This window comes from Gekko japonicus, unplaced genomic scaffold, assembly GCF_001447785.1.
Source record: "Gekko japonicus isolate JY-2015 unplaced genomic scaffold, Gekko_japonicus_V1.1 scaffold13, whole genome shotgun sequence".
In the NCBI taxonomy this organism is placed as follows: domain Eukaryota; kingdom Metazoa; phylum Chordata; class Lepidosauria; order Squamata; family Gekkonidae; genus Gekko; species Gekko japonicus.
Window position 1 is genome coordinate 2988636 of NW_015172553.1, and position 70740 is coordinate 3059375.

At 48.0% G+C, this 70740-nt stretch overlaps 2 protein-coding genes across 2 annotated transcripts in view; one reads left to right on the plus strand and one right to left on the minus strand.

The window, feature by feature from the left end:
- The first annotated feature begins 7423 nt into the window (after positions 1-7423).
- Positions 7424-41548, plus strand: PAX8 (paired box 8). Its single transcript, XM_015421087.1, has 11 exons — positions 7424-7499; positions 13791-13956; positions 15573-15770; positions 15915-16003; positions 17576-17701; positions 24460-24626; positions 25138-25258; positions 25632-25826; positions 29099-29200; positions 36122-36208; positions 41478-41548. Exons 1-11 carry the CDS (start codon positions 7424-7426, stop codon positions 41546-41548), a joined length of 1398 nt encoding a protein of 465 aa, XP_015276573.1.
- A 19296-nt stretch (positions 41549-60844) lies between these two features.
- The window catches only part of PSD4 (pleckstrin and Sec7 domain containing 4), a 22205-nt gene continuing 12309 nt past the window's right edge, over positions 60845-70740 (minus strand). Inside the window, exons 10-15 of the mRNA XM_015421094.1 lie at positions 68380-68539; positions 65977-66048; positions 65084-65229; positions 63412-63556; positions 62423-62566; positions 60845-61579 (exon numbers count right to left, since the gene is read on the minus strand). Coding sequence (XP_015276580.1) covers positions 61325-61579; positions 62423-62566; positions 63412-63556; positions 65084-65229; positions 65977-66048; positions 68380-68539 — 922 coding nt within the window. The 3' untranslated portion in view covers positions 60845-61324. The remainder of the gene's footprint in view (positions 61580-62422; positions 62567-63411; positions 63557-65083; positions 65230-65976; positions 66049-68379; positions 68540-70740) is intronic.

Here is a 70740-nt window from a genome sequence, read left to right on the forward strand (position 1 = left end):
CCCGGGAAAGTGTTGTGCGGACCCCCAAACTCGTCCATAATCGAGGAAGGATCGCGTCTTCTTCCAAGCGAGCCCGGGGAACTCAAAACGCCCTTTGCCATTGGCATCACGGAGAGTTTTGTGCAAAGAAGTCTCTAATTATATCGCGTTTCCCCTCCCCCTCCCCCCCCCCCCCAAACTCTGGCTCTCTTGGTTTTATTTCTTGATTTCGTTGTTTTTGGCGTCTTGTGCCAGTCGAGGAGCACAAATTAGCCGCCGCCTATGGAGGGAGACCGCGAGCTCCGCCCCTGGGGCCCGACACAGTTCTGCGCCCCTGCAGACGACCTGGAAGGCCCCCTTGTCGGAGCCCAACGCGAGCGTCGTCTGTAAAAAGGCTACTGAGAGGGGTTTGACTACTCTCCACCCGGAACGCAGCCTCGGCCGCAGAGCGAGCCCAGCGCTGGAGTCCGAGGCGCCTCTGTTTCGGGAGCACGGCCCACGGGGCAAGGCCAAGTGAGCAGCTCGCCCCGGCAACCACACAGGCGGAGGGAGGATTTGGAGGGGAGGTTGGCGGCCCCCGTGATTCGCGGCTTCGCTCTGTCTTCCTCCGGCTCTCGCTAGAACGGCCTGCTGGGTTGCGACCGGCTGCGGCTGTTCCTGGCCAGCCAGATCTGTTTGCTGGGCAAGCGAGCTGATGATGGCCCTTCCTAGCAATGCCAGGACTGGGCTGCTTAGCAGGACGGCAGCGTGAATAAACGGCCTTCCAGGCTGCAAAAAGGCACCTGGACGCGGGCCCCCGAGAGTGGGCCTGAAGGGTCCAGTGAGCGCCTCTGCCCTTGCGCCTCCCTCCCCGGCTTTGATTGTAGGGGGCAACAGCTTTTCCGCCGGCCTTTCAGAGGCACTGCGAACTTCTAGCCGTTCTTTTGGCCTGTCTGTCACGTGGGAACGAGGCGGGAGACGAGGGTTGCTGGATTTTGAAGGTTTGCCGCCAGTGGAGCCTTTTAATTTTCATTAAAAGCATTAAAAAGCGGGTGGGTGGGGTGAGAAGTGAAGATTTTAGTGAGCAAAGGTGATCTGAGCTCTGATCATGGATTCTGGGGAGTGGGGAGGGCAGCTTGGGAGGCGCACCCCCCCCCCCCCCAAGGCGGGGGGCCACAGGATCGGGGAGTCGGCAAGGAGTTGCTCCTTTGGCCAGAGAGGGTGCTCTCCTCATGGTCCCCTCTGCAGGAAGGTGAGGCAGTCTAGTTTACTGCAGAAGAACACAGGAGCCCTGAGCCCCCCGTTTAGGGCCCCCGTAAACTTGCATGAGTCAGGGCTCACTTTCATCAGAAACATAACCAAAGGGAGTCTAGGCGAAAGGATCAGGAACTGGGCTGGGGCTCTGGAGCCTGGCCAGGCAGAGCACTTCCTCCCCTTGCGGGTATATCACATCTTCTGCTTTGGGTACGGGAAAGACACGGATCACTGATCCACTTGCCATTTCCTGGCTAGGGCTCTCTGTGCTGCTGCAGTGCCCCTGATGTGTGCTCTGGCAGATCAGGATTATTCCAGTTCTTTGCTCCCTGCACTCCAATCTTGAGTGCCTAACATCTTTTCTCTCCATCTCCCACACTATATAAATACTCTGTCAGACCCAGGTCACTCTGCCTGGCCCATACAAGAGATTGTATTTGTTGACTAAAGATTAATTCATTCAGAATAACTCCCACCTCTTGCAGTCTGTGGAATACAATCCATTTCTCAAAATAGGTATGTGCTGAAGGGAGGATGGTGTGTGTGTGGGGGGGCATTAGTCACCTATCCTGCCTGAGGTATAAATGGCTTAAAAGTGTAACAGTATAACTAGCCTGTGTGAAGTGATCTTGACCACACTGATTTTGAGTTTCTGTGTCTGCCCTTTATGACTAAAAAGTGTCCACAGTCTTAAACCAACAGATGCTGGTCCAGTAAAAAAAGGCAGCTGTTTCACCTGTTTTATATCTCTAGCCAGCCAGAGTTCTACTATACTGAGAGAAAATGTTCAGAGATCTTTATAGTCACTACTGATGCCTTCAAATTCATTTCAGTAATGGCCAAGCTATGTCAGTTTAGCTTCTCCTTGATTCTTTCCATAGTTGCATTTTGGTTTTAAGAGCCAGGTGAGCTAGGGTAACATTGGGGTAGGCCAGATTCCCAGCATGGTGCTTTTGGGTGCCATAGCCCTTGCCAGTGTATTTCCTGATGCTTCTTCCCTGAAGCATCTCTTCCTCAAAATAGACTATCAGTCCCGGATTTCTTCCACCTCATTGGTGTAGAAGGTGCTTCGGAAGCGCCCAGGAGGCATCACCTTTGTGTCTACAGGGAGCACCCATTTTGAAATAGTTGCCTCCATCACAGAAGGGTGCGTGGCTGGGGACCTCCTAACATTTTGTGGAATCTCTCAGTGTTTTGTGATTGAACCCACCCTCCATGGCAGCCATTTCAGGATAGGTCTCATCTCCCCAATGGCAGCCATTTTGTTGTGGTGTCCCCTACACGTTCTCAAAATGCTAGAAGTGTCCCCAAGTTGAACAAGGTTAGGGACCCTTACGATAAAGAGTTTCACAGGAGGCGTAGAACCAGTTCAGTCCATGGACTTTTAAAATTGTTTATTGTGCATTCTATATGTGTATCTCTTACACACACACACACACACACACACACAATATGAATACTTTAAAAGTGATGTTGTCAGTCAGGGCAATATGGAAAGTAGGAACACTCTGATAGGCTCTTCAAGTCTGAATATTCAATGGGAAACAATGGGAGCATGTTGAAAAAAATTCCTTTAAAAATTGAAACAGTGACAAAACAATTGTAATAATTTCTTGATATTTCCATGTCTCTTTCTGCCTGCCTCTCTCTCTCTTTCTCTCTCTCTCTCTCTCTCTCTCTTTCCTACATAATTGTTATTGCTTGCATGATTGCTCTGGCCTCATATTCCATCTCCCCTCAGAGGCATTCTCAATTCTGCTGTTATTCTTGTATTAGTGCTGAACCCATTAAAGCTAATTTGTTCACCCTAATCTCCATTTATTTTTCCCTAGTTGATATTAGATTTGCTTCTCTATTGCTCTATCCTGATTTTCTTTTTGTCTTCCTAATAGGTCTCCCCCCCACCCCTTCCTCTATTAATGGTATCACCTTCCCTTTTCCCATCCTCCAAATCACATTAACTCCTGACTTCCCTCCTTCCACTGCTTAGACCCCCAGTAGGCAGTGTTCGTGTGTTGTGCTTTGTGGGGTTCCCCAGTAGCCTCACGAAAAAGACAAGCAACATACAAAGGCGTTTGGACAACTAAACTGGGCTGAGAGTGGGATGTCCTCACCCAGGATGGGCCATCGCCAGTTCAAGCCTTTCCAGATTACATTTTCTTTTTTGCACTTAAGGTCCAACTGTTATCCGTTTGTTGCACAGAAATCCAGATCTCTTCCCTTCAAATATGTCTCTCTTGCTGGGGGTATTCCATTCCCCAGCTTCCATATGTTATTCCAGAGAAATGTGATTTTAGTTCACTCTTGGCAAAACGTAGACACTCCTTTCCCCAACCCACCCTGTCTCAATAGGAAACAAAAATATGTGGACTGGATAGTCCACTACAGAGGACTGGTGAGAGTCTTGGGGAAATGTGGCTGGCTCATGCGCCTGGATAAGCCGTACAGTGGCGAATTCTGATATGCTGACTGGTGGAGATATAGCTCCCAAGAAGTGCAGTTAGGATACCAGTAGCTATACTCTCATCTCAACTCCAAAGCACCTTCGTGGGGAGAGGGTGGAAATGGGTGAGGACGACTGAGTGAATCCTTACCACACAATCATAACACTGGGTCAGGGTTTGGTTGGCAAGGACCCATACAATTATTCCCACCTGCTGACTCATGGACAAGAGAGAGAGAGAGAGAGCAGCACCATTTTTTCAGAGCAAAAAGAGGGAGGCAAAGCTCAAAAAAGCTACTCATTTGAATAATTGAAGCTGCCTCATATTGAGTCAGGCCAATTGGGGTCTGAAAAGGTCAGCACTGTCTACACAGCTCTCCAAGGTCTCAGGTAGAGGTCCTTCACACACCCCACACCCATTAAAGTGCTTTAGAAGTTTTACAAATATACACGCAGAGGCTGCAGTCTCTCACACACTAAATAGTCCACTTCCAGTCCACTTTCCAACTGGATTTTGCCAGTTCACACAGTAAAAATCCAGTTGGAAAGTGCACTGAAAGTGGATTATTTAGCATGTGTGACTGCAGCCAGAGAGACCTTAAGCTACTTTCGTTTACATACTTAGTAGTAACTTCCTGCCTACTGCTAAGTAGGGAAATGAGAAATGTCTCTGGACATTCACTTGCAACTTTGAAAGTTGTCATACCTCAGGCAAAAAGTTCCAAAGCTTGAGGCCGCTGAGCTGGATCACATGTAGATTTGATGCTATTAAACTTGGGCTCAGTGGGGACTCCTAGAGTAGCTAGCTCACCACAGAAACCCCCTGCAGAGCTTCTGGTAGACCATTCCTTTGTCAGTTTATTACCAGTTGAGAGTGGTGCATATCCACTCTGATGGGATCGTTTCCTCTTTGGACTAGATTTTACACCTTTCTGTACTCTGCAAAATAATGCTTGGATTTCCGGGCTTTCCAGCCTCACTTTTATGATGACATCACCTGTCATACCTCTACTTTTCTCATGTCTCTGAATCCACTGTCTATATTTATTTCTGCCAACTGGCAGTAACATTCCATTTGGTATCTGATGAAGTGTGCATACGCATGAAAGCTTATACCCAGAATTAAACTTTGTCTTAAAGGTGACCCTGGACTCAAACTTTGTTCTGTTTTATGCATCTGACAGAGTGGGCTTTGGTCTTATAACAGCTTCTGCTGCAATAAACTTTTCAGTCTTTAAGCTAGTCTGCGGCTGCCGCAGATTAAAATGACTATCCCTCTGTTGTTGGTTTTTACCAATATGAAGATGTGCAGGAAACTTCCATCATTTCCCAGAATGTTGGACTGGGGAGTCACCTGTGACTTTGGTCCTGAGAGCCCATATTTGATATTATTTACCCTAAAGGAATTGTCTTAAGAGCTCAATCAATAAAAACAAGGTGAGGGGGAACACGATCTTGTTTGTACGTTATTTAAAATATTTAAATACCACAACATGCCACAAAATTCCTCTGTTGTACTTTCCACCATATAAAACAGCAAATAGAGTGACTGAAATCACAAATAGGATTAAAAGCTGACAGCAAAAACCACTAAAAGCAATTAAAACTGTGAACTAAGTATAAAGTTGCAGTAATGATTAAAACAGGATAATAACGGAAACAGAACTAGGTAAAATCTAGATGAGACATAGGCTTAAAATCACAGTTAAAACACCTGGGTTGGCCTACTATCAAAAGACAACCAATGTGGTGTAGCACCTAGAGTGTTGTCGTAAAAATTGGAAGACTGAAGTCTGAATCTCCAGTCTGATATGGACCAGACACACCCCTGCAGCCTAACCTACCTCACAGGGTTGCTGAGAGGATAAAACATCTGGAGCCCCTTATATCTGTAATTCTGTGACGTTGTAAAATGTTTTAAATGTTTTTAATGTTTTATATGCTGGCGTATGCCTGATTGTGAGCCGCCCTGAGCCCGCTTCGCAGGGAGGCCTGAGCCCACTTCGCGGGGAGGGCGGGTTATAAATGAAACTTATAAATATAAATAAAATGGGGAGAATGAGGTCATCAGCTGCTTTGGGTTCGCGCTGTGGGGACAGTGGGATATAAATGAAGTTAACATGTTGACAAATTTGAAACCAAGCACAGGGTTTTTCATAGGCAAAGTTCCGCAACCAAAAAGGCCTTGTTCTTGTTGCCACTCACCTATCCTCTGAAGATGGGGATACCTGAGCAGGCCCTGTGATGAAGGCTGATATTGCTGGTATCTTAGTCCCAGACCATTTTTCATTGAGCCCAGAAACCAGCAACCAATGGAGTTCTTTACCCACTGGTTAAATATGCTGCGTGTAATCAGTACCTGGCAGCAAATTCATTTTGAAATAATTGAAGCTTCTGAACTATCTTTAAAGGCAGCATCACTAGAAGTTGGATCACCACACCTAAATCGTGTCCATTTATTTACTTAATTTATGTCCTGCCTTTCTCCCCAATGGAGATCCAAAAACAGCTTACATCATTCTTCTTTCATCCATTTTTCTCGTACAACAACCCTATGAGGTAGATTGGGCTGAGTGTGTGTGACTATGCCAAGGTCAAGCTTCTAGAGAAGAGTGAGGATTTCCACTGACTGGTTCTATTAATGTGGAACTTTTAACCACACAGTCCATCAATATGAAATAGTGGAGTCCATTCTAGTACTTTAGTACTTTACCAGCTAATTTCTGCCTCATTCTCTTGCATGTGTAGATCAGGCCTCAGTCTTACCTGAACTGTGCTTCAGTTTCTTGGCTGTCTTCCAGCCTGTTATTTCCCCCAGGCACCAACCAATTTAGGATGCCTCCAGCCTCACCTGACTCCAATGAAAAAGAGAGTGAATTGTGAATCAATTGACCCTACTCTTTTTCAGTTTTATAGCACAGGGTTTGGTGTATATTTTGAATTACACTTTTGTCTGCCTGTGGTAGATTATATAACACTTAAAGCATCTCAGATTTTCAACCACAGTTTGGAAAGCATCAGAAAATAAATTTAAAAGTGTTGTTTTTCCCTCTAGCATTTTGTCATTGCTCTTTAAATGTTACCCCAATGCTGCTTATCAGATCAAGTAAATGAAATAAACATGTCAGCAGAGATAGTCTACATTTTCTTCTCTCCCATCCTCAGGTACAGCAAAGTATGCATGTAGCCCCAAAACTGAGCCAGGGGGCTGGGAGGAGGAGGATGGATATAGTCCACCTGCTGAGTATAGGCTAGGTTGTGGTCACACACACGAAATAATCCACTTTCAATCCACTTTGAGTGTACTTTCCAACTGGATTTTACTGTGTGAACTGGCAAAATCCAGTAGGAAAGTGCATTGAAAGTGGATTATTTTGTGCGTGTGATCACAGCCTATAACAGTCAACTTGTTGACTCATAACTAAACCATTATCACGCCTACCTAGAAAGATACTCATTGGGTTTGAGGCAACTCCAAAGGCCAATCCTCTGTCCTATAAGTAGACGTGTATATTTGCCCGGTTTGCCTTAAGGTTCTCTGGCTGCAGTCATTCCCAAAAGATTATATCAAACTGTTTTGGTCAGACCTCACTTGGAGAATTGTGTTCCATTTTGGACACTGCAGTTTAAGAAGGATGTTGACAAGCTGGAATGTATTCAAAGAAGGGCAACGAAGATGGTAAGGAATCTCTGGAGACCAAGTCCTTTGAGGAAAGATTGGAGGAGCTGAGTATGTTTAGCCTGGAGAGGAGACAACGGAGAGGCGTTATGATAGCCATCTTCAAGTATATGAAGGGCTTTTATATAGAAGATGGAGAAGAGTTGTCTTCTGTCACCCCAGAAGGTCGGACCAGAACCAATGGATTGAAATGAAATAAAAGAGTTTTCAGCTAAAAGTTAGAAAGAACTTCCAAGTGTGGTTCCTCAGTGGAACAGACTTCCTTGGGTGGTGGTGGGTTCTCCTTCTTTGAAGGTTTTTAAGCAGGGGCTAGATGGCCATTTAACACCAATGCTGAGTTTGTGAATTTAGTCAGATCATGAGAGGAAGGGATGAGTCAGTGCTTGACTTTCCTGGCTCTTTCTTACATGCCCAGGGTAATGCTGATCACCATTTTGGGGTCAGGAAGGAGTTTTCCTCCAGGCCAGATTGGCCCAGGGATCATGGAGGGTTTTTTGCTTTCCTCTGGGCATAGAGGAATGAGGGGAGGTAGTTGTGATAGTTTCCTGCATTGTACAGGGGGTTAGACTAGATGACCCCTGAGGTCCCTTCTAGCTCTGTTTCTAAACCAGGTTTGGAAAAGATCACAGCAAGATGGGTGGAAACACAGAAAGTGGACAATTAGGGGACACAGTAATTTGGATGGGTTTGTTTTTTTTAAGACCCTACTCCAATTGAGGCACAAAACTGGAGCAAACCCCCCACACAGAAGCAGCCTCAATAGCGGGCAGTAAATTAATTTTGCCAGTTTGGTGTAGTGTTTAAGTGCGAGGACTCTAATCTGGGAAAACCGGGTTTGATTCCCCACTCCTCCACTTGCACCTGCTGGATGACCTTGGGCAAGCCATAGTTCTGACAAGAGCTGTCCTTGAAAAAGAACAGTTTCTGTCAGAGCTCTCTCAGCCCCACCTACCTCACAGGGTGTCTGTTGTGGGGAGGGAAAGGAGTTTGTAAGCCGCTCTGAGACTTCTTTGGGTAGTGAAGGGCGGGGTATAAATCCAATCTCTTCTTCTTCTTCTTCAAATTATACATCAATTCCTTCCACTGTAAACAATTTTGCATTCTTGTTGTCATTGCATTTCCTTTTTCGCTTTCATTTGCATGGTAAATCTGATAGGCAAGAGACATCCGGAGGTAGTTTGCCATTGCCTGTGTCCACATCTCGTCCCCTGGTATTCCTTGGGGATCTCCCTTCCAAATACGGACCAGGGCTAACCCTGCTTAGCATCTGAGATCTGACAAGATCCAGCTAACCTGGGCCTTTATAACACAGTAATGTCCATTTTTGCAAAACGTTTGAGTGTCATGGGGCCACATTTTTATCTCGCAGACTTAACAGATATGTATAAGTAGAGGGTATGGGGGTGTCTCTTTTATTTTGGAGATAATAGGAAGGACAGCAACTCAGAATGAATTGGTATAAGGATTGCCAAGAACTTCCATTATGTTAATTTCTAATGACACTGACAATAACCAAGGCTCTGGTTCACTCTAAATCAGAATATTCCATACCTGGCATAGAAGAGCTCAGTAGCAGGTAGCCGGTGACTGGTTAGGCATGTACAGAAAGTATTTCTCCAGTTTTACCATGCATGACTTACAAGCCAAGCAGCCCACCAATGATAATCTAGGAGCCCTATGACGGGCTGCCTTGCAATAGTGGGATTTCTTTAATTGGGAGACTGGGCTTGGCATTAAGCAATATGATGCAGAAGGAAGCCATCTTTGCCCTTTCTCCAGTCTTCCTCTGGGCACTTACGGAAACAGAGTGATTCAGTGTGATGTTTCCATTCAGGTGAGAAGTTATTAAGATTGGCACTGATTATAGGACTAGGAGAGTAGAATTAGTGACCAAATGCTTGTGTGGGCGAGGGTAAAACTGGTTAGTGTTTAACTCAGGAACTCTTAATGTTATTCTTTGTTCTCATGAACTTTCAGGATGGGGCAGGAGGAAACCGAAATTGAAATTGCTAATAACAGGTGGAGGAGGGAATATATCTGGGGTTTCTCTCTTCCTGTTCTGTGGGACAGGGACATTGGGGAGCACAGGTCATCATGCCTCTCATCTTTGGCAACTCTGTGCCTGCTGAGGATTGGCCACATAGTGGGGGGTGTCAGGTGAGCCATTTCGTCTTGCGCTTTCATAGAATCAAGGCTCGGACTTTGATGCTGCGCTGCTGGCAGCCTTCCCCGTTGATTCTCCTGGAGTTATCAGTCTTCTTTGACAGAATCAGCTATGGAATCCTTCCAGAATGCCTCTAGTCTGGGGGGTTCTGCTGGTCCTGAGAGGCTGGTCCCAGGAGATCTTGCCTGGAGATTGCTGTTGTGCTCCAAGAAATCTTTACCTCAGGGCTCTCCAGGGCTCTATATTGTCACCTGTGCTTGACAACAACATGAAACAATAGGGATTGGAGGTGAGGTGTCACCAGTATGTGGACAACATCCACCTTCACTTTTCATCTGAGCCAGGTGTGGCAGTGGGAATCTTGCACTGATACCTGGACTCAGGGAGGGGTTGGATGAGGGCTAATGAACAATGTCTATACAAGACAGAGATCCGTGGCTGAGGACCTATGGGGTTATGAGGGTGGGATTCAGAATAGGGTGCCATTCTGCCTTAAGGGTCAGTTAAAGAGACATTGACCTGAGCGGTGGCTCAAGTGGTTAAGACACTGAACTGCAGGCTGTGGAAGGTCAGTAGTTCAGCAGTCCAAGACCCAGGAGCCGCAAGACGGGGTGAGCTCCTGTCTCTAGTTCCAGCTCCTGCCAACCTAGCAGTTCGAAAGCAAGAAATTGCAAGTAGATAAATAGGTACCACTACGGTGGGAAGGTAACAGCGTTCTGTGCGCCTTGGTGTTTAGTAAACGTCTTCGGACAGTGCTGGCTCTTTGGCTTTGAAACGGAGATGAGCACCGCAACCCTAGAGTCGGATTTGACTGGCTTTCGAGCAAGGGAACCTTTACCTTTTTAAAGAGACATTGAGAGATTAAAAATTAGCCTGAGTAATATTTGAATTTACTGTGATTGAACTGTTTATGCGTAAAATGAGCTTCTCTCCAGCAAGCTTCATTTTTTGGTCAAGGTTTGAATTGGATGCCATAAATGGCTTCATATGCTATAGGACAGGGGTGGCCAAACTTGCTCTGTGTAAGAGCCACATAGAATAAATGTCAGATGTCTGAGAGCCACAAAACATGAACAAATATTACATGCACATTTTTATTTAAAAATATGCAAATTTGATTTTTTAATTGACATTAAATGAGACTGCCAAAAATAAAAACAAAAGGGGTAAAAATGGATATTGATAATGATATGTATTTGTCCAATGATATTTATTTTTTGATAATTATATTTATTTGTCTAACAGAGAGGTGGAAAGAAAGAGGTGGAAAGAAAGAATGAAAGAGGTGGAAAGAAAGACAGAGAGAGAGAGAGAGAAACAAAGAAAGCAAATAGGAGGGAGGGAGGGAGAAAAAGTATGCCTCCCCTTCGCTCCCCCAGCTGCCCTACCGGGAGCTGCACAATATGTGTGAAAGAGCCGCATGTGGCTCCCGAGCCACAGTTTTGCCACCCCTGCTATAGGGTCAAGAGCATGTGAAGGCAGCCAATCTGAACAGCTTTGTCATGATATAAAATGACTGTCATGTAGTTTGCCTAGGAAATGATGGCCTTTCCCCTCAAAATAACTAAATCGCCCATGAGGCAGTTTGCATGCATGAAATATTCCCAATCTGAACAGTTTGCCTGCCTTTCTTGCTAAAGAAACAGAATAATGTGGACATTTTGGGCCAAGAATAGAAATCATGGAGCCCTGGGACACTTTTGTTAGTGGAACAAGGTTTTAAAAATAAGAATTTAGTAGACAGAGAGGAGGGGAGAAACTACAGTTCTCATGAGGCAGTGCACCTTTGGACAGTTTTCCTTCCTTTGTCATTAACAAACTCTAAATCAGACTGTCATAAGGAACAGAGCCACTTCATATCTGTAAGCCATAGTGAAAACATTGTGCTTTTTAATATGAAGAATGTGGTGAATGATAGGCAGGGAGGTAGTAAGGGAAGCAGCTATAGTATGAAGCCGTTTATGGCATCCAATTCAAACCTTGAACAAAAAAAGAAGCACTCTGGACAGAGGCTCATTTCATGCATAAACAATTCAATCTCAGTAAATTCAAACATTACTCAGGTTCATTTTTAATCTCTCAGCATCTCTTTAACTGATCATTGCAGCAAGGTAGGTGGGGTATTTTTTCTAAGAGAGCAACCTTCCATACAGAAAATTCCCATGGTTAGAATATCATAGAGGTAGAGATGTAAGAAAATATATATAATTAGTACAAGTGGGGGATCCACAAGGACTTGTGAGGGACATCTGATTTCCCTCCCTTACTATTTCCCCTTTCTCTTCCCTGAAAACCCATTAGCCTCTCCCCTTTTCCTGCTTTCTTATCTCTTTCCTACCCCCCCCCCGCCAACCTGTTTTGTCTGCCTTCCCATTTTCAGCTTTCCCTTCTTCTTTCCCCCTTGCAGCCTCTCCCTGAGAAAACTGGCCCAGTTGTGCAATGGTGGCTGCTGGGCCAGGCCCAGTTACATGGTAGGGAAGTTGCAAAGGGACACCTCCCTTTCCCCTGTATCCCCCTTCCCATTATATCCTCTTTCCCTCCTAGCAGCCCCCATATCATCCTTCTCTGCTTCCTTTGTCTGACCTACCAACCAATCCATGTTTATCTGTCCTAGGATTGCCAAGTCTTACCTGGCTGTCCGCAGGGGGTTCCCTCTTTGTCCCCTGGTGTTTTTGGTGAGCGTGCAAAGCACACTGCCATGATGATGTCAACCGGAAGTGATGTCATTGTGCAGGGCACATTGCAGGGGGACACTCTATCATTTGACGGAAAACTCTGTGGTAACCATAGATTTTTTTCTCATATGATAGATTGCCCCCCCACGTGCCCTGCACAATGACATCACTTCTGGGTGACGTCATTGCACTGGGCACATTGGCACAAATGGGGCCCTTTGGGGGCGGGGTTCCCCCTGCCAGCCGGATTGGACTGGTGGATTGGGGGCTCCAAAAGCGGGTAAACCCCCACCCCCATTGGGGGAATGACAACCCTAATCTGTCCCCCCTCCTCATCTATATTTATTATTTATTTGCTTCATTTATTCCTTGCCTTTCTCCCCTATGGGGACCCAAAGCAGCTTACATTGTTCTCCGGCCCTCCATTTTATCACAACCAACTTGTGAGGTAGGTTAGGTTAAGAGTGTGTGACCAGCACAAAGTCACCCCACGAGCTTCTTCTAGCAGAGTGAGGATTCAGACGTTAGCATCTCAGAGAGCAGTGTGAAACTCTTAACATTACAAAGGGTTATCAGCTCTGGGTTGGGAAATTCCTGGAGATTTGGAGGCAGAGACAGTGGAGAGTGGAATTTGGGGAAGCAGGACTGTGATGCCATACAGTCCACCTCCAAGATCTGTTACTGTCTCCAAGGGAACTGTGTAGTCGGGAGATCAGTTGTAATTCTAGGAGACCTTCCGTTCCCATCTGGAAGTTGGCTACCCTACATACAGCAAGCAGATTACAGGATTTGCATGGCAACCGGTTGAGAATGTCAACTAGTCAGTCTTGAACTGACTGGGACTAGCTGAAACACAGATAGTTACGATGCTGCACTTTTAAATTCGAAATACACAAAAACAAAGAACAAGTTCTTTCTGTTCATAAATAGGGAGCTATAAAAATGTATACAAAGATGAAAAGATAAATGTATGTTGCAGAGAAGCTGAGAGTGGGAGAGAAAGAAAGTGGGAGAAGTCAAAGACAGATTACAGGGTGGGATAAAGCCACAGCAAGGGCCTGCTGACAGGACAGCAGAATTCAGAAAATACGTATCTCAAGACGGTATCATCTTAATACATTTTCCAAATGTCTTCCCTTGTTTTTTAAGACCAAGCAGTATCCAGTATTCTTTCATATCTCTGAGGTGTAGAGCTTGTTTATTTATTATAATAATACTTTGCATTTATATGTTAGCACTTCTACAGTGCAGTCCGCAGTGGAGATAAACCGTTCTAAGCCCATTGAAACCAAGGGTGGAACTCTGCTTAGGATGGCACTGCTAAAAAAAAGAAAAAAGGAAGCTAGATTACGTCTATATTTTGTGGGCCCTGCCCTCTCCCCATCCCTGCTTCTGATGTTTTCAACACTTTTCTTCCAACCCAGTTTAAGGAATGTGACATCCCACATGTACACACACACACATGTTTTTATATATATATTTAATATCACAGCAATTAAGTTCCACACTTTGTGTGTTAGCAGAGCTGTGTTTTCTGTTTTGCAAATGTGTCATGCAGTTCCTAAATGAAATCAGGTCTCCTGTTGCCCGCGTGGGACTGGGTTTGTCTCTTAGCAGGACACGGAGGATTGAACCAGCTGGGTGGAGCCTTTGTGAACGGCCGACCCCTGCCAGAGGTGGTACGGCAACGCATTGTGGACTTGGCACACCAGGGCGTGAGGCCCTGTGACATCTCCAGACAGCTGCGAGTCAGCCACGGCTGCGTCAGCAAAATCCTGGGCAGGTAAGCATGAAGGTGGCAACTTAGAGCCAAGCAGCGGTTTATTTCTCTTCCGAGTGTCCAACCTGCCATTTTTGCCAGGCTCATACAGACAAAGAGTAATGTGTACCTTTCCTAAATTAAGGAATTGTTCTGGGGGCTGAGCAGACACTGTCACGGATGGCTAATTGAAAACCCGTAGGAAACAACTTTACTGAGCCCCAATTTTAAGCACAGAGGGATAACACGTTAATCTGTTTTCCTTGTCTCTGTGTGTTTTCCACATAGATTCAATTGTATTTCTCTCAGTGCACTTCTGAAAATGTTTCTGCATTCTCTTCCCTTCAAGGGGTTTTTTGGGGAAGCCCATTCATTCTAATTCCCTATCTGCTTCCCCAGTGAGTGTCTTCAAGCCATCTGCACAGAAGTCCCTCAGACCAATCCCAACTGTATTAAAGAGACTGACCAGTATGAGCTGGTTGGGTTTCTTCAGCCATTTGGGGATTCAGAAATTGTCCCTCCCTATCATTTTTGTGTGTGAAGATGGGCTAGTCTGCTCCTAGAGTTTAGTTACCCCTTTACAAGAGAGGCACGGTCTTCCATTGCCCGCCCTCGCCCACTGGGATGCAAAGAAGGAGCAATAATAATGAAACGGCTTGTGAGGCTGTATGGTCTCAAAGCAGCCACCTGGGAGCCGGTGATAATCAGGTAGACCTCCCAGGGCTGCCAGTTAACAATTGCATCTTCTTCTCCTAAGGCAGAAACCAATCCACTTTCTAGTAGCTAATTTCTTTTCTCAAATTAGCTGTCTCTCAAGGACTGAGAACATTTTATTTGAGCCTTTTTATCCAGTGTAATTTGCTTTTAAGAACAGTAAGATGGATAAGATTTTACAAAAGGTGGATTGTAGATCACTTTTCCTGAAAATATGAGGATAGATAGTTGAGCAAGTTTGGTGGGAGGAAAGAACAGGGTGAGACTGGAGTAGCTGGTTAATGGCTGGTAATCAGCAGGAATCAATTTTGAAATGTCAGATATTAGCTGGATATTATTATTATTATCATCATCATCATTATTATTATTGTTATTGTTGTTGTTGTTAACCATGCTTTTCTCCCCAGTGGAGAACCAAAGCAACTTACAACATAGTCTCCCCATTTTTATCCACACAACAACCCTGTCAGATGGGTGAGGCTGAGTGGCTGGCCCAAGGTCACCCAGCAATCTGCCACAGCAGTCTTGGCATTTGAACCTAGGTCCCCTGTTTCAAACCTGAGCCTTCCAGATCCTAATTCAATATTCAACCACTTCACCACACTATTAATTGGCCTTCATCCAATGTTAATAGGGTTGCCAAGTCTGGGTTGCAAAACACCTGGAGACTTTGGGGGTGGAGCCAGGAGAGGGTGTGGTTTGGGGAGGGGCCTCAGCATAATACAATGCCATAGAGTCCACCCTTCAAAGCAGCCATTTTCTCCAGGGGAGCTGATCTCTGTCGGCTGAGGATCAGTGGTAAAAGCGGGAGATCCCCAGGCCCCACCTGGAGGCTGGCAACCCTAAATGTTAAAAACCTCTCAGTAACACCCAAGGGTTTTTTCCTTACTGGTGTGGTAATCCTATTACTTTCTCTATTGGAGTAGGTACTACGAGACTGGCAGTATACGGCCAGGTGTTATTGGGGGCTCCAAGCCCAAGGTGGCAACACCCAAGGTGGTGGAGAAGATTGGCGACTACAAACGGCAGAATCCGACCATGTTTGCTTGGGAAATCCGGGACCGCCTCTTGGCAGAGGGTGTCTGTGACAATGACACCGTTCCCAGTGTGAGCTCCATCAACAGGTGAGAGCCTGAGAGGTGACCTTCTCCAGGGCATTATCCATAGCAAATTCTTCCAGTATCACAGCAGTGCTGAGAGTAGACACAAGGTTTTGTGCTTTTCCCCTAGGCATGCCCAACTAGTTGCCTCCTCCTTTCTCTTTCCAGGATCATTCGCACCAAAGTGCAACAGCCATTTAATCTCCCGCTGGACAACTGTGTGATGTCAAAAACCTTGAGCCCTGGTCATAACCTCAGTAAGTCTTTCCTCTGTGAATTGTGGGTCACGGTACTGCCTGACCTGACTCTGCTCTGCCCCAGGTTGTCACTCGAAGTTCAGAGGGCATTGCCCTGGCCAGATTACTGCTGGGACCAAGGAACAAATACATAAGGGAGTTATCAGGGTTGGTCCACAGATGGTGCCGGATACTAGAATCATATCACTTGTTAGGTGAGCGAGGTTTCTTCCAGGTCAGCATGCTGGAAGAAGTGACGCCTTTGACAGATTGCAGATTGTCCTTTCCTGGCACTGGATCTGCCAGTCTGGAATTCCCAGAAACTGAGGCCATTTTTCTGTGGCAACAGGGAGAGTCCCCGCTGTGTCATAGTTAAACCTGGAAGTAGACAGGGAAATAAGGACCATAGTTCTTGTTTTGAGGACTAGCGTCGCATATTTGTCAGCCTGAGTCCGGAATTCACTGTGCCGTAAGTTCCGTGGGCTCATTGGGTCCCACTGCTTATACTATTCTTTCTCTACACACATTTAAACTCATGGTCAAACTAGATGTGACACTGGGAGAGCCATAAATGGATCTTTCCAGCACTTTTCAAAAAGAAATAGCAGCTCTGTGGGCTCCCATGAGGGCGGGGACAGGGAGACTTTAACCCTTGACTCCATCCTCATTGTTTCAGCAGTCAAAACTGACCCTCCTGAGCCTTTATTACTCTGGAAGAGAAAAGGGCAAGCAACCTCTCTCTCCTGCTCTTTTTCACTTTCCAGAGCAATCACAGCCTTAAGGGCTGGGGTCATTTTCAGATAGTGCAACTGCATGGAGGAGGAGGAAGAGGAGATTAGATTTATACTGCACCCTTCACTACCCAAAGGAGTCTCAGCGTGGCTTACGATCGCCTTTCCCTCCCCCTCCCCACAACAGACACCCTGTGAGGTAGGTGGGGCTGAGAGAGCTCTTTGGTGTAGTTGTTAGGTGCACAGACTCTAATCTAGGAGAACCGGGTTTGATTCCCGGCTCCTCCACTTGCACCTGCTGGATGACCTTGGGCAAGCCATAGTTCTGGCACAGCTGTCCTTGAAAAAGAGCAGTTTCTGTCAGAGCTCTCTCAGCCCCACCTACCTCACAGGGTGTCTGTTGTGGGGAGGGGAAGAGGGAGGAGTTTGTAGGCCACTCTGAGACACTTTTGGGTAGTGAAGGGTGGGGTATAAATCCAATCTCTTATTTTTCTTCTTTTGAGGACTGCTCTTTCAAGAACAGCTCTGACAGAACTATGGCTTACCCATGGTCATCCAGCAGTTGCAAGTGGAGGAGTGGGGAATCAAACCTGGTTCTCCCAGATTAGAGTCCACTCACTTAACCACTACACCAAACTGGCTCTCCCCCCCCCCCACTTTCTCTAATCTAAATTGGGACCGTTCATGGCTGCTTATGTGCTTTGAAAAGTACTAGGAAAATGTGTTCACAGATCTCTCTGCATCAGGGCCCAGTTAGGCTTTTGTTGCTTGTTCCATTCTCCCGTACCCTTCCTCAGGTCTGTAGGCCCTGTCTCTGGAATGTTCTGATGCTCACCTGATTTCCCTCTACTGTGCCCTTTAGTTCCTAGCTCCACTGTGACTCCACCAGAGTCCCCTCAGTCGGATTCTCTGGGCTCCACCTACTCCATCAATGGTCTTCTGGGGATCGCTGTGCCTAGCAGTGACAACAAGCGGAAAATTGATGACAGTAAGTACTGTTGGACCACAGGAGGGTGTCGGGATGGGCTGTTACTGTTCAGTGTATTCTATAATTATTACTATGTTTTATTCCGGTTATATTCAGGTGGATAGCTGTGTTGGTCTGAAGCAATAGTTGATCTTAAAGGTGCCACTGGACTCAAACTTTGTTCTTATTCAGGTTATGATAGTATAGTCTGAAATTTAAAAACAACAACAACAATCTGGGCTGAGGCAAACCTACTAAAATGCGTAGACATTGGATGTTAACTTCCACACATAAACAGCCTCACTTCCTCAGCGCCCCCTCCCCACCACGATCTTTCAGCCTTTCCGCCGGTTGGCTCAGTGGCATAACCGTGTTTAACAAGAGGGTATGCTTGGAAATTCTACACTTTGAATTATCAGAACCAGCCCCTTGCAAAGCTTATCTTCAGCTGCAGAACTCAATTTTGTGCATGTTTAACCAGGAGGAAAACCAACAAAGTGACCGTTCAAGCTGATCAGAACATCAGACTTGCAGATTTGCTGTACTCTGGCTGTAAAGTCTAAATATTTAATTGGTTCAGGGCTAGCCTGTGCATGTTTACTCATAAAAGTGGGACTTTCTCACTTCTTCCTATCCATTTATGACCTGCTGCAGCTGCTAACTTTGGCCCGTTAAGACACTCCAGGCCACTTGCTGCTACAATGATCACCTACACACTGACTCACACTCATGCTGGCAGTTCTACAGAAACCCGCCAGCTCCGTTTCATCTGCTGAATTTCTCCCTGAACACTCATGGCTTCATTGCTGTATTAGATTTCTGCCCAGAGATTTATTCCAGTGCACTGGGAATTTTATATTACAACCATTTGTCCTTTCAATCAGAAATTTCATACGGTGGATCTTTTTGGCAATTGGATAGGAACAATCCTGACTTAAGAAAAATCAGATGAAAAATGCTTGAGTCATAGCAGTTTTGGGGCTGTAGCCAGGTTTTTTTAATTCGGGGGGCCTTTAAATAAGTCACGCTCACCAGTAGGAGCACCTGTAAACCGCTTGGAGCCAAGAAGGCTCCTAAGTTCTCCTGAGTAAATGCCTGAAAGAAGCAGAGTGGCCGGTTGGGGAAGGGGTGGTGGTGGCGGCAGGAAGTCAGGGGGCCTAGGCAGGAAGTCAGGGCTCCGGGCCCCAAAATGCCCCACTGTAGCTATGGGCCTGAGCAGTTTAAATTTTGGAGGGAAACTTTTTAAAGTTAACTTCATGTACCACAGAGGTTAAGAAAAGAAGAGTTACAAGCACAATTTCAAGTTCTGATTTCTGTTTGAACATTACCATATGCTGTGCCCTGAGCTGAATGGGCCAGGCTATCCCGATCTCTTCAGATCTCAGAAGCTAACCAGGGTTGGCCCAGGTTAGTATTTGTATGGGAGACCACGACGGAAGACCAGGGTTGCTATGCAGAGGCAGGGCAACGGCAAACCTCCTCTGAACGTCTCTTGCCTTGGAAACCCCACAGGGGGGTCGCCATAAGTCGGCTGTGACTTGCCAGGGCTGTCCATATGCTGCCCTTCCATCTTACACAGGGTAGTGTTCACATGGGAAGCAGAACATAGCTTTGTAATCATTCTTCCTGTTTTATTTTATTTTGTACTTTTATGGTATATGAAAGAACAAGCAGTCAATATTTGAACAGTGATAACTGGGGCATTTTTCATTCAGTTTCTCTGAAATTTCTTCTTTTTTCATTCAGGAGTTACTTCATGCCAGATTTAATGCTGGTAGGGCAAATCATCTCTATTTTATAATAGAATTTTAGTGACTTTGATGAGACAGTACTGACTCTTCTCCACTCTTACTGGCTATAAATTGCTTGCTTGGCCTAAATTGCTTGGACTGTGTTCCCCATTGACATAAACAACAATTTTTTAATGTTTAACTTTAAAGCTACAAAACAGATTTTCATCACACCAGCTAAAGGAGCATCCCAATAACATTCTTGAATATTTGAAATTACCAAATGACGGCAGCAGATGGGAGATGAGATCTAGACACCCCACCCCAGACACCCCATTTTGTATCCCTGCCCAAGAAGACACTGAGCCCATATACCCCCTGGCACCAAGTGAAAGAGACATCAGGAAGCTGTTTTAGAAGATCACGCCTGGGGGCATGTTGCTAGCACAGCATTGCCAGAGATGTGTAGCTGAGGGACCTTGTCTCTCTGGTGAACCCCCTTGATCACAGCGTGGCATTCTGCTGAAGACGAGGGCACACTTTATATTTTAATGTTCTAAGGCCGTCAGTGACTTTGATCTGGCCTTTTCTCTAATTAAAACCCTTTTGTCCCCTAGATGTGACGAGATAGCTACATTTTGATATTAGGGTGAGTTGGTGGTTTTTTTCAAGATGTCAAATTGTTGTCAGCCTTGGAAATTGTCCAGTGTTATGTATGGGGAAATGGAATAATTTATTTTCCCCTTCCTGTTATAATGGTGTTTACCTTTGGGATTGTGAAACAGTTCTTTCTGGGGCTGATAAATATTCAGTTGCTGTTAAACTGGTACTTACTTGAGGAACAATGTGATTTTTTTTGGGGGGGTGCAGTTTGGGATTTACACTGCAGATTGCGTAAATCATTTGTGATGTCCTCTTTGGAGATTGTGTAACAAGGAGAGGGGTTTGGCTGTTAATATTATATTTATGTGAAGGATTATGAAATAGCCTTTTTGCACTGCTGCTCAGTTTTCCCTTATGGCCAAATGTGGTTTACCCTTAGAATAGGTCCCCCCCCCTTCCATTTCCTCTGCTACACTGATGACTACCCTGAGCAGTGCACAATAACTCCTTGTGAGATCTATTTTTGATATTGTGCAATAATTATTGGACTTTTTGTCATGTCAGCTTTTTTTACTGCTCTGTAATTTTCTTGCATTGTAGAAATTGTCTTTGTTCTTGAATTGAGTAATATTTTTACAAACAATTGGTATCCATTTTATGATGTAATCTTGTGCAGTTATTAAAGTAGGCTTGCCATTTCCATGATGGGGGCGAGGGCTTACCTGCTTTCTGTGGGCCCAATCTGCTGCCGGACAGCAGGGGAGTCCCGCCCCCAAAGAGACCCATCCGCGCCAACATGCCTGGCACAATTATGTCACCCAGAGGTGATGCCATCACACAGGGCACATTGCATGAGGGACACTAGCGTTTTAGAAAAAACTCTATGGTTACCATAGAATTTTCCCCTCAAATGCTAGAGCATCCCCCCTGCAACATGCCCTGCGTGGTGATGTCACGTCTGGGTGACGTCATTGCAGTACTCACACTTTGCCCATGCACTGAAAAGAGGGACCCCCCCACCGACAGCCAGGTAAGACCTGGCAACTGTGATTTGGCTTACTGTGATTTGGCTACTGCATAATTAGTTTGCTCTGGAGCCTTCGTTCCTGAGCTAAGACAAAAATGTGTGAGCCGAAGGCTAAAAAACTATGAGCTAGCTCCCACTAACTCAGCTTAGAGGGAACACTGGCTGAAAGATCCATTAGTAAGTTAATGTAATGAATGTTTGAATACCTCTACACTCTCAGACAGATTCTGGGTTTGATGCAGGGGATATCCCTAATATACAAAAGCAGAAAAGAACCTTTGTGAATTATATCCAAGCTGTATATGATATTCCTAGAGGTTAATTAATTATTATTTTTAAAGACAAAATGACAATTGTAAGAAACATTATAACCTTCAAAACCATGTTTAGGAATAACTGATGCAATCTTAAACAGAAGTAAATTGAGTTAGCCATTTGGGTCCTATATGGGGCATTTCAGGACTGGAGGAGGTGCATAGAGGTGCATACATATGTGTTTCCCACCTATCATGTATATGGAGCCCATAACTTTCCCAAGGCCTCTCCATTTCTCCTTTGCACTTTGACTTTGGTATGTTATTTACTTACTGATGTGGTCTGCTGTGCTATTCTAGTCTCGCATGAATGCACCTAGACATTTAAAGTCAAAACAGGCAAGTCTTAAGAGTTTGGCAGGCATGAACTAGAGCAGTTGCTCCACCATCATTCCAGACATGCCAGCACAGCCAGGGGGCAGAATGCGACTATCTGAAGACCTCATCATTGTCTGCAAGGTCAGATCAAGTTTCCAGCCCTTATGGCAGCAAAGGTATGCTTGAGTGTGCATGGGTTTGGCCTGTGGCAATCTGTGCATACGTTTTCCAGCAGTTGGGAAGGGTGCTTCAGGAACCCTCCCCAGGACTTTAAACCAAAATAAACTAAACAAAGTAAAAGAAATCCTGTACATTAGTCTACCTCATTCAAGTCACAAAATGGAGCTTTTCACATGTGTGGCAGAGGTCACACCACAGCTTGGTAATCTGAAGTGATGCTTTGTTTGGTCCTTCTTACTTAACCCTGGAAATGAGAGAGAAACCGCCACACCAAATGGCATCCCCTTGGCTGTGTCAGGGGTGAAGGACCTCACGTGGAGTCTGTAGATATTCTGTCTCTAACAAATGACTGTAAGTGGCTTCTAAACATTTCTGCAGTGCTCTGAGGGGAGTCAGAGTATGTTTAATAGTCCTGGAGACTATGGGTCTCCTTCTCAGTCCCAAGGCCCCCCTCGCTGCTTCTTTCCAGCACCATGTTTCCATTCCATTGCCATTAACACTCCCCACCCCCGCAGTGGTTGGGACCTGTTGTGTGCACACCCAGGGAAATACTAAACTAGAATTTTGGACACTAGTCAACTTTTGTCTTTTACAAATGATGCATCCATGTACACCAGGAGGCTGGCAACCACTTGTAGATCCTCCCAGTATGCCCTGTCACCATGTAGTCTGAAAAAACATATGTATTTTCTGTGCATGGACCTCCTTAGTACTCAGAAACTGAGAACTGGTTTTTCCAGGGTTCTGGTTCACATATACCAGCATTCAAAATACGTGTATTGTCCCCGCTCAGACAACACTGCAGCCACACATATTGGGAGCACTGTGAGTGGCACTCTCCTGATACACACAGCTGCCAGGCACTCAGGTCGTGCGGACTTACAGTCTGTAAAGGGCTGGTGCATCAGGGGGATTCATGGGAATGTACGCTGACTTCATCCGTAGTGACCTAAAAAGGTTAGTCAAGAATAGAAAAGGGCCAACTCTAAAAATCTAATTATAAAACATACAAAAATATACATGTATTTATTAAACACAAATTAAAATAACAAATAAGGGCCCATTCATACCTCATATACAAAAATAAAAATACAAAGGCTGATGAAATAGACCTAACGCGTTTCGGCCTTTACAGGCCTTTCTCAGAGGTCTAATGCAAATAGAGGTCTATTTCATCAGCCTTTGTATTTTTATATTTGTATATGAGGTATGAATGGGCCCTTATTTGTTATTTTAATTTGTGTTTAATAAATACATGTATATTTTTGTATGTTTTATAATTAGATTTTTAGAGTTGGCCCTTTTCGATTCTTGACTAACCTTTTTAGGTTCTGAATTCTAGGTTTTAGGTTCAGGTTTTCCCCCCTTTTCCCTTTTTCATCCATAGTGAACAATCCCTGGGCTTTTGAAAAAGCATTTGAAAGGGTCAGGCAGAGCTAGCAAGAGAACATAAAGCGGACACATTTACAGAAGAGAGTGTCACTGAGCAGCAGGATGCTAAATGAGTTCTTAACGATGAGTGGGGGGGACAGGGTGAGGGATCAACAAAGACACCTTGGTAACCACCACCCTCTCATACCTTTATCTCATGAGGGCATGACCTGGCTGGAGAAGGTGGAGTAAAAACACAACCTGAACCATTGCAAGGAATGTGCCCTTGCAGAGAGGCTACATCACCAAGGGATTGTTGTGTGAAACAGCAACAGATATGGGAGGGTGACCTTTCGTACAGACTTAAAACCCAGCAGGAGAGCTTGTGCTGTGCTCTGTGGTGTGCTTAGCCAGGCACAGACTGGTTTGACCTAGGCAAGAAGGGAGGAAAGGGGTAAGAGGTGGAGCCCTTTGCCAGCCATAATATAACATATCCATAGAGGATTGCTTTTCCATTTCCTGTCTCAGATATTTTATAAAACTTAGTTGTGACCAGAAGCCCAAGCCCTTGGATGTAAGCCAAAGGGCAAGAACCAAAAAGAGACCTTTTGGCTCATAGCCTGTTTGCAGCCTGTCTTCATTCAAGCCAGCCGGTGATTCCAGGACCAGCCTGACATGCACTTTTTTTTGGTCTGAGAACGTGTGCTTGCACACGAAAGCTTACACTTTAAATAAAACTTTGTTGGTCTTAAGAAGAAGAAGACGATATTGGATTTATACCCCGCCCTTCACTACCCAAAGGAGTCTCAGAGCGGCTTACAAACTCCTTTCCCTTCCCCTCCCCACAACAGACACCCTGTGAGGTAGGTGGGGCTGAGAGAGCTCTGACAGAAACTGCTCTTTTTTCAAGAACAGCTGTGCCAGAACTATGGCTTGCCCAAGGTCATTCAGCCAGGTGCAAGTGGAGGAGTGGGGAATCAAACCCGGTTCTCCCAGATTAGAGTCCGCGCACTTAACCACTACACCAAACTGGCCACCAAGGTGCCACTGGACTCAGACTTTGTTCTGCTGCTTCAGACCAACACGGCTACCCCACCCGAATGTACTTGTTATGTTTTTGTTTTGTTTGTTTGTTGTGCTTTGGTCTATTTATGTATTTTTCTAGTTGTAAGCCACTTTGGATCCTTTTTGGAGACAAAGTGGGATATAAATGCATAGATCAATAACCTTTGGCAGGTGACCAAGAAAGCTGTCGGCTCAGCACAGACTCCCAAGGCAGCAGCAACTCCTCCCACAAACACCTGCGCAGTGAAACCTACGGGCAGCACCTCCTGGAGTGCCCCTTTGAAAGACAGCACTGCCCGGAGGCCTATGCTTCCCCCAGCCACGCCAAGGGAGAGCAGGTGTGTATTAGCTCACTGGGCTTGTGTCTGTTTTTTTAAGCAGTATGTGGTGAGGAAGGGGGCAGCAAGAGGTTGGAGGGGTAGGGTACGAGGCTGAGTCAGGGGCTTGGGTACCTCTGATTCATCAGGAGGATTGAGTCCTGGTTGATACTAGAGGGATCTAGGGGAATAAGCAGGGAAGCGGTTTAGGAGCTGATGGCATGTGAATGGCTGTCTGTCTAGGAGACAGGTGGAGAAGCAGGAGAGCTGGAACCAATGTTCCCTCTAAGTTGTGGAGTCTTGTGAGCAAAAATTCTATGTTGTGAGCAACTGGCATTAAAGTTGTGAGTGAGCAATTTGGCTGCTGCATAAATCAGTTTGCTCTGGAGCCATCCTTCCTGAGCTAAGGCAAAAATGTGTGAGCCAGAGGCTAAAAAACTGTGAGCTAGCTCACACTAACTCAGCTTAAAGGGAACACTGGCTGGAACTGAAAGAGGCACTGAGCTCCCTCCGCATTCCTCCCCCTCCCCAGGGTATTTATGCATTGCCCCTGCTGAACAGTGCCATGGATGAAGGCAAAGCCATGCTGACGCCTTCCAACACACCACTTAGCCGCAACCTGGCTGCCCACCAGACATACTCTGCTGTGACAGGTAAGGGCCACCCTTTCCTGGGACCCCTAGGCCTCCTCCTGGATGTGTTATATTCCATGCACCAGCCTCAGAGGAAGTTGCAGATCACCAATGCACAGAACCCTGGGCCCAGGAGAGGAAAGCGGGATCCCCTGGACTGGTTCTAGGCAGATTTCTGGCATCTCTAACCCCCCAGTAGGTGGTCAGACAAGGGCCTGCAGATCCTGAAATGGTCTCTGCAAAGCCTCACCCTAAGTATTTTGGCCTTTTCAATCCCATTCCATCCCTGTACTGCACCAGGGTCACAGACATTGTCATAGATTTCTGCTCATTTTCATTTCATGTCTCCCTTTCCCACCATTCCTCTTCCTCTACCCCATCTTAGTCCCATCAGATCCCTCTTTGCCCTTCCTTGTGAAGCAGGAACCCCCTGAAGTCTGCAGTACTCGCTCCACCCCTTCCTCCTTATCTAGCCCTGCATTTTTGGACTATCAGCAAATTGGCACCGGAGGCTCTGTCCTGCCTTGCAATGCCTTTTCTCACACGACCTCTGCCTATGGCCAGTTCACAGGCCAGGCCTTTGTCTCAGGTATGACGATAAAGCGAATGCATTGTGGGATAGGTTGCTGAAATGCAATATGGGATGAACAGCTGGGCCCCTGTCGTAGTTAGCTGGTGTCTGAAACATGATTGCTATAAATTTATTTATTTATCGCATTTATATCCCGCCCATCCTGTAATGTTTAGGTTTTGTACAGAGGAAGTTATTCCAGAGATCTGCCGGGGTAGGTAGAAACCGTCTGTCATTCTCAGCAAGTGAATGCCCCAGAGACTGGTAAAATGATGAGTCTGAAGGTGTACCACCTTGTACAGCAACCTTGGGGAGGGCACAGATGGCAGACCACAGTCTTAAAAATCAGGTTAAAATCTTCCATGACACCCCCTATTTACAGGCCAACAGCAGAAGTGTCTGTCCCCTACCATGTGTGTGGGACTGATGATAAAACAGCATAGCCTGTCTGTCATGGAAGGCAAGAAGTCATGACTTTGCAACATGTGGTGTAACTACTAAGATCTGGAGGAAGCCTGGGAGGTTTTGACACCAGGCTCAAAATTATCTTTGTCAGTCTAGCCAAATAATCGCTTAGGCACAAGGGTTATCAGTGCACTAACAGAATCTCCAGGGTCGAATCAACCAGTTCATAGTTCTTTCCAACCTTAGGAAAGTTTATTTATATCTCAACTTTTAATCATATATGGGACCCATGGAGTGGCTCACAGCAGTGTTTAGAAACAACATAAAACAATCCACAGTGGTAAAACAGCAAGATAAAAAGCACAACCGCAAGGCCAAGAACAGACAAAGTAACAACAAAAAGTACAATTAATCTTCCAAGTTACATCCAAAGTAGCTTTTTTAACACACCAAAATACTAATGAGGAGGAAGCAAGCTGGAGCTCCTCCAGCAGGGCATTCCAGAATCACAACATCCAAACTGAGTCAAGACGGGACCTTCCAACCCTCCACATTCCAAAAGCAAAAGGGTGGAGTATCAGTCTCCTCACATCACATTCTGTGACCGGCCCTCCAGGAAGGAGAGCAGCCACCCAGTCCCATACAGGGAAGCCCAGAAGAATACCATGGTGAATGATAGCAAATGCTGCTTAGAGATGAAGAAGAACCAAGCGGGATGCTTTCCACAAGTTCATCTCCCAATGCAGGTTGTCAGCTGAGAGATACCAAGCTTTGCTCTCTGTTTCAGAAGAAGGTTGGGATCAAGTACAATGTGGATCTGCATAACCAATATCAATCCAGGAGTTTTGTGAGCTGTGCTGCTACCTCATGCTTGAACATCAAGGCCAAAAACTGGATGCTGGAGACCACCCCACAGTTGTCACAGTTGGAAAGGGTTGAGGGAGGGTTATTTCCCAAGTGGCCTCACCACAGCCTCTTTTGAGTGGTGATGACCCCTCCCTCCCTCCCTCAGAGACCCCCCCCCCCCAATGGCTGTCTCTACAATGAGGCAAGGTGAGGAGGTGCCTTGAGTGGCTGACTGAAGGGGATGGTAGACTCCTCCTCCACGACTGTTGCTAGAACAGCTAACTCTACCCCCATCCCCTCTGTACCCCAGGCATCTTTAAAGACTGTGACATGAGACCAAGAAGCCTCACTGGGCAGTCTTTAAAGATGAAAACAAACCATAATCCATGTATTGCCTTTTACTAGGACCAGTTACAATGACACAAAAGAGTGTGTGAGCTTCCAGGTTTATCAGAACTGTCCCTCAGGCTGGAAGTTACAAGATTTAATTTAAAGAAGAAGAAGAAGTGGAGGGGAAAGGAGATGTTTCAGGCTGTGGTTGTAAAGGCCTGTTCACCCCATCCTCTCTGTGCTGAATGCTGGTGGGCGAGTAGGTATGCACTGGTGGTACCTTCAATGTCAAATGGCACTCTAGCTCCTCTGAGCAAGGGAAACAAAAACACAAAATGGTGTTCATCGATTACAGCTGCAAACAACTTTTGTCTTTAAAGACGCCTTGGGCACCCCTGTTTTAAGCTGCCACTGCCACTGCCACCCCATCCCATCTGGCATCGTTTGGCAGCCAGGAAAAGCAAGAGTCAAAATGTGCAATGGGGCTTTACCTCTCCAAGGATCCTCTCCACAACCACCAGAAAGCAAAACAGAACAAGCCGAAATCTTGAGAGAGAAATCAGTCCTTACCTGCAAAAGGGCACAGTGGGAGCCTGTCTCCTTCTGCAGACCCAGCTGTAGCAGGCTGGAAAAGCTCCGCTTCAGAGTATAGTGCACATTCTTTGCCACCATCTCAGCCATGGAGGAGACTCTGCACATGAGCTCTAGACTTGGGCCTCACTTGTTCTGAGGTTTCGAGCACTGTTGCTCCAGCTGCCATCCCTGCTGTTTCCTTGACAGTCAGAAAAACGTACTAATTATTAAAGGCAAAATGAGGTATCTATACAGCCTTTTAAACGGCAGAAGTGAGGGCGTTAAGACACCAGGAAATTCAACATAGAAATATCAGTGAAGAGGTTTCAGACAAAGAAGAAAGGAAAGACTTTTTTGGGCCTAGTCTTAAAACTGAAGTTTTGAAACAAGTGGCTTGCATGGGATAGAACAGATCGAGAAAGAAGTACTTTTCTCCCTTTCTCACAATACAAGAACTCATAGGCACTCAATGAAATTGATGGGTGGTCGGGTTAGAACGGATAAAAGGAAGTACTTCTTCACCCAAAGAGGGATTCACATGGAATTCACTGCCACAGGAGGTGGCGGCGGCTACTAGCATGGACGGCTTCAAAAAGGAATTAGATATACACATGGAGCAGAGGTTCATCAGTGGCTATTAGCCACAAGGTATAGATAGGAACTCTCAGTCTGGGGCAAGTGATGCACTGTATTCTTGGTGCTTGGGGGGGGGCGGGCAACAGTGGGAGGGCTTCTAGTGTCTTGGCCCCACTGCTGGACCTCCTGATGGCACCTGGTATTTTTGGCCGCTGTGTGACAGAGTGCTGGACTGGATGGGCCATTGGCCTGATCCAACATTGGCTTCTCTTTTGTTCTTATGTTTTTCATCAGATAGACTGTAGAGTGTCAGATCTCTACACAGTAAGAGCCTGGTAGATTCTCGTTCTCCCAGCATAGGCAGGGCTTGGATACCTGGCAGGTCCCCATTTATCTCAGATCTTTATGTGATCTCCCTTACTGGCTCTCCTTTAGGCAAATGGTCACTTGTCCACTCTCTCCTGTGCAAGGCAGGCAGAAATGGTTTAGGTGGGGCATCTGTCTGTGCCACTGCTGGTGTCTTTTGACTTCTCTCTCAGTTGTGTTTCTTCCCCTTGCAGGGCGTGAAGTGGTTGGTTCCACCTTGCCTGGCTACCCTCCCCACATCCCAGCCAATGGGCAGGGAAGCTACAGCTCTTCTGCAATTGCTGGCATGGTGGCAGGTAAGGCACACCGGGAGAAGACGTGGGAGCTGTGACAGCAGCTTTTGCATTTCACTAAAGGGCAGGTGTTAAAGGTGATGGGGATGGCTACTATGAAGGCTCACGGTGCCCCATGGCAAGGACTGCTCCATTCTCCAGAGCTTTCTTTCAGATGCCTCAGTCATGAGAGCACAACAAAGACCCTGTCATCCCAATGAAATATATGCTAAGCTACTTCCAGCATTATGGAGTACATTGGTTAGGTCTGGAGTTCCTGGCCCACGTAACAGTCAGATTGAGTGACAGGTTCTTCACTCAGTCCACACACACACACACCAATTTATCAAACATGAGAAGTTAAAAGGAAGCTGCAAAGTTGGAAGGGTTACTTATAAAAGCAGTATAAATGAGGCTCAAATAAAATACCATAGATTAGAACAGGCACAGATTAAACAGGCAAAATGACTTTCTTTTAAGGTAAGTGGAGACACTACCCAAATGGAGGAGGGGGGAAAGAGCACAAACAAAATGTACAGCTTAACAGTGTGCAATCCTAAACAGAGTTACCCCAGTCTAAACCCATTAAAATCAATTTGCTTAAGAGTGGAGTAAGTCTTCTTAGGATTGTACTGTAAGGCTGTCAAACAATTAAGGATTTGTAGTGGATTTTAGCTGCTTTTAAACTGATTCTTTAATCCATTAGATGGATATTTTTTGTGCTTGTTATGGACATTTCAACAAAGGTTGCTTCTGCGTGAAGGTTTTTCTCCGCCTCTGTTTCCAAACTGGAGCATTGGGATTTTTTTTTGGGGGGGGGGGGGCTTCAAACATCCATGATGACCTGTCCTTTAATTGTCGTCTTTCCAAGTTTTCCCCATCCTCAGTACACTCATTCCCAAACCAGCTTTAGTACGGCCTTTTTGGAAATAACACTTTCCAAGCATGCTGTCCTGCTGCCTGGATGAGATGATGCACATTTTGGAAAGTCCTGCCCACATCAGTGCCATTTTCCTGCTGTCAGCCATTCATGGCTGCCTTTTTCCTGTGCTCATTAAAAGGCTTTTTTTAGGGCTTTTAAAAACAATAATCAGTGATGGCCACAATGTTGTGGCGCTGCAGTGCTATAGCATTTACCATATTTTTAAAGAGCCCTCAAAAACCCCTCCAGTGGCACGACAAGGAAAATGGTAGGCGTGAAGGGCTGACAATGGGAAACTGCGCAGAAAACTCCTGTGGGAAAGCTCCATCGCTGATGCACTTGCCACTGCAGTTGCACAGGTAATAAGAGCAACGCCGAGAATCCTGGCCATTTGGAAGCAGCCAAAGAGGCATTTTTAAATACAGTATTCTTGATACAGAGCTGCGGTGGCTCAAGTGGTTAAGACGCTGAACTGCAGGCTGTGGAAGGTCAGTAGTTCAGCAGTTTGAGACCCGGGTGCCGCATGATGGAGTGAGCTCCCATCTCTAGTTCCAGCTCCTGCCAACCTAGCAGTTCGAAAGCAAGAAATTGCAAGTAGATAAATAGGTACCACTTCAGTGGGAAGGTAACAGCGTTCCGTGCACCTTGGTGTTTAGTCATGCCGGCCACATGACCACGGAAACGTCTTCGGACAGCGCTGGCTCTGTGGCTTTGAAACGGAGATGAGCACCGCAACCCTAGAGTCGGATTCGACTGGCTTTCGAGCAAGGGAACCTTTGCCTTTACCTTTTATTCTTGATACATAAGATCAAGAACAAAAGCCACCTCTTGCTGTTAGAAGAATATCATCTTTTCTGCTATCTTTTCCCTTCTCTGTTACAGCAACACACCATACCCAAAATAGCCTTGGCAAATAACCAGGCATGCCCTTGGGTGACAGCCGTGTTGTCAACAAAAACTTAAGGCAGCATCCCTAAAAGCAAGACCATGCTTGCTGACCCTAGATTAACTGGCCTGGAATGATGACCAAGCCCCTCTTGTGTACTTGGATTTTTTCCTCACTGACTGAATTTTCTCTTCCACATCTAATTGTACTCGGAAATTCCCAGTCCATTTTGTTCTCCGTGGTCATCCTGATTCTGAGCCCAGTGCAGCTGTAGGCACTTAGTCCACCCAAAATAATGTCCTGTGTTTTCAGAAGGTGCTTCGACCAAGAATTTAGGTCCTGCAATACAGCTGCAGCCCAGCCCAGGCCAGTCCCAGGCCAGTCAGACAGCAGGGACAAATCTTGCGGGAGCAATTGGCCTCGCAGCCTCCCCTCTCTTCCTTTCGCCGTACAATTTAGCATCGCCCCATCACCTCTGGCCATTCTACTTCTTTAAAAAGAATATGAAATATTATATCATAAAAAACTGCTTCTGAGCATGACAGAGGCCATCTTCCGCTCCCCACTGTAAAACTGCAAAGTGCTCCCAAACTCGTAGAATTTTTGGAGAGGACAGATTGTAGGGCGTCCATGCAAGGCTGGGCTGGAACACTGCTGCCCCTCATCTTCCTTGACAGCCTTTTGAGAGCCCTGGCCATTCCCTCCCACTCCAAGCTTACAGTTTATTGGTGGTTCCACTGAATCTAAAGCTGGTAGTCTGTTTCAGACCATGCCTACTACTTTTCATTAAAGCCCCACTGCAGCTCTCTGGGGAAGAGGGGTTAACGCGGCTCCCCTAGGAAGGTTTGATTATTTTTTTTTTTGCTGGCAGTGGCACCTTGCCAGGTGGGTGAAGAGAAGCTGGCACACAGGCGGGCGCAGTTCCCTTGGGCTGGGACGTGCTGAGCTGGCGTGTTGCTGTGTTACCTTGGAGATGTGCTTAATGCAGCGTTGAGAATACAGAATCTTCTCCCCCTGTGCGCTCCCTCCCCTCAAGCGTGAAATGAGATTGGTCAGGAGAAGAAAGGAGAGACTGGGGGTTGTTTTTGTACCGCTTGTAATGAGGATACTCAATCAAATGCCCCTTGAAATCCAATCCCCCACCCCCATGGAAGCTCCTGCCTCTCCCCCACCCCACCCCTCTCTGGGAGACAAATGTTTGTATAAGCGGCTCTCTTACCTGTACATATTCCTTCCTTCTGCCTACCTATTCGGTTACTTTTTACCCTACCATTCCTTCCCTGTCCTTCTCTGTGGAGCCCACAGCAGTGTCCTCAATTCTTCCTTCCACTGTGGTATGCTCACAACAACCCCGTGAGGTAGGTTAGGCTCAGAGAGAGAGAGAGAGAGAGAGAGAGAGAGAGAAAGGGCTAGCCCAGGGTCATGAAGAATGTTCCCTCTAAGCTTTGTAGTCTTGTGAGCAAAAATTCTACTTTGTGAGCTACTGGCATTAAAGTTGTGAGCGATTTCACTACTGCATAAATTAATTGGCTCTGGAGCCATCCTTCCTGAGCTGAGACATAAATGTGTGAGCTGGAGGCTAAAAAACTGTGAGCTAGCTCACACTAACTCAGCTTAGAGGGAACACTGGTCATGAACTGACCTTCATAGCTCAGTAGGGATTTCACAGAGGAGGCCTGTAAGATCGTGGCCTGGGAAAGGGTGCTTCCCACCCCTGTGGCTTTTTAAATTTTATAACAATCACCCAATGGAGAATTCTGATGAAACACGAAAGTGTTCATCCTGTTTTGTGTCAGTTTGTTTGGTCCTGAAAAAAATGTATCCCCTGGATTTTGTTCTTGCAGATTTAAACCCAGGTCCCCCCAAGAACATTGTACAATATTCTCTGCACTGGATCACACTGGCTGTCCTCCTGACACCACACAGGCTGATCTGGCATGCACAATATTCTTGTGGTTAACTGGATGCACATGGCTGAAAGCAAAACACTTAAAACATTGTATAAGAGTCTGGAAAAAATACAACACCCCCCCCCCCAACACTCAGAAACCAACACAGATAACAGCCAGCAGATATAAACATTTCCCAGAACTTCAAGCAAACTCTTGCCAGCTTTGCAGATAAGAAAAGCTTTCTGGAACCTGGAGCTGGCAACCCTAGTCTCTCGGGAGGTTTCTCTTACTCTGTTCCCTGCAAAACATTTTGCTCCCGGATGGGAAGCTGCTGCGTAGGTGTGAGACCGTGCCAACTGAGGTTGCCCAGCCCACCCTGCAGGGAAGGAAGTAAGGAGGCAGAGGCAGACCGCCCACGTGCCACTCTAAGCAGCCCCTCTCTCTAACCTAGGAAATCTCCCCATCTACCTTGGCTTTTCCACTGCATCCATTCCTATTTCCCCTTCCTTTCCCCTTCTTTCATACTAGCACCTACAGCCTGAGCCTACACATTTTTACTTCTAAGTAAGTCACACTGAGGTCAGCAGCAAGTGTGCAAAAATGTAGCTGTAATTGTGTGTGCCTCTTGATTCTACGCATTTCTCTTGCTCTTTTTCTCCCTCTTTTTCCATCTCCCCCCCCCCGCCCACCAGAACGGTTGCACCGCAGCTAATGACTTTTTAAATGTCAGTACAGTACTTGGTTTCTCAAATGAGAAGGTGCCAGAGCTTGAAGTCATATTCTCTGCCAAGGAAACTTGCTGCTCTTCCCAAATTCCTAATATGAGAAAATTGGATGTTATCCAGGATGTAGAAGGTTCCAGAACTGGGTCTCTGTATTCTGAATCGGCCTGTGGTTGTTACTCTGGGGCAGCAGGCTGGCATTGAAATTTAGCGGCTGAATGCTGGTCTGCTTCTACATCGAGAAGATTCCCATGTAGCTCTTACGACTGCTGCAAATGCCTTTGCACCCACAGTGGCAATGGAGCATCTACACAGACGTTTTCACAGCACATTCATTGCTTCCGTTCTCCTTGGCTGCTATTACCCCTTCTGCCACCGGAGGGCTTTTTTAGCCTTTTTTTAAAAAAGGTAGTAGCTATATTGTTGTAATGCTATAATAATCTATTGCAGCACTGTACATGTTCCCAGTTTTCATTTTTTAACAAAAATAAGTATCTAGCCCTTTTTGTTGTGTAATTGTAAAGAGAATTGTGCAGCCAATGTATTTCCCCTTTTAACTCCACAATGAAAAGGAATAAAGACTTGAATTCTAAAACGAAAGCTGAGAACTAGTATGTTATTGTAATAGATTGTTATAACTTTATAGTGCTCTAATTATTCGTGATTTTTTTTAAAGCTCTAAAAAACCCTCCGGTGGGGGTGTGTGGTGGAAACAGCAGCTGCAGTAATTGAGATTAGGAAAATGCTAATGTGGGTGGGGCCTGCAAACATGTGCATTTTCCTGTCCATACAATGTCCAAAGGTGTTTTGACTGCAATCTTTCCAAAAAGATCATACCAAACCAGATTTTAGAAAGACTGGATCAAAGCAGGGGGGAACATAGACAAGGGGACAACGTTATACAGATGTTCCTCAAAACTGCACTGAAGTAAGGAAACCAAGGCAAAGCAAAACCTCCGTGTGGGAAGAGTGCTGTTGGCAAAATAAATAAATAAAAATAAATTGAAGATGGAATAATGTTGGAGTGTGACCCTCATTTTGCATTATAGCTTCTTGCATTAATGTTTTGTTGTTGCAAGAACAAAACATGAGAAGGGGAAGGTTCCCATTTACCCTGCATTACTCTGAGCTCCTTGGAGAAAGGGAGAGATATAAATGTGAAAAATGGAACAGGGGGGGAAAAGTATGGGGCACGTAAAGAAACCAACCATCTCCCGAGATGTTAAGCTAATTTAATCTTTGTAGTGGGTACAAAATGCTTTGCCTGTTTAATGCCTGGTTAATACAATTATACAGATAAATTCCAATTCGGCAGTTATTTACACTGCAACAAATCAGTCTTTAAGGTGCCACAAAACTCTTTGATTGTTCATAAGGAAGGAAAGCAATTGCAACATCCATTAAAATATATACTGCCATGGCACTATTCATTCATTGCTAGATGTTGTAAGTATTATATATTTAATGTTGGGGGGAAATTAAAAGAAATTACCTCCCAGGATGCTGCAAGTTATTTTCTACGACCCTCTACTGAGAAACTATTGAAGGAGTAGTGGCTGCAGAGTTGTACCTTACTCGAGGGGACAAAATGCCTTGAACCACCCTTGTCTCTGTTTCCCCTTACAAGTCCCAAGGCTATGAGACTGATCAGGAGACCAGTTGTTGGCCTAACACTGACACTGCTGCAGGATGACCAGGGAGGGAAATATACCCCATGCACTCCAAATCAGAAGAGTTTGGGAACTGTGGCATTCCAGACTTTTAGACTGCCACCTTCTGCCCAAAGCTACTGACAACATCCGGAACTGAGGCCACAAAATTGATGTGCATGGTTTGTTGCCTTCCTTGATCGCCTAAGGCAAGGCAACCATTTTGTCCAAAGCCTGAGTACTCCACAGAACAGGATAGAGAGCCCTTTCCTCAGACATCAGAGTTCCAGAGCGTCCCTTGCTTTGAACACTTTGATCTGTTAACTCTTAACTGTCACGGGGCCACCGTCATGGAGGCCCAGGATTGGCAGCTTGGGGGTCAGACAGACCTTTGGTCATTACACCCACCACCTGCACTTCATCTGACGTACACATAATATTGGAAAGCACCATTCCATTGTACTGCTTTGGCTACTAGAACATGTGCTTATTGTTTCCCCGGATAAAACCCCTTTGAAAGAAACTCAGCTTTGAAGTACATACAAATTTACCTTGCAAGATTTACGGTTGCAAAGTTGACACCGAGTTTCAAAAGATTTCTGGAAATGTTAACATTAGAATGTTTGAGAACTTGATTTGTGTGACGTACTGAAAATAAAAGGCTATGCAATTACTAAAAAAAAAAATTACACTTACATAGCCACTGTGCCTCAGGCAAGCAGCTAAAGTGCTGTGCTTGCTTTCTGTCCTGTTTTGGAAAGCTTCTCTCACGGTGTATCACAAAAGAAAGCACAAAAGCTGGACAGCCTTCTAAAGAGTCTTTTAAACAGTCCGCACCCTGGCATTCATTCACTCTTTTCTCTGTCACCAGCAGGAACTGATTATTCCGGGACCGCGTACAGCCACACCCCGTATTCGACCTATGGGGATACCTGGCGCTTCCCCAACTCAGGCCTACTGGGTAAGTGTCCTTGAAGTGTGGCGCGCAGACACAGGAGAATCTTGGTTTCTAGAGTTGCCTGAGAGCCCAGGGAAGAAATAAGATGGTTTCAGCTCCTCTGGGGCACTTCACGGACCAACTCTGGGACAGCCAGATCAGCTACGTGAGCTTATCTTTGCTCAAGCCTCAGAGGCACAGGGGAATAGGGATGGGAAACCCTGACCCTTTATGCATTGGAGAATCTGCACAGTCAAGCCTTTAAGCTTAACTTCAGATTTGTGTGCCTGCCTTATGTACTATTCTTTTTTCTCCACTGTGTTTCTGTGTATTCATTCTGCAGCTGCAACCAAAAACCGCAGTTTCTCTTAATTGGGATGGGAACATTACTTGTGACGTGGGGGAAGGTGGTGTCCAAAGGTTGTTTTTTTTTAAAAGCATGCAATTGTCCTATCACAGCTACACAGTTCCATCCATGTAGCACCTCCCATTTAAATCCTTGTGGTTCAGGTTTTGCACATGCCTTTTAGCATTAGTTTGTTGACTGAAAGGGAACTGGAAGGAAGGCAGGCAAAAGAGGAAACTGACCAGACTCTTTTTGAAATGTACAAGCAGCTGCCAAGCCCCCCTTTTTCCATGTTGCCCAACACTAGGGGATTCTCTGCTGTGTCATCAGCCAGAGTGAAAATGGGGAAAGAGTCACACAATCTCATCGTATGGGGGGAACATGTTGAGTGTACAGGATGCATGGTAGAACCCACTGACACGGGCATCGCAAGCTGTGATCGCTGGCAACATGTGTGTATGTCGCTCTCTCTATATGTGTGTAAATGCCAAGCTGCCTTTTGAAACATCAGCAGAGCAGCAGGAGGCTCAAGGCTGGGATGCAGAGGATGAAAGTCAGTTCCTGATGTTTCAAAAGGCAGCTTGGTGTTTACCTTTGTTTATGTGGTCACTCTTTGCTCCATCAGGCTGAAAACAATGCAAAAGTTCACCCCCCTTGCAATCTTTCCACCCACTGTTTTTTCCCTTGCAGGAGAGAGTGGGGGGTGGGAAAATTTAAAATTAAAAAAGCTAGTTGAAATAAGAGTTCAGAAGAAGCGGAGGGGATGGATCCTGCTCTGGTCAGGTGCTGCACTGCTCTTTGGGCCGGCTTTGTCTCTCCTCCTCTGGCTGCGCACGGCTCCTTCAGTGGGCGCCCAGCTGGCCTCTGCTCCTGCCTCCTCCCGCTTCTCCTTCCAGCTCAGGCATTGCCTCTCTCCAGACGTGCAGGGCAGTGGAGAGGGAGGGAAGGCAGCAGCTGCCCACCCTGCTGCCTCCTCCACTGTTCCTCCTCCTCCTTTCGCCTTGACTCAGTTCTGTCTTTGCTCTTGCCACCCGCCACCACTTCTCTGCTCCCTTCTTCCTTGGCCAGGGCAGCCGAAGTGGCAGCAGCAGCAGCTGTGGTGGTGTGCTGTTCTCTTCCTCGCTCTTGCTTTTGCCAGTCCGCCTTCTCACTTCCCCTCGGTGTGGCAAGAGCTCTCACTTGCAGCTGGCTCACCCCTGAAAGGGGTGTGTCCTGCAGTTGGGAGACATTCCTTGTTTTAAACAAGCAGCATGAGTCTAGCGTTTCGACTTATGCTGTTTCTAAAAAAAGGAGAAGGCAGCACGGAGCTGTGCCTGCGGGGAGCCATTGGTGAGCCCACCTGGGCAGCCCTCTCCTGCCGCCCTGTTTAAAACGGGTGGCGGGAGAGGGCAGCCCAGCCAGAAAACAAAACTTATACACCCCTTGTCCTTTTCCCCCACAACGAGGCGCAATTTTAATGTTAGGCAGAGTGGGAGGAACGACCTCAATGTGGGCAGTGGAGGAGCAGCCTCCAAGGGGTGGGAAAAGGGCAAGGAGGTAAAATCCGAGGGAATGTTTCTGCTTTGATTTGCCTTCGGCTTGGAAGGGAAGCAATGGGGAACATCGCTACAAAACCACTTTGAGAAAAGCCAGGGATTTAGCAAACGGTAAGCGAGCTGAGAGCTAAAGGGACAAAAATCAATGCACAATGAAAAAGCTAACCTGTTGAAAGCGGGGGGGGGGGGGATGGAGAACGAAAAAGAACACGTGACAGAGACATGTGGGGAAAGCGAGGGAAACCACCGGTGCATAAAAGGCCACAGTCTTCCTTGCCAATATAAAGCCTCTGGATTAGCAAGGCCTGGAGAAAATACTGGGAACTCAACCTGGTGCTCTTGCCCCGCAACACATATGGCAAAAAACAGAAATATTCCATCCCATGTCTTTCATTTCTTTTTCTCTAATGCTACAAGTCCCAAGACAACCAAAACCACCTTAACTTCCAGTACCGTTGTCTGTTTCAATGACCCACAGGTTGAGAGTGGGGGTTTTAAGCAGAGCTTCCAAAGATCCCTAAGAAAAATAAGGGAATGCAGTGGAGGCGTGCTGCTACTGTGTGGCAAGGAAAGAGAAAGAGAGTTGGTACTTGGCAGCCTCGGTGGAAGTGGAGAGGATGAGACTGCATCATTTTGGCTGACAGAGCAGCACAAAAGAATTTCAAAGGGATTCAGGATGAGACCAGGATGAGACTCTATGGATTTCCTGGCTCTGACGAAGTTAAGGGGAGGAGGGGCTTCCCAGAAAGGTGGCAAAAAAGAGATTGCATCCAGGCAGAGCAGACAAAAGGGCTGGCAGGGCGAAGGCTTCCCTCGTGCCTTCATGCCATGACAAAAGGAAAGGTGGCAAAAGGGGACTGCATCCAGGCAGGGGGAACAAATTGGCTCTGCGGGTTGAGACCTTCCACAAGCTGATAGCCTAGGAGACAGTCAGAGAAGACCAGTGAAAGGTAATCAGCTCCCCTGGCTGCTTGATAGTAATTAAATTTTGCACTCAGGGAGATTTGTATTTGCTGGTGAAATTACCTGGATAGACTAAGGTGGGTGCCTGGCTTCGCAGGCCCCCGTGGCAAAGGATAGACATGCAGGCATCCCATCAGTGAATCAGTCCCCTGCCCGAGATTTTGGCCTGAGGAGAGTCTTGACCTCACCTTCTCCAAAGCAAGGCTTGTAACATAACTGCCAAGGCAAATGTAACCAGGATGAAATCAGGGCAGACAGCACACATCTAGGTAGGAAGGAGGCCCTTCATAATACTCCTCCCCTACCCACCCATAAAAGGTAAAGGTAAAGCCAGTCGAGTCCGACTCTAGGGTTGCGGTGCTCATCTCCGTTTCAAAGCCGAAGAGCCAGCGCTGTCCGAAGACGTTTCCGTGGTCATGTGGCCGGCATGACTAAACACCAAGGCGCGCGGAACGCTGTTACCTTCCCACCAAAGTGGTACCTATTTATTTACTTGCAATTTCTTGCTTTTGAACCGCTAGGTTGGCAGGAGCTGGAAGTAGAGACGGGAGCTCACTCCGTCATGCGGCACACTCGGGTATCGAACTGCTGAACTACCGACCTTCCACAGCCTGCAGTTCAGCGTCTTAACCACTTGAGCCACCGCAGCTATATATATGCAGGCTATAGGAAATACATTATTCAGTCCAACCACTGAGGGCTCCTGATTGCAAGATCTTTCCCTTTCATCTTCCATTCTCTCTCTCTCTCTCTCTCTCTCTCTCTCTCTCTCTCTCTCTCTCTCGTTTCTTCACAGACAGTATTATCCACTGATGAAGGTCCCCCTCTCCTTCTCTTTACAAAAACAAACAAAACCAGCCCTCTGCCTCCTAGGAATTTGTTCAGTTGCCGTAAAGACGACAAGCTGGACTTACTTACTGAACCTGAGAACCTAACAGCCTAAGCAGCTTCATGATGCTCCCTGTCAGCCTAGTGTGGAGTGGGGTCATTGCTCACTCAGGGATATTCGAGGGAGGGGAGCCTCCTCCATAGTTTGTGCCCGTTTCAGTGCCTATACTAGACTCAAGGCTGGAGAATACATTCACAAACACTTCACTCCCCAGCGCTGGGTACAGTGACTCACGGTGGCCGTCTGGCCCCTACAGACTGGTAGTCAGAGCTGAAGGAAGGAAGGTTTCCAGGTGCTGAGCCCTCCACCAGAGCAGGCCAGGTAGGGTAATACAACAACTGCCTCCAGTTGCTGTTGTGTTTCTACCTCATGGCCGGAGGGGAGAAAAACCTCAGCCAATCACCTGCTCATGGAGGGTATGCAGATTTCCCCCATGTTCCTCTACCCTTCTGTTGTCTCTTTTAAACAAACAACCCTGTGGAATGGGAGGGGGGCCGCAGTCTAGAGGGAGAAGAGAATGAAATCCCCCCCACCTTTCCTGTCAGTGGGCCTGGGCTTGGGAGGAGAAGAAAGAAGAAAATCTGCATCCTCCTGGCAGCTTGTTGGTTAAAATAACCAAACGCTAGCTCATGACAAAGGAGTTTGAATATTAAACACTTTTTTAAAAAATCTAAAACTTGTCTGGAAGATGCAGAGAAAATAAATCTTCCTTATTTGCATGACCTGGGATTCTGCTTATGTAGAATTCCAGATTCTAGAGTTCAGCCTCATTTCCTCCCCCCACAATTACCATGATCACTGAAGAGTCTGACGCCTGTTTCCCAGAGGACAGCCGCATGTGGCCTCTGCCTATCATTGCGCGAGCTGAAATATCCTGCCTGCCCTTGCTGATTGCTGGAGGGGGATCAATCTTGGTCTAGAGCTGAGTGGGTGTGTTGCTGCCTTCCACACCTCCTATTTTTGCCTGTCTTCTGAAGGGCTCAGAATGGCATAAACAGTCTCCCCTCTTTCATCTTCACAACCCCCTTGTGAGGTAGTTTAGCTGAGAGAAAGCAAAGGGCTCAGGGCCACCTAGTATGTTTTGTGGCTGAGTGGAGACTGAAACGAGGGTGTCCACGGTCTAAGTCCCAACAGTCAAGTCTCCTGCCCCAGAGAACGTAAAGAAGCAATAACCTGTCACCAGCTGGAAGAATGCAACTCGGCTAGTGCAGCTGTAGCAGAAGGACGGGAAGCAAGCCCTCTCTGAGCAGAGACACTGACTGCAAACCTGCTCTTCTTGAGCTGGATGCTGCTGCTACACCTTTTAACACTGACTGAAAACCTGCTCTTCTTGAGCTGGATGCTGCTGCTACCCCTTTCCCCCTCTTTCCCTGAGGAAGGAGGCTGGGGGGTAGGTTATCATTCCCAAGAGCATTTTAAGAGAAGTAAAACATGAGGCCTGTGGAGGCATGCAAAGAGTGGCAGGAGCACTGCTGGCAGGTCACAATGAATGTGTGCTAAGCCACTTTAAATGCTTCGCCCTGGCAGGTTCTTTGCTAATGAGCATTTCTCTTTCTCCAGGCTCCCCGTATTATTACAGTTCACCATCACGGGGTCCGGTGCCCCCCGCCGCCACATACGACCACTTGTAGATGATCCCGTCACTGAAGGAGCCGGGGCAGCCCCAGTGAATCAGAAGAAACTATTTATTGCCCAGCGACGGAGGGAGAGAAAGACAGAGACTAACTGGCCCATTGCCCAGAGGCCTGGCACATTGCATGCAGCCCTTGGGCTGAACAAGAAGTGCCCAGCTTGGGCCAAGGAAGGAAGCCCAGCGAGCGGCTACACGGGGGCTATTTGCATGGATGTGCAAGTCACAGGGTGACCGCTGGGGAAGGAGGAGGGGCAGAGGTGGGGTTAGTGGGGGACATTGAGATGTTTAGGGCAGGGGGGCAGGTGGCAGCGTGGCAAGGCAGGAGATGGAGACATCAGGGACTGGGAGAGATCTGGTAAGGAAGCGACCGTAGGTGGCAGAAAGCCCAGTGGACTGGAGCACCCTTGGTCTCCAAAACAAAGCACAATCAGGGATGAAGCAGCTGGCCATGACAAACACCAGCCAAGTGAAATGACCTGACACTTGGAGAGCCGCTTCAGCTTTCTGCTTGCAGAAAGACAACTGGAGACCATTGTGTCTTAAAGACACAATGCAGAATTTTCAACAGTTCAGATCTTCAAGATCTCCAGTAAGTCACAAGTTTAAACAGCTATCTTCTCTCTGGAAGGGGTGGACTAGCTGAAGGGAGAATCTGTGTGCGTTGTGTGCTGCGGCAACTGGAAAGCAATTAGCTGGCAGCCACACAAAAGCCATATCTGTGCTGTTGCTTTTGCATAAACCTGCACTGACTCTGCAGGATCTGTACTGCAGCTGAAGCTGCATCCATGTGCAGATATGCCCCCTGTGCCTGCATGGCTATGGGGTCCATCCCTAGACTCACCAACTTTTATTCTCTTCAACCATTCCATTGAGTTTGAGCAGCAGGGGTGGGAGGCACAAATGCCGCTTTACATATAGAAGATGACAGGTGAGCTTCTCTTACAGCTGGCAGCAGGTGACTGCAGCAATCAGTTTGGGTAAGCTGCTGCTGGCTCCAGGGGTAAATAGGTGGGCCCAAACCCTTCTTTGTTAGTGAACAGGGAATTGCAGTGGACTGCAGCTGACACAGTCGCAGACAGAATCAGAACATGTGGAAAGAATCTGAGACTTTGCCCTGACCATAATAGGATCATCTAAAAGTCAGACTGCTGAAAGACCACTGACAATGGGAGATAACCTGAGAGGGACTCAGGGAACAATGTAGCAGTAAGGATAGGAGTGCATGTTCAGGTCAAAAGGAGGAAGCAGCTGGAAGAGTGAAGACAACAGAAACTTTTCAACTTGCCGTCCAAAATCCTCCCCCATGTGTGAGCTCTTGCCCCAAGTCCCACTCAAAGCATCTTCCTTTATCAGTGGGTCTAGTAGGCAGAGTCCACCCGCCCACCCGTTCTTGCCTGTACCTCCCTCACTGCTCTTGATGACTTCTCCTTGATGGCTTGTTTTCTCCCCTCCTTTTCCACTGGCTGCCTAGTACAGGATGTGCGTACAGTTCCTCTCCAGAATTGATTGCATTTTAAAGCTCACTGCTGTTTCAAGTCATCAAGACAGATGTTAGAGATTCTCAGAGGAGTCACCACATGAGTTCTTTGTGTGCCCCATGTAGCGGCTGGGGGCTGAGATGCTGAGTTGCCATGTGTATGTATGTATGTATGTATATATATATATGACTCTATTTCCTGTTGTATTATACTGTCCGCAAGCACCACCATTTGGAAGAGGGCGTGGCTTTTCTTCTTGCCTCCAACCGCATTGCCCAGCCTCCTCCCACTTCCTTTGAATGCTCCGTATTTGGATTCAGTGCTCTTCTCTGGTCTTGGGAATTGGCCTTCAAAGTGATGATGATAGCAAATGATGGGCTTCTTGCTGCTCTCGATTGGGGCGGGGGAGAGATTCCCTCCCTTTCCACCTCTTGGCAAAATGCTCTCGATTGGGGCGGGGGAGAGATTCTCTCCCTTTCCACCTCTTGGCAAGAGGAGGAGGAGGAGGCAGAAACTGGCTGAGACACATAGCTTAGTGGTGCGGCACACCCTTTGCATGCAAAACATTCAACATTTCAGTCTCCAGTTGAAAGGGTCTCGGGTGGCAGGGCTGGGACTATAGAAAGCACCTGCTAACTGTAAAAGGCAGTATCTGGGCTAGATGGGTACACCTCTCCTACAGTACACCATTTGGGCACTAAGTGTGGACAGCCATGGGGGAAAGTCCTGAGTTGCCTTTCAGGATCCCCTGCCAGCAGTTTGCAGCTGGATCCCTTGCCTTTCCAGCTCCACCATTGTTTAAGGTCCGAGGTAGGAATGAGTCAGGTAAGGAGTAAGGACTGACATCTCTTACAGATTTTTTTTAAAAAAGATGCTGTGGAGAATATCAGTGCAAGATCTTTGGTTGTTGTTGTTCAGTCGCACAGTCGAGTCCGACTCTTCGCGACCCCATGGACAATCTCCCGCCAGGCTCTCCTGTCTTCCGCCGTCCTCCGAAGTTGGCTCAATTTCATGTTCGTTGCATCGCTGACACTGTCTTTGGTTATCCAACTGTTAATCCAGATTCTGATCTTTCAACATGATAAATGATTGTCAAAGGAAGGTGGGGCTGGAGAGCTTCTGGAACCGCAACAATGCAGAAGGTGTGCTGGCAAAGTTGTGGGAAACATCTGGAGCTCTGTGCTCTTGCTAAAAGAAAGTTATGTTTATAGCTCCAACGCTTGTGGATATGATCTTGACGATGTAACTTCTAATGATTCAGCCATTAAAAGAACACTTCAAGGGAAGTGATTAATAACAAACTTGTTTTTAAGAAGCCGACATCTGGATTGAACACTCAAAATTAAAAAGGCCATCCTTCATTGTCTGCCACCACCCCCGCCTTTGCCAGTCTGCAGCTGCCAATGGGCAGGAAAGGTAAGCATGGTGCCTTAGGCAAAGCTAAGTTCAGCTGGCAAATCAACCTAGAGGATTCTGGCTTCTGCAAAGTCTGGAACATATCAGTTGTCTCTCAAGTATGCATATACATTAACAGGGTTAGGGTTGCATGCCTGTCAGTCTGCAACTGGAAATGCATCATACGTGGTCCTGAAAGCATTATTTGTTCACGGTCCCACCCACCCACTCTGCACCATGACTAACTTCATCATTCCCTAGCAGGAAGGGAAGGAACTGTATATGCATTCCAACTATGTGGTGATATCTCAGGCCAGGGTTCTCCAGTGTGGTGCCTGTGGGTGCCACAGTGCCTGACGACACCTGTCCTGATGCCCACCATGTGCTTTTAAAAAGCGGGCAGGGCTAGATGGGACTTTTGCCTAGCAGGGCTTCTGATCAGCTTTGCAGATTAAAAGGGATGCTCTCGAACAGAGCTTCTATGTTGAAGAGGAGCTACATGGCAGTTTTATTGCGCCCACTGCACTATGTCAGAATTCCAAATGTGCCTACAGGCTCAAAAAAAGTTGGGGACCCCATTCTAAGCCTATCCCAACAACATCAGGACACCCAGTTTTACACTGACATCCCATGTGCCCTTTGGTTTGTGTAGCGCTCCTCACCGTGCATGGAAGTATACATGCAAAGGGGTCCGTCATGCCTGATTTTGGTAGCATTTCTCTGGACTCTGCGTCCTTCTACAATGCCTCTCTGTAGGTAGCTTAAGATTTTGGAGCTCCTGGCTCTCTTTCAAGGTGAATGTTCATCTGTCCATGAAACAAATGCAAATCAGTAAGAGAAAGTGATTGACTCGATACACGGTGTTAGAGGGAGGGGGCTCAGGAGAGAAGGAAAACCATATATGCAAAACTCTGCATTGCGCTGACAAATGTGAATTCTTTTGAAGAAAGGGGTCTTTAGGGAATCATAACAGGGAGAAAACTATCTTGGCAGCAGAGTGACTGTCTGAGCTGACAGTATTATTTTCATGGAAGCGGCTTCAGTGTATATACCTTGATTTTGTGGTGACTGTTTTGGTGCTGTGCGGGGAAGAAAGATATGCAAGACCTTTGACTTGACATTAAGTTGCCCAAAAGAAAAAAGACTCAACCCCAAGCAGTCTGGTGTAGTGGTTAGAACTCTAATCTGGGAGAACTGGGTTTGACTCCCCACTCCTCCACATGCAGCTGCTGGTGTGACCTTGGGTCAGTCATAATTTCTTTCAGAGCTGTTCTCAAGGGCAGTTCTCGAGAGAGCTCTCTGAGCCCCACCTACCTCACAGGGTGTCTGTTGTGGGGAAGGGAAGGGAAAGGGATTGTAAACTGCTCTGAGACTCCTTCAGGTAGTGAAGGGTGGGGTATAAGTCCAATCTCCTCTTCTTTTCTTCTATATTTTAGACAACTCTAAAATAAAAGTGCTCTTGAGGAATAATCACATGGCAGGAGGGAGTGAACCCGAACCCTTTGCCCTCCCCCCAATTACTCTCTCTCCCCCTCTTGTCAGCGCCATAAAAAAAAGGCACTGGGGCTAATTGCATTACAACGGGAGATTTTGTCCCACATCTGAAAGAGAAATAAAGGTCTACTTCACATAAACATTCTCATCCTAAACACATTTTCCATTGAAGAATAATAAACTGAGACAAAGGATATGTGCAGCTGATGACCTATACATCTTGGCTCTGCCAGTTCTTATAGAGTTCTGCAAAATGGTTAGACTCGTTTTCAGATTTTGGAATGGTTTTAATTTATCCTTTTAAGAAAGACACAAGTGTATATTAAAATGACCTGTTTTTGCAAGTGAAACCTGAACCCACGAAAAGAAACTGTCTCTGTTATCATGGTATTGAACCACCATGACTGTCATACTGTTATCGTACATCTCATACACAGCCTTTCTTCAGAAGAGCTGGAAACACCTTGTGTATGGTCTCTCAGTTCATTCTATAAAAAAATGTTTCAGATTAGGTGGCATTACCATCCCTACACTACAGATCAGGAGGCTTCCCTAAAGCCAATCAGTGAGCTTAAGACTGAGCTTTGTGGGGACTTCTGGCCCAACGCTGAAGGTCTTAATCACTATATTATGTTGGCTCCCAATTCTTGTGCAATGTTCAATACAGGTATAATGGGCATACAGGTATCATATAGGAGAGCCAGACAATCTGTATACTTATGATATTTCAGTGAGGAAGTCAAATAATTAAAAATGGGTTTTGTTCCAGTTCATCAGTATGTCTAACTCTCTGGTCCAGATGCAAACATTAAAAAGTGATTGAGTAACTGATTTATAGTGCAGTCCTATATAGCATTACTCCAGTTGTGCCCACTGAAACCAGTGAGTTTAGTCTGGAATAACTCTTCATTAGGGATGGGCACAAACCTCATCTTTATAGGTTTGTGAGCCATTTAAAGTTTAAACACCTGCTTTCTGCTCCACAAGAAAGCAGTGGGGAGCAGATTGGGAGGGTTTAAATGGCTCCCAGTCATTTAACCCTTTGGTTTTGCTCCCTTCCACTTCAAAGTGAGGGTTAGCAAAACTGAGACATTTAACCCTCTGGTTATTTGTGAAAGTTTGTTGTGGTTCTTTAGTTCAAGACCTTTGGTTCATAGACTCTGAACAGGCTCAAATTCATGACAAACTTAAGTTCGTCAGCTGCTTAGTGCCAATCCCTACTCTTCATAGGGTTCTCCATTGACTCTTGAAAATTCATACCCTGAAAATCTAGTTGGTTTCTAAGGTGCTACTGGACATAGACCTTGTTCTTTGATACAGTTTAAATAACTTTCATGCCGAACAATATCATTCTTTTGCCTGTAATGTAACTCTGTAAAATCAATGTAGCTATTTAATCTGAGGAAAAATATATTATCACTATTTTAAACTGCTTATTTTTCATTCAGAAGACTGAAAGAGGAATTATGGGACAAAGAAATATATGAGCAAAGCAGGTATCGGTTTGATCAACTCTCCAGATCCCTAGCCCGTTTCCCATGTTTTAAAGTAATGCAAAGCAAGGAGGCCTTTGGCTATATGTAGAAGTCAAAGGTATTTCCTCACCTAAGGATAACTATGACAACCAACCAGCTCAAACCAGATGAAGGGTTGCTGGTTTCAGAAAAGTGAGTTTCCACAGTCCTTTCCTTTCAGAATGTCTACTAACAAAACACAGAGCACTTTTAACTTATGCAGGTTTGATTGTAAGTCCTGTATTCAATAGGATCTACTCTCAAGCAAGTGTAAAGGATGGCAGAGTGAAAGAAGTCTGGGTTTCTTTAAGTTATTTATTTATTTATTTAATTTTTATCCCGCCCTCCCGCCGAAGCGGCTCAGAGCGGCGTACAACAATAAAACAATTTATACAAACATTAAAATTACAATTACATTAAAATTACAGTTTACATTCAGTAAAACCTACTCAGGATGGCGACTATAAAGTGCTATCAGTCCAAGTTGTCGAATGCTTGGCGGAATAACTCCGTCTTCACCGCTCTCCGGAACTGGTAAAGGTCCCGGAGGGCGCGGATCTCGTGGGGGAGCTGGTTCCATAATGCAGGAGCTACTACAGAGAACGCCCTGGTTAGACCATAAAGGGCTTTAAAGGTCATAACCAGCACCTTGAAGCATATCCGGAACGCTATTGGCAGCCAGTGCAGCGCCCTCAGCACAGGCTGGATGTGTTCCCTCATCGAGGCACCCACCAACAGCCTGGCTGCGGCATTCTGCACCAGCTGCAGCTTCTGAAGTTGCCCCAAGGGCAGCCCCATGTAGAGAGCATTGCAGTAGTCCAATCTCGAGGTGACCATCGCGTGGATCACTGACGCCAGATCCTTGCGTTCGAGGAAGGGGACCAACTGCCTAATCAGCCGTAGATGGTAAAAGGCTGCCTTGGCAGTGGCTGCTACCTGGGACTCCATTGTCAAGGAAGCATCCAGGAGCACTCCCAAACTCCTGACCCTCGGAGCTGGCACCAATGGCGCCCCACCGAAGGCCGGAAGTGGGAGCCCTAACCCCGTACCGCTCCGATTCAGGCATAGGACCTCCAAGGAAGCTTATAGGAAGGGGAGCAGGGAAATGTCACCTCTTTCCTTAAGACCATATTAAGTTCAGCTGAGTTATGTAACTTCCACGGCCCTTCTTCTGCAACTTATAAGAGCCAGGGAAAAGGCTGAAGAACAACCCTAAAACAGAAGATTGTCATAGTGCTTTTTCTGCAAAATGTTATTATGAGATGCATACTTTTTTGAATCCTCCTCTACAGGTTTCCTCTTCTAATAAAAGAAAATGGCTGCTTCATTCTTGCGTGAACAGGAAAAGGGACGTAGCCTAAACTCAAAAACAAAAACCAACCTGGCTTCATTCTATCATATAGGCCTGAATGGAGGGGGAGGCTTTAAAGAGACAGTAGACAAGTTCATTGGGGCTTTGGTAGCCAGAACAGTTCTCCATCTGAGAGAATCTCTGATTGGTCCATTTTTTTCTTCCCTTCACTCGTCCCTGGGAAAGACTGACAGGCTTGGTCGAGGGAGGCTGAGGGTTCTACTTACCACCAATCAGAGACTCAGAGGGAGACATATGGAGGGATCCCTGCAATATGAACGAATATGGGGCCTAGGGTTACGAGGTCTGGGGCCTAGGGTTACGAGGTCTGGGTGGGGAAAGACCTGGAGATTTGGAGGATGGATCCTGGGGAGGGTGGGCTTTGGGGAGGGGAAGGACCTCAAGCAGGGTACTGTGCCATAGAGGCCACCCTCCGAAGCATCCATTTTCTCCAGAGGAACTGATCTTGGTTGTCTGGTGATCAATTGTAATTGTGGGAGATATCCAGGTGCTACCTGGAGGTTGGCAACCCTAGGGGCCTGGAGAGAAGACGCTGTCTATGTCTGTAGGAAGGCCTTCCTCGTTTGCAGTGCTGAGTTAAAGAAATAGCCTGACACCCCCGGACCAATTGCTGAGGAGGCAGGCAGGAGGGGGCTGTTGCTTGCTCTCATGGACCAGGCCCCACCAACTTTACATTTGACAGATTTGCAGCTGAATCTGACACAGTGACTTGCCCATGACTGCTGCAGTGGGGAGGGGGATAACAGACCAGCTCTGGACTCAGAAATGTCTACTTAGGTTCAGTGGAAGATCTCCCTGTCAAGGATTCTCAGCTTCCTTTTTAGCTCACTAGTCTAGTCAGTGATTTTTTAATAGAACGGCAGGCAGAAAGACTGAGCAGCTGCTATGGCACTTCTGGCTGTGCAGCTGAGGCTTCTAGATGTTGTGTTGGAAAGCCTTAATTCCATCTGCCTTCAGTTCCGTTTCCAAATGCCTGCCAAGAGACCCTCAGAGGTGCAACACTGCATGGCTCTGGGAGCTCAATTTTAGGCATTTAAGGCTAAGTGTACTCCAAAGAGGAGAGCTAATTGAGATCCCGGATCCGTTAGAAAACACTTTAGCAAGAACAAGTTAGATTCTGCCCTTGATGAAGCACTCCTGTTCAAAATGCCGAGTGTGCTTAATTCCCTAATAAACCATTGGTAATGTATGCATCTTCCCACAACATGCACGCTATTCGTGCTACTGCAAGAACAGCCCCCTCCTGTGATCTGCAGAATCTGCTGTGAACTACAAGTCACAAAGTCAAAGCGCTTGCATGACCCCCACCCCACCCCTTGAAGGACAATGTCCTAGCAAAACACAGAACTCAGCCTTGTCACTAGATTCCAAATAAAGCAATGCATATCTAGTTGCTGCTTCCTCCAATATGTCAAGATACCCATCATTTGAAGTATGGAGGAGATGGCAGCTTCTTTTTTAAAAAAACAGATACTCCAGGTATCAAACATTTAAAACCTCTAAAGCACTGCCCCCCCCCCCGCATTTTATTTTTTATACAATGGCAGAAGCCAATTTTTTCTGAGACCTGTAAGTGGAAGGTTCACCTTCACACTGTCAGCCTGAAGTTGAGAAGCAAACAAACAATGGAATATCAAGAGATAACGGTACAACTACTTTTAAGCTGCACTTAGATGTCATATGGATCAGAAACTTAGGGGCTCTCTGACACCAGGGAACTGCAAAGAGCTGGAAACAGAATCCATAGTACCATTTCATCCAATCACTCAAAACTGAAAATGCTCAAATGGTTCTCTGATCACAACCACAGCTAAAATTGTCTTGCTCCTGACAGATAGGATTCTCCTGGGCCACTGAGGGGAGTGGCCGGTATGGATTGCCATATGGCTTATTATTAGCTTATATTTTGGACAGCCAACCCACAGACACTCAAAAAGATATTGAAAAACATACTACAAGGTGTCCTATCTAGGAGTTACCCGTCACATCTTCCCCTTAGTACCCCATTTTCAGATTTCCCCTGCCTGTTCTATCTTAGATGCTGGGTCCTGGAGCAGGTTTAAGTCTCCCACAGTGCAGGGATCCACCCAGTATCTGGAGACTGGGGTCTGCTCTTCAGGACAGCACTAGCCTCACCATTTGGCCTTAGGGCTGCCAATCTCCAGGGGGCCTAAAGATCTCCAAGATTTACAACTGATTGCCAGATTACAGAGGTCAGGGCCCTTGGAGAAAATGGCTGCTTTGAAGGCAGACTCTTCTACCCTGCTGAGATCCTTCCCCTCCACCTCCCAATCTCCAGCAATTACCCAACCTGGTGATGGCAAGCCTAAATTTGTTGGGTCGGTTTTGCAGGTTTGTTTGTTTATTTATTTGGTTTTATATCCCACCCTCCCCTTAATGGGCTCAGGGCGGGTTCCAACAGTCTAAAATATAATACAACAAGAAAGAAGACCCGCGAAACTCGTGGGGGGGGGGGAGCTCCAAACTCGGCAGCCGGAGGAACCAGCAGGAACAGGTAAGCTCTCCCCCGCCATCCCGCCGGTTCCTCCATCTCCTCCACCACCCCCCCGCCTCCTCCCCCAGCTCCGAATCGAGGCCCGCGCGGCTTGCAGTCGCCGGGTCTTCGCCGCCTCCCCCCCCCGCTGCAAAGCGAGGCCCGCGCGGCTTGTAGCCGCCGGGCCTCGCCGTTCTCCCCACCCCCCGCCTGGCTCTGAGGCGACGGTGAGGCTGGCTGCAGAGCATTCCCTGCGCATGCGCAGGGGACGCTCTGTCACTTTTGGGGGGATTTAAGTATTCCCCGATATTTTTTTTACCTTTTAAGATTTTTGTGCACACCTGGGGACTGCCCCAAGTGTGCACGAAAATCTCCCTCCCCCCCAGGTGCCCCCGATGCGCGGATTTAGGTATCCGCACGCACGGGGGCGACTTGGCTATTAGATATATAGATGATGTCTAAGGACCAGTCTGAAGAGTTCCAAATGTGTAGATAGTGGATTGGAGTCAAGGGACTGTGCACAAAAATCTCCCTCCCCCCCCAGGTGCCCCCGATGCGCGGATTTAGGTATCTGCACACCAGGGGGCATCTTCGAAATTAGATATATAGATGAAAACCACATTAAAACACAAAATAAATAACATAACTCGTATGTGCCATACAACCCTAACAAAAACCATTTACCTCAGTGGTCAATGGTATTAAGATTTACAGTTTTTAAAAGATCTTTAAGATCTCAGGATCCAGGATATAGATGGGGGCTGACCCAAGGAAGGGGACGCCCACTGCCTCAACCAGAAGCCCTGTGGAAGAGCTCCGTCTTGCAGGCCCTGCGGAATTGTAATAAATCCTGCAGGGCCCTGTTCTCATACAGGCGCTCATTCCACCAGGCAGGGGCCAGGGCCAAGAAAGCCCTGGCCCTGGTCAAGACAAGTCGGACATCCCTGGGGCCGGGGACCATCAAAAGATGTTGGTTGGTGGACCTCAATGCTCTACGGTCTCAAAGGGGACACACTGGCTCCTGTGAACTGATTGTAATCAGAAACACTGCCTGTTCTTCTCAGTGAGTGAACTTGAGGCCCCTTGCACGTCTTCGGTTCCAGGTTTGGAGTGTTTCAGCCCACTCAGCCTGGAGGAAGTTGACAGATTTCTCGCATCTGTGCACCCAACCAAACGTAGCCTTGATCCGCACCCCTCCTGGCTCATTAGAGCGGGTCACGAGGGGTTGCGAGGTGCCCTAAGGGAGATTATCAACAAGTCCCTCTCTGAGGGACGGTTCCCAAGGGCACTCAAGGAAGCAATGGTCCACCCTCTCTTGAAAAAAATCTTCTTTGGACCCGGCCGAATTGGCCAACTTTCAGCCGGTGTCCAATTTCCACTATTTGGGCAAACTTATTGAGAGGGTGGTAGCGTTACAGCTGCAGGGCTTTCTGGATGACGCTTCCGTCCTAGATCCTTTCCAGTCTGGCTTCCACCCGGGGCATGGGACGGAGACAGTACTGGTCGCTCTTACTGACGACCTCCGAAGGCATCTGGATCGGGGCGGTGTGGTGGCACTGTTGTTGTTAGATCTGTCGGCTGCGTTCGATACAGTCGACCACCAGTTGCTGACCCACCGCCTCGCCGACGTGAGGATTCAGGGGCTCGCCCTTCAATGGCTTGCATCTTTTCTCCAAGGTCGAGGACAAAGGGTGGTGATAGGGGAACAGCAGTCCCAGAGACATCCTCTTGAATGTGGGGTGCCTCAAAGGGCGGTGCTTTCCCCGATGTTGTTTAACATCTACATGTGCTCCCTTGCCCAGATTGCCCGGAGGTATGGGCTTGGGTGTCATCAATATACAGATGACACCCAGCTCTATTTGACGTTGGGCAGCCAGTCAGACTCCAGCCCAGAAGATCTGTACCGGGCGTTGCAAGCTGTGGCTGGTTGGCCCCGACTGAGTCGGCTGAAGCTAAACCCGGCGAAGACGGAGGTCCTGGGCCTGAGTCGGTGCGGTTCAGGGTTGGGGCTCCCTCTCCCGGCCTTCGATGGGGCGCCTTTGGTGCCAGTGCCGGAGGTTAGGAGTTTGGGAGTGCTCCTGGACTCCTCATTAACTATGGAGGCCCAGGTGGCATCCACGGCTAAGTCGACCTTTTACCATCTTCGGCTGGCTCGGCAGTTGGTCCCTTCTCGACTGCGATGACCTGGCCACAGTGATCCACGTGACGGTCACCTCGAGGTTAGGCTACTGCAACGCTTTCTACATGGGGCTGCCTTTGTCACAAATCCGGAAGCTGCAGCTGGTGCAGAATGCTGCAGCCAGGCTTCTGATGGGCCTCCCTAGGCGGGAGCACATCCGACCTGTGCTGACAGCGCTGCACTGGCTGCCAATAGTGTACCAGATTTGCTTCAAAGTGCTGGTTCTTACCTTTAAAGCCCTATATAGCCGGGGTCCGACATACCTAAGGGACCGCCTTTCCCCATATGTTCCCCAACAGGCACTACGGTTGGGGATGCCACATCTCCTGGTGACCCCAGGCCGCGCAAGATGGAGCTCTTCGGCCAGGCCTTTGAGTAGGAGCCACCACTACCTTCACCGTCACCATCTTTACCAACTGGCCCTGTGAGGAGTGAACGACAGTGCTGCGTGGAGCTGACACCATTGAACTGGGAGTACCATCTTTGAGATGCCATCTTTTATTGAAGACTGAAACATCTAGAGCACTTGGAATATTGTAATTGATTGTTTTCATGTTTTAACTTGTTCTATGTATTGGCATTTGCCCTATTTGTGAGCCGCCCTGAGCCCGCTCGCGGGGAGGGCGGGCTATAAGTTAAAATAATAATAATAAATACTTCTGCTGTTGATCTTAGCCAAAGCACAGCCCAGTTAGAGCAGTTAAGGATCAATTGCAGCAACCCGCCCAAGAGACAGCGCCCTCTACCACAACAAGCCACAGAAAATTCGCCCCTTCCTATGACTGCAGGAATCCATGTATATTATTCAGCAGACATGGCTGCGTTACGTGCTTCATTTTCCTGTGTTGTGTGGGTGATCAAATGTTGGAGAACATCCAGCAGATTTCGACTCCTAAATACGGAAATAAGCTGATTTAAAATTTGTACTCGAAGTTAGAAAGAAAAGGCAGAAAATTAGTTACACTTCAGGAGCTGCCTGTTTCCGTCTTTTTCCTCTTACTCAGACATTTTCCTGCTCCACTAACATTTTATGTTCAAAACTCTTGATCCCAAACCTCAGTCTCAGGTCAAATCTCTTTAGTAAAAGGCACTTGAAAACACCCCCCATAAAATGCTCCTTTCCAGACTCCCAAAATGAGTCCCAAAATGCATGCTGTTACATAATTTACAAATGAATATATGAAGATTTCCCTGTACTTAATTTTATGTGGAATTGGGGCTAGCTAATAAGAAGTCAGAACGCGCCGATAGTTGTACTGATCCATATTACAAAAAAAGGCTTTTAATTTCAAAAGCTAAAGTAGAATAACAACTCTGTTAGGACCAAGATGTCGCTGGCCAAAATGGAAAGCCCAAATCTGCACATTCTAAGGTGAAGCAGAGGAGGAGAGGTAGGGTCTGCCTTGCGGACTCTAAACAGGTGGAGAGAGGCAGCATAAAAATGTTTTAAACAAAATACACAATAAAGCCTTTATGAGGCGTTGTGCTGGGAAGCAAAAACTTCTCAAGAGGGCCTGGCTCAGAGAGAAGGCCCCAGAGAGAATGCAGCATCCAGTCAAAAGGCTCAGGGGACATGAAAGACCTCTAGCTCACGACAATCAGAATAGACGATACAGAGCTTGATATACCACTGGTATAAGGCAGTTTCATGAGCATATTTCACATTGGGGAGCAGCCATGGGTCAGTGATAGTCTGCGTCCTATGCAGAAAGTCTAAGGTTTACTCCTCGGCATCTCTGGTTAAAAGCATCAAGAAGGTGATGCGAAAGACATTGGCCTGAGGCCTTGGAGAGCCTCTGCCAGCCAATGCAGTCTATTCTAAGCATGATAGACCAATGGTCTTACCCAGCATTAGGCAGCTTTGTGTCTTCAAAAGTACCTTGACCTAGATAGCCCGGGCAAGCCAGATCTCGTCAGACCTCAGAAGCTAAGCAAGGCCAACCCCGGCAGGTACTTGGATAGGAGACCTCCAAGGAATACCAGGGCCAGGATGCTTGTTGTTCGAGGAATACCAGGGCCAGGATGCTTGTTGTTGTTCAATGGAAGATGGCTAAATTCAGTATTCTGAGAAGCAGACAAAAACTGCATAAGGACAAAAGAAAGAAAAGGTAAAAGCAACTGTAATGTTTTAACAGGCCAAACTGAAATATCACAATGCAGGGAGCCAGTTTGCAAGTTTACTAGAACTCTTTACTTGTGTTCTCTGCTACACAGGGGATTGGTGTGTTCCAAATAGAGCTGGAGACAGATCCAAACTAGTGCTGGAGTTTGTAGTTTCAATGTACAGGCAATGCACCTGACACATTAACCCTTTTTGCAACTTTTTTTTTTGTCTAAACTGACAGTGCCATCCTAAGCAAAGTTATCTCCTTCTAGGCCTATGGACTTCAATGGATTTAGGTTACAACTATGTTTAGGATTGCACAGTAATTTCATCACTGTCTCTCCATCCTGAAGAGCATTACGTTAAGCAGATGTGAACTTTCCATTATGCCCATCACTGTATTTTCACCTACATCCTTTTTATGTATTTATGTATCCCTGCAGTGGTACCCAGCCCATTTTCCTGCTTCAACATTCTCCTACCTCTTTCTCCTGTACTGCCACCCAGAGCCAAAACTAGTTAATTTTGCACCCGAGGCAAGAATATAAAATTGCACGCCTCCAATACTTCCAGAGCAGTAATTTTGCTAAAAAGGTAAATACATAAATAACAAGATTAATAACACGCTTATTTTAGTCATGATATACTTTTTCTGTGCCCCGCAGCTCTGTGCGCCCGAGGTTACAGCTCATCTGCCACCTGCACAAAGCAGCCAGGCTTCCTTGGTTAGCTCCACGGGGACAGTGGTTTCGGATCTCTGGTGGGCAAACTGAAGACACTCAACTGCTTTGCCAGGGTTGGCTGCAGCAGCACAGTTGCAATAAGACAACTAGGGCTCCTGTTGGGGCCATGGCAGGTTACTGGATCTCAACGGCCCCCTCCTACAATGGTGGCCCGCAGGGCTTCCGGCTGAGTATACCAGAAAGCTTCCTCCTGACCACACAGAACTGGAGCTCCTGGGGCTTTGGGGAAGAAGGCACCTCTAAGGGTCCCTCGGTCTCCTGCCGCTCACCTGGACCGATTTACCAAGACTTTATTTTAATGTACACACTCGTATCCCACTTTGTTCCCAGTAGGGCTGCAAGGTCTCAGCAACCACTGGCAGGGGGTGGGGGTGGGGTTAGGTTGCCAGACCCAGGTTGGGAAATACCTGGAGATTGGGGGTTGGAGCCTGGGGAGGACAGGGACCTCAGTGAGGTAGAGTGCATTAGAGTCCACCCTCCAAAGCATCCATTTTCTGCAGTGGAACCAGGGTTGCCAGTCTCTGGTGGGGCCTGGAGATCTCCCGGAGTTAAAACTAATGCCCGGGTGACAGAGGTCAGTTCCCCTGGAGAAAACGGCTGCTTTGTACAGTGGACTCTATGGCATTATACCCCACTGAGTTCCCTCCCTAGAGCGAGCCCCCAAATCTCCAGGGATTTCCCAACGCAGAGTTGGCAACCCTGACTAGGAGAACTGATCTCTGTAGTCTGGAACGGAGCTGTAATTCCCGTGGATCCCCAGGCCTTACCTGGAGGCTGGGGATCTTTTGACTGGGGAGTGGGTGGTTAGGCCCAGCCCTCCGTCTCAAGGCGCGGCTCCCTCTTCGGAGTGGGTGAAGGCGGGGCGCCTCTGCGGGGCATCGCTCCCTTCTCCAGCCTCTTAGCCGCCTCCAACCACGCGGCGACGGCGGCAGCGCGCCCCCGACTGGCCGGCAGCGGTGCCCCCGGGCGCCTCTTCCAGCTCCCACTCCGGCTCCCCCACCCACCCCCCAGCGGCTTTTGGCGGTTCGGATCCCAGCGATGCGAGGAGGGCGGCGAAGGCGAGGTGAATAAATAACAGGAAATAAAACTTCATGAAGCAGAAAATAAAAGGCAGATTATACAGATGTGGCAATTTGAAGGATCATTGCCTCTGTCCTCTTTTTAACTGCTGCATCTGGAGTTTCCAAGCTGCAGCCAAATAAGTGCGGCGGGGGAGGGAGGGGCGAGGCGAGGCGCCCCCTCGGCAGTCAGGCCCCGGCGGCAGCCGAGCAAGTCTCCGCGCCCCCAGCCGCTTCCCCGCTGCCGCGCCTTGGCCGCCGGGCTGCCTCCCGAGAGCTTCGCCGGAGAGCGACTGCCGCTGCCCCGCGGCTCCCTCCGGGCCCAGCGGCCGAGCTGTCCCGGGTGCGGCACAGCAGAGACCCGCCCCGATCCCGGCACCTCCCTCTCCTTTGGGAGTGGCGAGCTCCGAGCGCCTCGGCGGCACCCGCGGACGCCGCGCAGGGCAAAGAGGCCGCCGGGCTCCCGAAGGGCCCCCACCGCGCCCGACTTTTGCGCCAACTGTCGACACGCCTGCAAAGAGCAGCAGCCAGGCGGGCAGGAGCGCGGTTTCGGGGGGCGCGCATTTCTCCAGTGCCTCCCGAGCCCAACCCCGGGCACGTGGGGATGATGCGGATAAATGCGGGCAAGGAGGTGGCCCAGGGTTACCAGGTCCCCGCTGGCCACTGGCGGGGGATAGGGGAGGAGGTAGGGTTGCCAGAGCCAGGTTGTGAAAGTCCTGGAGATTGGGGGGGGGGGGAGCCTGGGGATGACAGAGACCTCGGAGGGGTACAATACCCACACAGTCACCCCTGCTTCCATGTTCTCCAGGGGAACCGCATTTCTGTAGTCTGGAGCTGAGCTGTAATTCCAGGGGATCCCCAGGTCCCACCTGGAGCCTGGCATCTTGGCTGTCACGCGTGGAGTCTGGTTGCAGGAAGGCCATTGGCCAAGGGAAACGTGCCTAGAAGGCTTGGCCATGCCTCAACCTCACTGTGGGCTCAGAGGACCTCTTTTTCAGGGTAGGCTGTAAGTGCCCTTTTATGGCCCCTTTCTGCTGTACCCTCTTATTTCTCCCCCCAGTCTCTTTGAGATGCCTGTGCTGATTTCCCAGCCTAATGCTCCCAGGTGACTGAAGCAGAGAATAGGGCAGACAGTGTGTACGTATGGAGGTCTCTGTCTCCATTGCTCATGCATATCATGCTTTTTAGTCTGAAGGTGTTTTTAAATTGGTGGGATGGGCAGGAGCACAAACCTGGTTTCCCTTTGAGCTGGGATTCATTGTTCCTTCCTGGTGTGAACTTCCCATGCACCAGTGTGCCAGCTGCGCATGCACAGTGGCTCCTATCAATGAGAGCGGCTCCAGATTCTTTTGCTTCCACTCCACAGTCCAGGCCAAGCAGCCATTGCATAGGTCCTTCCAGGAGACTCAATCGTAAGCATTACCCATTCCATCCGATGCTGTTAGCAAAGAGTGGAGACCCTGGTGGCGCTTCCGACATGTGCAACACCAGTGGGACACATCGATGGGGCTGTTCTTCACTAGATCACAGAGAGGCCCTCTGGACTGTCCCACTAATCAAATAAGCTTGTCCAGGAGTCATTTCGTAGAAAAAGAGCTAGGGGAACTAATTAGCATAACTCATTAGCATATGCCACACCCCTGATAAGGCCACACCCCCTGACATCACTGGAAGTGTGTCATAAGGCCACACACTCCCGGCCGCCGCCGGCCTTGCAGCTCCACTGCCGAGCCCCATGAGGGGCCCAGCGGTGGACCTGCAAGGCCGGTGTGAGTGCAAGGAAGCCCCGCGAAGGCCCTCCCTGGCCCCAGGCAGGCAGGGGTGGGGAGAGGCAGGGAGGAAGCAACTTACCCTCCCTCTTCTCCTGCCTCCTCCTGGCTGAATGAGGGCCAGAAGCGGGGCGGCCGGAAGGAGGGGGCGGGGCTTCGTCATGTGCCCCGCCCCCTCGTACCTCACCCGGGGGAACTGCGATCCCCCCCGAAATGACCTCAGAGCTTGTCTGGTTGGGTACACGAGGGGGGGTCTTTTCAGTGGCAGCCCCACAGTTATGGAACAACCTACCGAGGCAGGTGTGCCTGGCTCCCTCCCTCTTGATCTTCAGGTGGCAGTCAATGACGGTTTTATTGAGGACCGCATTTAGTTAAGTTTACTAGCAATCCTGAACTGTGGTTTTAAATTATGCTTTTGTATTTTTTTATTTTATGTACTTAATGTTGCCAGCCGCCTTGAGCTCCATACAGAAGGTGGCTAATAAATGTTTTTAAATAAACAATGCCGCTATGTGCAGTTCAGAAAGTAGGGCTTCTGCAGTACTTCAGGCCCAATTTGAGCACGAGGCTGGCAAGAAGAAAGCATTTGTTTCCCTGTGCAACTGTGCATGGGCTTGGCGCCTCACTGCAACCTGTGCAAAGGTTGCGGCCCAGTTTCAAGCAGATGCTGATCCAATGAAAAGTCTCCCAGGGAAATTCCAGCATCGGGGTTAAATCGGGCCTTGGGGTGAACTGCTTGTGATAGAAAAGCCTACCTGGTCGAACTTGTAAAATGGAAGTCTTAGAAGACACAGGGGAAAAGCCGCTGACAGCAGCCAGGAAGCAGAAGGATCCTCCCCCCCGCCCCCCCTTGTGCTTCCCCATTCCCAGCCGCCACCCCAGGAAGCCTCCTGCAAGTGAAGCAGAATCTGGGGGGCTTTTGGAGGGCTCAGGCCCTCTCCCCAGCTTGACCACTCCCCTGAGGACAAGAAGAAGGCTGGCTTGTGGCCATGAGGAAGATCTGCTGCTCTCTAGTTGCAGCTTTTTCTCTCAGGGCTTTGGCAGCTGTCAGGTTGCAGCCACGGAGGAAGGGCGAGGACCGGGGCTCAGGTGCACCCAGGCCAGGCTGTCCCCCTTCCTCTGACCAGGAGGCTGCTGGGCTCTCGGCTCTCTGCTCCTGGGTCACTCACGGCTCCGCCAAAGAGGGCTCTTGGAGCGCACAGCCGGTTTGCGGAACACGCCCTGGCAGAGCCCCCAAAGGCGTGATGGGGCTCAGACTGGGCCAAGGACGACCGTCTCACTCTGCCCTCGGGGCTCTCTGACTCTGCCTGGCTGCAAAAACCGCCATGTGAGGCCAGGGTGGGAATGCAGCAGTGAGGCCAGGGTGGGAATGCATCAGTGGGGCCGAGGCCCAAGGAGAAAGGGAGGTGAGCACGGCCCCATCCTCTGCTCTGCATCCTCTGTCACTGTTCACGTGCTGCTCTCAGAAGCCCTGGGTCCGCCTCCTTGCCTCCTGCCCCAGGGGAATCACAAGGGACTGCTAGGAAAAAACCCTCCTCCTCCTCGCAGCAAAAGTGCTACCGGAGCTGGCAGAAAAAGCCTACTCTGCCCAAGTAGCTCCAGCTGTGGAGGGCAGGGGAAGCCGGGTTGTTTGTAGCCCAGCTCAGTTCCAGCTGGGTTCAGTTAGCCCCCAACATCTAGGCCAGATGCTTGCCTGTTTTCATTTATTGCACCAAGGTCCCATCTGCCCCTCCAGCAACTGAGAAACAAAGAACCGATACAACGCCTAGAACAGAATCATAGAATCACGGGGGATAAAGAATGCAGAGAGGGGCTTCTCCCTCTCCCCACAAGCGGGGGCACTTTCCCTGAGTACAGCATGCCTACAGCCCTCTGGGTCAGGAAGGGCAGATGCTTTAGACCTGATCGGAGACAACACACAGGGAGCCTTTGCACTGTATGGGGGGGAGCCTGCCACCCCGCCAGTCTTTTGAGTCTCTGCCAGTGCCTGTTTCCTGTGGTGTGGCACCCCCTGGTGGCCAAATACTGCAAGTGCTGATTTGCCTTGGTTTGAAAAAGCAGCAGTTCCGTTATGTACCATTCGACGTTCCTGCCCCAAACAGGACCCCTGCCCAGGAGTCTCTTGTGTGTGAGAAGGAAGTGCTCAGGCAGGGCAAAAGTTTTTAGGGGGAGGGTCACAGCAAATGCTTGTTGCGCCTGGGGATGATTTTCCGCACCGTCCTGCGCTCGGAGATATTTCTCTTCACCTTGACCGTGGGTGACCCGTCCGCGTTCAGGGAGGGGCTGGAGTGTGACTTTTTCAGGCCGGGGTTCTCATCGTCAGCCCCACTGGTGGCTGCTTGCAGCTGCGCCTCCCACTGGTCAAGATCGTCAGTGTCACTGCTGAGCTTCACCTCCAGCAGCCTCACGTAAGTCTCGTACCGTCGTTTCTGCGCGAAGCAAAAGAGGAAGCTTGAGGGGAAAGTGTGGCGCCTGGAATCAGACACCCAAAGGAAATGGGAAGGAGAGGGATCTCCCCAGCAACGAGATGCACAGACTCTTGCAGCCGGCCGCTGCTTCCTTTTCCCCAGCCACACACGCCCCCTATCTCTTTCCCACACTCCAAGATCAAGGATGCAATGCATATCCACGTTTTTGTTTTGGGGTGCTAAAACTGCATATTCAGAATTCCAGAGAAGAATCCTGAAAAGTGTCACAGCCCTCTGAGCAGACGCAGTGGTGTTGAACAGAAAGTCCAGAGCATGGTGACGGATGCGAAACAGGTCATTACGAGGGGTGCCCAAAGGGAGAAGGGCTGGGGGGCAAATGTTCGGGGGCCCTGATCACCCTGGGGGCCTCTGGAGCAAGGCAAGGTCATGTGATTGGTTTGCATGTCATGTCTGGGTTGGATTTGAGTTGTGGCTTTTAGTCGCTCTGCAACGGCCAAGCCCTTCAGCCCGGGGAGGGGAAGAATAAATCCACACCCTCCGTAAACAAGTTAATTAGTACCCCCAACAAGCAGTCCGGAATCTCCTGCTTTGTGGCAGACACACGTTCGCACCTTTGCAAACAACTGTTCTGAACAAACCATGTTACCTTTCAGCCAGGTGGAACTTTTACGCTGAAATAACCTGGCAGGTTTCACAGACCCTACTGAAGGATCCCTTCAGACTGTGGTGGGGTGGACGGGGAGGGGGATGAGAGGAGGCAACCATGCCCCACGTTGAACAACAGCTTCCTAAGGCTCTGCCGTGGGTCCTAGTTAGTGCTCTCCCACCGTGGCCCTCACGTACCTCATAGAGCAAATACTCCTTCTTGAGATGATACTCCTCCAGGTCCCGGCTCCGCCCGTGCTTGTTGGGGAGGTTCCGCTGATGCTCCAGGAGCTCATCCGAGACCTTGTCCATCGAGTCCTCGTGAGCCAGGTGCTGATCTTCCTGCAGCGGCAGAAATGGATGGGGTGATGCTAAATCCCTAGCCCAGGGGAACTGGCCTCCCCTTGACCCCTTGAAGAGTAAGGGGCACCAGCCGGGGAAGGGAAGGGGGAGGATGTCACGGGAGGTGCTGGACGGCTGCTGAGCCCCATCCCAGCTTCAGAGGCAGCTGGGCCAGCAGCACAAAACACCAAGGCAGGGCCCAGTGCTGAACTGCAGGGGCCTGCCTGGTAGGCTCGCCTGGCCTGGATTCTCTTCCTCCTCCTCTCGTTTCTGGTTTGCAGTGGGTAGCGGTGTCTGCGGAGAGGGCTGAAGATCTATTTAGTTACCACTTTTAAAAAATTCCTTTCTCCAAGGTGGGGAGGGAATACATGGTTCTTCTCTCCCCGCAAACACACTGCAAAATCGGCTCTGTTTGCGACCCGAGTGTGCCGCGTGACAGAGTGAGCTCCTGTCTCTGGCCCCAGCTCCTGCCAACCTAGCAGTTCAAAAGCAAGAAAGTGCAAGTAGATAAATTGGTACCGCTTCAGTGGGAAGGTAACAGCGTTCTGTGCGCCTCAGCGTTTAGTCATGCCGGCCACATGACCACGGAAATGTCTTCGGACAGCGCTGGCTCTTCAGCTTGGAAACGGAGATGAGCACTGCCCCCTAGAGTCGGATTCGACTAGCTTTCGAGCAAGGGAAACCTTTACCTTTCAAGATAAAATGACTGACCCAGGCTCATCCAGTGAGTTGCACAGCTGAATGGGGATCTGAATCTGCATCTCCCGGGTTCTAGTCCAACACTCAAACCACTACACATACACCTCTGCTGCGCACACACAAACACATGGTGCCCTTCAGCTCACCAGGGAGTTTTTGCAGGTTGCTGTTGGGAGGATGGGTCGAACAAATTTCCGTTGAGAGCCCACCGCCGCTGGGAACGGTGGGGAGGAGAACATGGCAGCTACCAGATTGATGCGGGAAATCCATGAATTCATTTCCTCTGGAGTCCTGGGGAAAAGAAAAGGGTGTCCCAAACTCAATACTGAAATCTCCATCTATGGAGTAATGGGCTGAATTAGGCTGTTTTCCCTCTAGAAGAGCCCCAGTGGCTCCAGCATGCGGACTGCCTGGGCTATGGTGGAACAGCCAGAGGTGACGGTGAACATTCTAAGGGGATTCAGGGTTACAGCAATAGTGTGACGTGTTCCATACTCTGCAAGAGGCAGACAGTTTTGACCTAGCTGGCAACTCCAATTTTCAAACTGTAATTATGTAAAGAAGAAGATGCCAAAACATAGCTATTGGGTGTCAAACTTTGAGGTCAGCTTTGCATGCAACAGTGCCCTAAAGGTCAGTAAAGCGGGGCTTCAGTACAGCAGAGGGAAGCTCAAGACTGCCCTTGGCTCTGCAAGGAGTCAATTTACTATGAGGTAAGCTGGCCCTCAGCTTTTCCATTCGTGAAATGGGAACAACAGAGAATCGCTATAATGACAAGACCAATGAAGACCTCTGCCTGAGACTCTGGAGAGCCACGGCCAGTCTGAATAGACAGGACTGACTGTGATGGACCAACGGTCCGAATCAGTTTAAGACAGTTTCATGGGACTGTGAAGTCCTCTGCACTGTAATGTGCAGTGGGGGGAAATGCACAGGAATAAAATAGTGATGACTGTTGTTGTTCAGTCGCACAGTCGAGTCCGACTCTTCGCGACCCCATGGACCAGATCCCGCCAGGCCTTCCTGTCTTCCGCCGCCTTCTGAAGTGTGCTCAATTTCATGTTTGTTGCATCTATGACACTGTCTAACCATCTCATCCTTTGCCATCCCCGTCTTCTTTGACCTTAAGTGCTTCCCAGCATCAGGGTCTTCTCCAGTGAGTGCTCCCTTCTCATTTGGTGGCCGAAGTATTTGAGCTTCATTTTCATTATCTGGCCTTCCAGGGAACAGTCAGGGTTGATTTCTTTTAGGATTGACTGATTTGATCTTCTTGCAGTCCAAGGGATGACTAGTTGACTAGATGACTAGTTGACTTTTAAAGCCCTACACTCATTTTGGGCTTCTCGTTTTAGCCTTTCCCCCCAAAGAAGTTCAACGAGATATTCCAGTATTATTATAAGAGCCTGACCGCAAACGTTCAGCTCTCTCCAACAGCTATCAATAACTTGGGACTGAAGAATGAAGAGATGAAAACTTGCATCAGTTCTGTGGCAGTGGAAAAACCAAGTTTGCGCTACACTTGCAGAACAAGCAGGTTGCCGGGAGGTAACAGTACTTACCACTGTACTGTCCAAAACTAGTTTCTTTTCCCCCTGTGAAATTGCCCTACGGGATGGACAGAAAGCCACTTGCAGGACTGAGGAGGAGGAGGAGGAGGCATGGAATTGGGAAAGGGCTGCCACCTTCTGACCTGGAGGCCTCCTTATTCCTGCTCTCTGCCCCAGAGGAGGTGGAAGGTGACCTCTGAAAGGAGGGAGAAGGGTCATTTGCCGACCCCCTAGCAACGCCTAAGCTGCCCCAAGGCCTGGGGATACCCACGGTGCTTGGAAGAGGAAGACATGCCAGTCAGCAGTCTGCAGCCGGAAGACGTTGGGCCGCTTGGTGTATTTGCTGGCTCTCTCCGCCAGGGCGTGATGCACCCCAATGGGATCCTCTGAGCTCAGAGCATCAAGCCGGTTCTCGTCCTGTGGGGAAAACAGAAGCAGGCTGAAGGGAATGGACCCAGGGCTCGGATGCCAGGCCCAGCATCAACTCTTCTGAACAAGGGTGCATGTTGTGGACAGAACGTTCCAGGTGCAGTGCCCCAGATTTCCCGTTAGCACGGTTTGGAAAGGCCCAAGAGCCTGTTGGTCACAGTAGACGGCACTAGGCCAGGTGCACGGTTTCCATATGAGGACATTTCCAGGGTTTATATGCATTGAGCCCATAAGATGCTCTGAGAGCCTCTGTTAAATGTGTGCCAACAAGATTCTGGCTAAGCAATGGGAGCCAGTACAGGGGGTCCTAGTCAGTTAGCCAGGGAGACCAGCTTCTGGCCAAAGCATTTCCGGAAGATGTGATATCCCCAGTATCTCCTATGAAGGAAAAGGAAAACACTGCCTAATAACTCCTACCCAGGAACAGTACAGGAAACCAGTGCAAAAGCAAAACTCAGGCACTGCTCAAGCCTCATGAATATCATGGCCGAGGCAGGCCAATGGGACAGGTGCACCCGACAACATTCAACAGGGGGGATGTCCCTCTGCCACGGCCCTGAGATGTGCCACACTTCTTCCTGGTGAGCCTCATCTGTGAATCCCAAGTGACTTCTCACCAGGTCTCTGGGACAGGTACGCCACCGTTCAGGCCCACAAGCGGCCACTAGGGGAGAATCACAAGGAGTCTGAACTTGCAAGGCCATTGCATCCAGTGCCTGACGGGTCATCGCTTACCTTGAAGAAGTAGAGCACCATCCCCTTCAGCACAGTGTGGAACGTCTTCCAGCCTCTCTTCCCCCATGGTGCGGAAAGGGGGAAGGGGGGGGGGGGGGGGGTCAGACCAGGTCGCTGCATCTATGAAGGTTTAGCCCGCCTCATTTTCCTGGGGCCAAACTGCACATGACATTGAGCATATCGAACGGATCCCCCAAACTGCAACTGAATCTCAAAAAGCAGCCAGCCAGGGAGTGGGGGGGGGGTATATGAACTGAAGCCCTGGCGGAAGCAGGGAGGTGGAAGGTGTACTCTTTGCCCTGATCAGAAATAAACCCCTCGCCCTTACCTGGGTAGCCCTCCAAAGGAATACCAGGGCTGAGACGCAGAGGCAGGCAGATCAAGCCACTTCTCTGAAAACGTCCAAGCCCCAGTAGAGGTAACCAGAAGTCAACATGACTTTCAGGCACGCAAGCACACACATGCACACACACAAATACTATTTTTAAAAGAACCCACGAAATACACCCCTTATGTTGCTTTTGGTTCTAATAAGTTAAAAAAGACAAACACGCTATCTTTTTACTCACTGGGTCTTCAGCATTTGGGGAGGTTACTTCCAACTGTGTGTGGAGGAAGATTTAATCCTCCTCCTCTCTTCTGCGCTGCAGTCCCAATCCAAACCTCCCAGCAGCTTCCCGCCCTTTTTTGCAGCTAGATCACACACCAGAGAACCTACCACAGATTCCAACCATCACAGAGAACCCCTTGAGTTGAGAAGCTTTATGGAGAGGTAAGGAAAAGAGGAAACGACAAGATATCTTTTTTCAAGAGGCTAGTTTGCCTAGTAGTCACTTGTCTATTCAGAAACATTAGTTCAGGTTGAAGCCTAGTAAAAACCATGGTAGCTTCTCTCTCTGAGAATCGAGGTCCAGCTGACTGTAATTTCAAACAGTGAGATCAGGAGACAGGAGGCTGATACAAGTGCTGGTCAGACCATTAGGCCTAAGCAGTTTCAAAGGCTGAACAATTTAGAAGGGAGTTTGGCCAACACGCTCCACCTTATTCATGCAAGGTTCCATGGGTGGGGGAAGGTGCTTTTTTGATTAGGCCCTGTACAGGTGAAGAGTATATAGTCTCATTATGGCAATGCACCTGATTGGTTGGGTCACCTGGGTAGCAACTTACTTGATTGGTCAAGTTACATCATTAGTATACATTTGATTGGCCAGCTAGATTGCCAATATAGGTCATTGGGCATTAAAAAAAATCTTTCATTCTAGCTTTGCCCGGATTACATCTAACTTGGGACATCTCTTGATCTTGGAGCCCATTTTGAACTTTGGAACTCTGTTAGACTCAATCTTGCATGGTAACATCTGAATTTAGAACCAGTGCTTGTAAATGTGTGCCGGTCAGAAACTTAGCTTTATTGTACCCTCACTGTTCATGGCTCATGTATTATATATTCTTGCATGCTCTTTTAATAAACTACTTTAATTATATTCTGTGGTGTTCTTGGGTTTGGGGGCTTCAATCTGAACCCAGCAGTTTAGCCCATATTGGCTGCAGCTAACAGAATAACTGTTTTCTGTAAACCAACTTGCAAATGTCCTACCTTGGAGGGCTGACTTTGTGATCTTAGACCCGAGAAGGCTACAGACTCAGTCCCTTGGTCTCTGGCTGGTGGGTTAGTGAATGGGACTGATGGCAGTCAATGTTCCCTCTAAGCTGTGGAGTCTCGTGAGCAATTATTCTGCTTTGTGAGCTACTGGCATTAAAGCTCTGAGCGAGCAATTTGGCCACTGCATAAATTAGCTTGCTCTGGAGCCATCCTCCCTGAGCTAAGACAAAAATGTGTGAGCCAGAGGCTAAAAAACTGTGAGCTAGCTCACACTAACTCAGCTTAGAGGGAACACTGATGGCAGTACTGCCTGGGGGGTTATGAGCAGTGTTCCCTCTAAGCTGAGTTAGTGTGTGCTAGCTCACAGTTTTTTAGCCTCCGGCTCACACATTTTTGTCTTAGCTTAGGAAGGACGGCTCCAGAGCAAACTAATTTATGCAGCAGCCAAACTGCTCGCTCACAACTTTAATGCTAGTACCTCACAAAGTAGAATTTTGCTCACAAGACTTCAGAGCTTAGAGGGAGCACTGGTTGCGAGGCTTCATACATCACTACTTTTTGGTTTTGCCTTGGACCAACCCATCATCCTAAAGGAGGGTTTTATAAGGCTTTGAGATCTTGCTCCGGGCAACTGGGGTCAGGGAACCAGAGACAAGGATTAGAATCCCCCCCCCCAATGTAATCTTGCCTACTGTCCTGGCATGTAAGGCCATAGCTTTTAACACACCCTGATCTAGGCAGGCCCAGGGGGGTGGGGGGCTGATATTGTGATAACTCACAGTGATGGCCCAGCACCCACCTTTTTTGCCATCAGCTTCTGCATGCACCTTGCGAGTGAGGAAGCCCTGATGGTACACTTTGGCATCAGGATCGTGGGACAGAGTCAGGAAAGGATTGCTCTTCTTCCGGAAAGATCCAGTGGGTGGGGGTATCAAGGTGGTGGAGATCTCTTCCTCATCCCTACAGGGGGGACATTTTTTTTTAAAGAAATAGGAATAAGTACAAGTTTTACAATAAACTTCAGCATTAAAACTACTTTCCTGATTGGCACCCCAGCTTTGTTTCCCAGTTGTAATAATCCCCACGGGTGTCCCCAACTCTTGGGAGAATCTCTGCGCTAACACCCATGATCAGGAGAAATAGGTTCTATAAGGTGTATGTCTGCATGCTGCACACTCTGGGAAAGAACTTACCGCGCCATCTTAAGGCAGGGTTAAAGTAAAGGTAAAGGTTCCCTTGCTCGAAAGCCAGTCGAGTCCGACTCTAGGGTTGCGGTGCTCATCTCCGTTTCAAAGCCGAAGAGCCAGCGCTGTCCGAAGACGTTTCCGTGGTCATGTGGCCGGCATGACTAAACACCAAGGCGCACGGAACTCTGTTACCTTCCCACCGAAGTGGTACCTATTTATCTACTTGCAATTTCTTGCTTTCGAACTGCTAGGTTGGCAGGAGCTGGAACTAGAGATGGAAGCTCACTCCATCATGTGGCACCCGGGTCTCGAACTGCTGAACTACTGACCTTCCACAGCCTTCAGTTCAGCATCTTAACCACTTGAGCCACCGCAGCTCCTTAGAAGGTTACACCCTTCTAAGTGCACGGAAGCCAATGAACTCTATTTAGGAAGGCACTAGTAGAAGATCAGGGAGGTCTCTAGTCCAGCCACATCACACAGCTGTCCTGACAGGGTGTTTGCGAGGGAAATTCCTTGCACAGCTCTAAGGAAAAGGGCCACCCTGTCGCATGGGCTAGTGTGCAAAGTGAAGGGAGCCTGCTTTGCTTCTCCCAGAAGGAGAAAGTGGCAGCAACAGATGCTGAAACCTCCAGGCAGGTGGACAAGCAAGTGGGTGCTGTAATGGAGGATCCCTGTGTTTTAGGGAGAAAACAGACCAAGCCCTGCTTGAGTTTTCAGCAAAGCATATAAGCATCTTGGATTGGGGGAGGATCACCATATATCACACCTGGCCTGTGTCACAAAGTCATACAGACATACTGGTCCACACAAAATCAATCCAAAAACAAGAACAGGAACCACATAGTGCCTTTCATTATGTAATTGGTTGATGCTAATAAAAGGTATTAGATGTATTCTGTCCTCTGTCACAACCAAGAGGAGGTCAATGGAGGGTTTCTACTGGTCTGATGCTCATTAATTCCCCTTTGCACCCTACACCCTTCCTTTGCACACTGCACTAAAAAAGGGCTGTGTGCAAAGCATACTATGTTCCTCAGGCAATGGTTAATTGGTCAAAGTTTGAATGAGCACCCCACTTTCTCACTGGGCCAAAAAGGAACTCCCTGCTTCTGAGGAACTCCTGGAAAAATGGGGCAGAAAAAAAAAACAGGCTTCTGTCAGTCTTTTGTCAAGCCCAATGCCCGCTATGGGAAAGAAGCTCCATCTCCAAGAAGGGGAGAAGACGTCTGATGTCTTGTACGTGTTTTAGGTAGCAAGAATTGGTACTCCCCCCCCCCCCCGTAGTTTCACCTTTGAAATTTCCTAATTTCTGTATGTGTAAAATAACACCTTTTAACAATTTGATCTCTGGCTTTCCAAGAGACTTTCTGAGTTAGTTCCCTCACATACTAACTGCTTCAGCGTGCTATACCAGACCACAGTCATGCACATGTCAGCATTTGAGACTCATATTATGATTCTAAGAACACTTTCCTGAGAGAAAGTCCCATTGAATAGACCTCTGTAGGTTTCTGAAGAAAATTTAGGATGGCTCCTTAAATGACAGAAGTAAGGCCAGTTTAGCTGGAGATCCTGGAGGTTTTTTGTCATCTTCTGGGCGTGGAACTGCGGTCACTTGGGGTGTGGAGGGGGAGGTATTTGTGAATTTCCTGCATTATGCAGGTCCCTTCCAGCTCTATGATTCTAAGAAACTCTGCAAAAGCTAGAAAAGGATACAGATGAACTAGTAGGCAGGACGCAGAAAAAATGCTTTAACAGAGCCAGCGACTGTTGCTTGCAGGCCTGCCAGTCTTTCAACAAGAACCTGTCCAGCATCCACTCCCTTCCTGCCCAGCATTGTTTCCAGGCACCTTCCCTGCTTCCAGCACTCAATTTGCCTTGCAAATTTTCTGTCTGAAGGTTACATGAGAATCTACACCTGTGCTCAACAACCAGTAAAGGTAAAGGCTTCCCTTGCTCGAAAGCTAGTCG

What these genes read in the sequence shown, in the direction of transcription:
- PAX8 (XM_015421087.1), top strand. Translation starts at nt 7,424, where the DNA reads ATGATAGCCATCTTCAAGTATATGAAGGGCTTTTATATAGAAGATGGA. An exon ending in GTCTTCTGTCACCCCAGAAG is followed by an intron (nt 7,500 to 13,790) that starts GTCGGACCAGAA and finishes GTCTCTTAGCAG; the next exon opens with GACACGGAGGATTGAACCAG. An exon ending in AATTGCTGGCATGGTGGCAG is followed by an intron (nt 29,201 to 36,121) that starts GTAAGGCACACC and finishes TGTCACCAGCAG; the next exon opens with GAACTGATTATTCCGGGACC.